Raw genomic sequence first — 54,185 nt, 5'->3', positions numbered from 1 at the left:
TATTAATAATATAAAATCTTAAAAAATAAATTATTTATTAGTAAAATTATAGAAATTAAATTATAAATTTTATTAAGCCTTAGGAACTATTATAAATTACCCTTTATTAAATTAAGAGTTAGCACTTCCCTAGGGCCTTTTCTGTTGGATCGGTGGATCTGACAGTTTGCAACTTGGTTCCTAAGGAGGCCCATGGATCCATTAGTTTGGGTTTTCTTCTGCAAACAGCCCATCGTCCTACTCTCAGGTTCATAAATACGAACCATCTTTAATCTCCAAATTCGTTGATTGAGAAGACCTATTTTGTTTTAGCTCATTATATGGGAGACCATGATTTTAAGAACACACCTTCACTATCCTATCTCAAAATCAGATGGATCATGGAATCTAGTTGCATATGTACGGGGGATTAAAACCGGACCTACCATAATAGCTCACAGATATTCAGGTCCACCTGGATAACGTTTGATGCAGACCTGCAAATGATGAGCCACCATGGCATCTAAAAAGAAGAATTCCCTTTGAAATTCGGAAATTAACCCAAACTTAACGCTGAGAAAGTGAATATCATATGATGGGTGACATGTTTGGAATCTTGTAATACCTTTTCCTCTCATCATTTTTCAATTTCCGGGGAAAATTATGCACTCAAGCCTGTCTAAAGACCATTGTAAAAAACGAGGGGTTGACGAGAAGACATGAAGAAGCGCAAGAGTGGCACGCACGTGGATGGTGAAGATCGAAGACTGAAGATAAGATGCGTATGATGACACAACTCTACGTCCCAAATGAGATCATCCATTGCAGTAGTATATATGGTCTCTGAGTGAAGAGGGTGTTTTTGCCCTTGTTGACTAATTATCTAGCTATGTTAAACCCACAAAGGCCTAGCTACAAGAACCCTCGTGCTCATGTGTGTGCATCTTCCTTCACTCATAATACTGAGTACTGACACACCTTGTTCAACAAGCAACAGTAATAAAAACTAAAGCAAGGGGTTAGAAAAGGAGGAGAAAGAGCTTGTTGTGACATCATGTCTACTTAATGAAATGCTTCAATTTGGCACGCTGCTCACATTGAAACCCAAAAACTATGCCTTGCCTACCTAAGTATTTTCTATTTCTGCATTGTTTAATTTCTTAGGTCACCATGATTCTCTCTCTCTCTTCTTAATTATCTCTGGACCACAACGTATTAAGAGCCTATACATGCCTGCCCAGCTAGTCTACAGTTTTCGCTCGGTTAATTATTTTTATTTTCTTTTTCCTTTTCTTCATCTCCCAGGGAGGTTGCATGGTTGTTTTCTCTCTCTTTTTTTTAACTGGTTTTCGCACGAAGTTTTTGGGAGTAATGCTTGGTGGGAATATTTGGCATGTGGCAATGATGATGTTTGAAGTGAAAATAGCTGAAAGGTAGAATTTTATCAGTTGTTTAGCTTCCCAAAGACAGAGAGAAAGGCCAAATATAGGCGTTTTGTTACTTTCAAGCGTAAGGTTTATGACAGTATTCAGAATCCACTACAGTGAGGAGCTAATTCCCAAAATCCCAGTCCTTGCTTTGCTCATCCTCTTGTCAGTTTTCTTGCATTTTCCCCCAAATTTATCTCGTATTTCTCACATTTTACGTGTCCATTTACATAAAGAGTGACTACGTAATTCTTTTTTAATGAAAGAGACATGCATCTCCTCATTTTTTTATTGGCATTCACCAAGCACTCCTGCATCTGCTCTACATTACACCACTGCAGCTACTAGCTAATATTATGCATGTTCATTTTATATGTCTGAAGCTCATCAGTGGAAAGATTCCTACAATTATTTATTGTTTAGCTATTAATTCAATGGACCTAACACACATTTTGGTATGATTTTAGCTATTCTAGGAATTACTTCAAATTCTTCCCTATTTATTTATTAAATTTACACAATGTAATTAAAGATCAGTTTATTTATATTGTTTGAGTGGTATTTTTTTAAAATTTTTCAGAAATTTAAAAATATTACTTTTTTTAATTGAAGTTAAATAAATTATTTTTTTTAAAAGTACTTTTTTAAAAAATTAAGAATTTGAACTAAATAAGCCTTACTGTTATGCTTCAATTGTGACAGTACGTCAAATCGCATTTATATAAGGTCGTCCTTGACGTAAGCTTGCGAAAGAAACCCGCTCTGCCACGTGAGAAAATTGCAGCATGCGTAAGCAAAAGGGCAAACTCGTACGGTTGCTCAGACGTGTGCTTGCTTTGGTGGCCCAAAGGCTGAAACAGGATGATTACAGTAATCCAACGAATAATTTCCTGACACGTAGCAATTAATTATTAGAGAATAAAATATAATTATTTTTTATTAATTAATAATTATGACCGAAATTTTTTTTTTTTTATAATCCTCAAAATATTTTACAAGGCTCATTAAAAGGCAATTACAGAAATAGGATTGAGAGACTTGATCCTTAAATGACCAGATGATTTTGGGGCATTTTATCTCATTGGCAGCAGAATTTTCCCTCTCACAAATTACAAAAGAAATGCATGTGAAGAGCGCTGGGAAATAAAAAGAACTTCAAATATGGGTCTTTGCATGCAGTACATTACATGCTGCATTTTCTTGCAGAACTTCCAATCATGAATCACGGTATAATCTCTCAATTTGAAATAAAAAATTTATTTTTTAATTTAAAAAATTTTTATTTTAAAAATATAAAATCTTGTAAGATAATTTTATAAAAATTCATTTAAATTTTTATTTTTTATAAAATAAATCATGTTAAACTATAAGAAAATGCTTTTCCCCGGCAATTCAAGAGAATTATAAGTTTAGGGTATAAATTAATAGATGACCCATTGTGTAGTTTTTTTCAGCTTAAGGAAAGGATGGATTGGGTATTAAACTCATGAATATAAAAATCTAAAAGTAAGGGAAGAAATTTGGAGTAAGGATTTCAAATTTTTAATTCCTCAAATCCAAAACTGAACCTAAAAATGAAAAAGAAATGAAAACTTTTTCTTCCACAACTTGGATTTCACTTTTGCACATCGTTACAGCCAATAGGAGTAGAAGCCCCCTTCACAATGTAAGAGTTTCAAAGCCAGACCCAGATGTTCAAAATAACATATAGATTTTGGAAGGCGGGCCTTGTGCATGTCTTCCTTACTTCTCTTTTTTGGCTTCTCAATATCTGTTTCGGTTGTTGAAAATGTATGCTAGTTCAGATAACAGAAAACCAAAGAACCACCTCTCCCATCCCCAATTTGATTTTTTGTCCCCTTTCCTTAGCCAAATCTCCATTGGGCCCATTACAAAATTCACAATACATATATGATCATCTTTTATATTCATTTTAAAATATTAAGAAATAATTAAATTACTAAAAATTTTACATTATGGTGAAATGAATTTAACAGTGGGTGATTTGTTAATCCAGGAATAGTGGGTTGATGTTTCCTTGAATGAAACCATTGCAACGACCTTTAAATTTAATAAAAACACAAAATCTGGTATGTGAGGTCCACGAACATCCGACCCATACAAAAGGGATTTGCTGTCCAACCGATTCAGCCTTCAAATTATGAAATTTCCTATGGCAACAATCAAGTTTCCATGTCTTAACCAAATGGGTTTTTGTCACAATCCTTCTGTTCACTTGTGGATTTTGAATATTCATTGTTTTATAATTAATTTAATTATTTTTTTTTTCTTTTTGCAAAGAGAGTGGTAAATAGAAAATGTGAGGGGTTGTGCAGTTGCAGGCTTTAAGAGATTCTTATAAACTTCCAAACATGTCGTTTTAAATCCATGATTGGATTGATTGTGCTCCTCTTGTCTTTCTAGATTCTGTGATATGTAACAATATGTAAACTAAATATTCAAATTTAAAAATTATCAAATATAATTTCCTCTCTCAGCGTTAAATTGAAATTGCTTGATAAAAAATGTATATATACCAAAAAAGACATTGAATAAAATTTTTAATTATATATATATATATAGGTGCATGTTCCTGCGGCCAGCGAGATACCAGGTGCCCCCCCACCCCCCCTGCTGGCAGAATGAGTTGGCTAAAGCAGTCTTTGCTCTGTGATTGTGAGAACAACTTTGGTGGGCCCAGAAGATCGCCACCTGTACACTTTCCATGAGAAAGAAAATAAAAAGAGTCAGTATTCCTCCACCCGTCAACCCAAGAACCGGACCTACAGGGTGAAAAGAAATCCGACGCTACAGTAAGCGCGTGGAAGAGAGGAATGTAGGTGAGGGTGACCGACTATTTTTAGCAGCAGAAAGAGAGAAGAAAAGAAAAGAAAAGCAAAGAAAAGAAAAGAAAGGGTATGTGGGCACGGAAAACAAGCGAGAGACAGACAAGGAGACGAGAGGGGAGACGCTGACATGCCTTAAAAACAACTCGCTCGCTCCTTCAGTTGATGATTAAACTTCAAATTTAACCTTTTTCACCTCCCTTTGGTAGAAACTGCAAACGTATAACAGCGCAGTTCTTTTTCTTTTTTTTTTTTCAAAGAGGGCAGTTCTTTTAGCTCTTTTGAATTGGTGTGGGTGGGAAGCAACCTAACCTCTGCCACACTCTCTCTGCCTCCTCAGAGATCTGCTCAATGGATGTATTTGTATTACTATTTTGTACCTGCTGGATCAGAGAGTGCTGTAACTGCTACTACCAATCATAATTGCACCTTATTGCTGCAAGGATTTTGTTGATCAAAGGTTATGCCCAATGCCATTAATATGAAAGGTGTTATGGAAAGAGTAAATTTTTTCTTTTTTACCCATCACTTGAAGCTTGGTGAACAAGTACAAAAGCACCAATAATATTAAGTTTTGACACCCAATATTTCTCAATACCCTTTGGTTTTTCATTTGATGCCTAAAGAAACAGCTATCTGATAGGGGCAAAATTTCCCCTAAAAAGGCAAAAAAAGTTGGAATTCAGAACTCTACAATACAAGGACATCCTGGATAAACCACCTGACATGCCTTAACGAAGGAACAAGTTTGTTTGCCTTCTTTTTCCCTCCCTCTTTACTTCTTTTCATGTCCTGATTAAAATTCAGCTTGTCTTCAGAAGAAAAGATAAAATGACAATAGAGATGATCCAGTAAGTTTCTTTTCCTTTTCAGTAAAGTCATTAGCAGCAACAGAAAAAGAAGCTTCATATCTATCACAACTTCAACTCTTCTTTAAATTTGTGATGGGTACCCATCACATCCCGCACTTGCTTCACTAAAATTCTAAACTAATAAAAAATTGTTTTTTTTTTTTTTTTTTTTTTTGAAAAAAAAAAGGAAAGAAAGATACACCACTGAATTCTCAGCAAATTAGATCTGTAAACAGCTCCTCAACTTGACAAGTCTTCTCCTAAAAAAGTTTTACCACAAAGAAAAGGGTATTTAAGCAATTGGGAAACTTTCTATTTTGCAAATTCATGCATTGGAAGTTATGAAGAAATGCTACCTTCAAATGAAAAACTAGTCTACTGATGAAAGCAGTAGCATCCAATGACAGTCAACTTCCATTACCTTACTATTACGCCCACATACTTGTGCTGAGACAGGGTAGATATGTTTGAAAATCAGCACTTTCTTTGTTGTGTAAGAAATAGTCTAGTTGCAATCTTTTCGGGCCAGCAGTTATTTGACAAAGTATACTCAACTTGTACCTATATTAATAAGGAAAAAGGTGTGGAGAGATTAGAATAATTAATTGAAAAGAATAACCACAGCCAAGTTGAGAAAGGGAAACAAACCGGAGGATCAACCTTTATTGGACTTAGGCAACTGAATGTCTCTTTTCACCACCAAGGCAGAGTTTCTCATCAACATCGCCCACCTGCAAAGAGGACAAAACACTAGTTACAAATTAGAACATGCAAGTGATCTTTTGAACCATACTTTAACTGGAAAGAGGACATGATTAAGACAATACTTTCAGAAAATATGCACAGTATATTATCTTTTTTCCCATTGGAATTCAAGTATCTTCTGGCCTAAAGATACTAACTCGTATAGCTTGCTAGCTACATTCAGCCAGGTTGCATTTAGTCCACCAATTTGGCTACTTTATATTTTTACTAGACGCAGGAAATAAGATGATTAAGAGAAGCATATGTGACAAGAACTTACGTGTCAGGATAAGGAAACCAACTAAAGTTTGAAATTTTAAGCAACTGCATTCTGTACAAAAGAACTTGTTATTAACGAATCCTGCAGACAGAACATAAAAGCATGTGTTAATTGTAAGGTAAACAAAAAAGGATGTTCTAGCAAAAAACAGATCAAGCAAAAACCAGATCAAGTGCAAAATTACTTGGGCTGTAGAGCAGTTCATCCTTCAACTATCTTGAGCATGCTTGCATGAGTCAGCATCAGAAACCATCTCTTATAAGAAATTGAGCTCACTGTATCCAAGTGCCTGTGGCAGTAGCTCCTCCACTTCAATTCTGGAACTTGAACAACTCATGCTTTTCTTGATTCGGCTGCGACTTATTGACTCAACCTCAGCCAAAAATATGCTATAAACTGGTCTATGATCTGAGAACCTTGATTCCCCACGTACATAAGATAACTGATTGAGGCCTCTTCCATACCACAATATGCGATCACACCTACATGCATGTGTATGGATTGATCATTTCTTTTATTATCAAATAATTTAAACACATTCTACTCTGCTAACATGGCCCCATAGAGGCAATATGCATGGGATTTCAATTTTAATTAATTTACAGTTCAATAAACAAGAATATGAAACTTCTCTCTGTTTTTTTCCCCTTAAGAGAAGGGTATAATCTTTTTTTTTCTAAAATAAAGAAAAATTACCATGCAGGGGTTCTTCGCTTCTCCTTTGGGCACCTGTCATCCCCTGCATATCGGTCTGAATTGTTAGAATACTTGTATGTGGGAGGGAAGTATATCCTCCCTTCAGTCCAACCCTGAAAGACTCGTCCCCGTCTCTGTTCTATCCTAAGCTGAAAGAACCATCAGAGAGTTGAGATGACTATTTCTTGTTAATAAAGAGAAGCAAATCCCTAGAGCAAGTTGGAAAGAACACCAAATTGCTCTTATAATATAAGCTAAGATAGTAGGCAACATGCCTGGTCATTCTCTAACAATGCCCTCCAGTTGCGCATCTCCACAAGTGCCTTTGCAGTTCGGTAAGACAAGGCAATTCGATAATTTAAATCCCCAAGCCAAATAATTCGACTGCATCAACATAATGCAGTATTAGACACTGTAAGTGGATTTAGTTCAATCACTAATAAAATACAGCATAAGAACAATTTGGAAGTAGTATGATTTAGGCCTTACTCATGTTCCAGAATTGTTTGAGGGGAACTTTCATCTCCTATACCATGAACTCTAGGAAACCTTGTCTTCCTAAGGATCTCCATGACATCAGAGTTTCTTCGTAGCTCATCTCCCTCCTTCTGCCCAGATGTTAAATGGCTACAGATGAAGCAAAAGCTTGTTTGGTGCAATGACATGCTAATTGAAATTGAACCCTGAAAAACTCGAGAAAATAAGAATGCTACTTTCCATTTTCTTAGCTCTTCAAAATCTGGTTCTAATTCAAGAAATTTACCATCAATAAAAAATGTACCTTGTTTCCGAGATAACCCATCAACCCTCTACCCACACAAGACACTTTCATGTTGCGAACATCATCTCTGAGATCGCTCTTTACCCATACTGTTAGAAATATTCCAACCATTTGCTTACTGGCAACTAAACAGTACATTGATTGCCCCATTTGCCTATCTCTATCCTCTAATGAGAAGGATCCACCATAGTCAATTGGTGAATAATGAGAGGTACCTGGTGAATCCCCATGTCCATTCTCATCATCTGAGGAGCCCCATTTAAAATTGGGCTCATAATCACTTGGTCTATGCCCAAATATGACCCTATCACAGACACTGAAACGTCGATCAAGTCTAGGTTGTAGCATTGTCATGTCATTATCCATTCTCATGCTGCGGCTCAATGATTGAAAGGAGCGACGATGGAAAAAAGATGAGGCCTTCTGCCTTGTTGAACCCTCAAAATCTGCATCCAATTCTACAATTGGATCAGGGGTGGGGGAAGGCGTATGATAACCAGCACTTGCACCAGGAAGACTATTTAGAGTCTTCCTAATAAGAGCTAACCATTTTCTGGCTGGGCCATTGTCTTCTGTACCCAAGACATTGCCAGCATTCAGAGGAACAATTTCTTGAAACCTAAATTCAATATGATCAAGGGGCTTGCTTAGTATTATTGAACTTAATCCTGTAAAAAAATGCAAGGAAAATTAGGTTGACTAATTAAACATACCCAAGAACATAAATGTCAGCAGGAGGAGAGGTATGAAGCCAATCTTCAAGATTCAAATAACTTGGAGGAGATTTTCCAGCAACATTCCAGGTTGCTACAAAAATCCTGCAGTCCTATGGCAATTAGATCACAATAAAAACCCAGCTCTCAGGAAGAAACAAACCATATGCACCATAATGAACACACCTATAATTGTGAACATCAGTGACATGCCCAGCATCAATGTCAATCTTGGTTCTTCGAACTCGATCAGAATTCCTCTTATTGATTCTTTCTGCGCATCAAAATGGAAGTTCATAATCTTCAGAAATATCAGTGAGGCCAAGGTCGCCAAGATATTGAAAAGCAAAAGACATGATAATTAAAAATATTCCTTTTTATCTAGATTTTTAAGGGGTTAAAGCGAAATGTGGTCCAAAGCAATAGTTGAAGAGTAGATACTGAACCTGTTTTGCTTTTCTTGATGGTGCATGCCTCTCTCTCTGAGAATTTGGTCCTCCAATCCTCATCAATACCTGAAAAAGAAACGCAATAAAGTGGTTAAAGCTGTGCTCTTTGCACTGTCAATGCATCAATCCAACATATTCGAACCCAAAAAATAAAATAAAAAATAAAAAAAGAAATCTTTAGCGAGGAAGAAAAACAAAAAAATTAAAATTCAGATGAGGAAAACAACAAATTAACAGATCTCTAGCTGCAAATGGTAGTAGCTGAACCTCATTAAAATCCAAAAACACATTTTCATTGTATAAAACAAACATTGATGCAGTTGCAGAACGATGCTGAAGTTTCAAGGGTCCATACGAATCCAAAAAGCAACTGAGCTAACAAGTCGTAGAGAAAAATTCCATTTTTGTTCTTGACATAAATGGCCAAGATTCCCAAATCGAGAAGAAGATAAGACAATAATCACCTCCACAAACGACATCGTCTGCTTGAAATTCCTCAGCTTTGCTCTTGATATTGAACCACTTCTTGACCAGTGTCTTGGGCCATGAAAGCTTCATCAATAATACAGAAACAGAGAGCAATTTTTTAGAATATCTACGAATAAAAAATAAGATTTTCTTTGTGAATGCACCTTACAAACCTTGCTTTTCTTCGAGTTCCCATCTCTCATTGTTTCACAAATTCATAAAGCTTTCCAGATTGTTATGGCAATGATGGTAAATTTCGTTCCCCTTTATTAAACAATCACTCAAAATCTTCTGGGTCCTGCTCAGAATAGAAAGAATCCTGGAAGCAAAGTTTTCTGGAAAGAGCCCAACAAGAAGTTTCTGGTTTTATGATAAAACTAACGGGGGGGAGGGGGGGGGGGGAACCCAATGAATAAGGAGAGGGAGAAGAAGAAAATTATTTGATTCCTGAAGAAATGAAGAGAAAACAATTGAGGCGACAGAGGAAGTCCCAGTTCGTCTGCATTTTACGAACAGAAAAAGAAATCCAAGAAATACCCAGTTGCCCGGTTCAGGCTTTCTTCCATCTCTACCCTTCTGAGTCCAGTACAGAAAAACAGAGAAAATGAGGAAAAATATGAGAAACTGAAAGAGAGGCAATTAACACCAGGAACAGACAGAGAGAAATGATGCGTGGAAGTAAGACTATGAGATTCTGAGAGCAGAATAAGACAATGTAGGAGACACAAAAAGAGAGAAGGGATGGGGAGCGCACTCAGGGCAAACGAAAAACCTCGTTCTGGGCACAGAGCAAAGTATCGAATTTGAAGACGAGAATAAAGTGCGAGTGCAAGGTGAAACTGAAATAGCTCCTACACGCACACAAAAACTCCCTCCCCCTCTCTCTCTCTCTTTTAGTTTTAACGCCAAAACCAAGGCCAACTCTCCAAGGCTTTTTCCACCTAAGGTTTTTGCTTGGGAACTTCAAGAGAAGAAGCCAAATGGCTACTTACTTGGCTCACCAGCACACAAATAAAGTCGCACCCAATAACACTGCCCTCTTCTTCTCCATATTAAAGAAAGAAACTATATAACTATCAAAAACTGCCCGGGGTCAGCAAAGTTAGGTTTGATCTATTCTGCCACGAACCACCCACTCTCCCATTTGGAATGCTTGGAGAGAAGAAATGCATTTAAAGAAAGAACCAAAAGGAGAAAATTTATATCATGTGTGGAGACTTAGAGACTGGAGATGGTTGTTTAATAATGAGTTTCCTTTTATAGGACTTCTCTTCTTTATAACATCTCACTTCTAAGGACAAAAGTTGGGCAGGTTAGGCTTTTTACAAGGGAGAATGTTTAGGGGATCTTTGATTATGGTTTTCTTGGGCTATGAGATTTGCATATAACAAAGATCTATGGGTTTTTGGAAGAGGGAATTTTTGTATGGAGAAGATTTTGCTCATTTCTCCTATAAATTTTGGGGTTTAGAAAAATTTATGTTAAATGTATATGTCAATACTTAGAAGCAATTGCATCTTCTCCTCAAAACCTTCTTCGTTGCTTTTCAGTAGCGTGTCCATGTGCCGGTATGCTGCAAAATTTAGAGGCTCTTTTTGGCTGAATCAAGACAAGTGTCCAAGTGAAACAAGGCAATTTTACCAAATACTAAAAGCTTTTTTTTATTTCGAGTAGTTTAATGTCTTCTAAAGTATAAACTTGTTTTCATGCATGGATTATAGCAAAAAATTTTGGGTTTTGGAAGAACCAACCCTTCATGGGAATTGCGTTTGTTTACATGGATGTAGGATCTTGTTTGGGCATCCAAGGGGTCCCCCCAACCAGCCCACTCCATATCCTAGGGTTTTGTGCAACTATCTCTCATTTGTAAAGCAAATAAAATTAAAGAAAAACTAAAAAAATTCACTACTTAATTTTTAAAATTTTAAAAATATATTAAAATATCTTTTATATTTTTAATTCAATTAATGAATTTTATTATTATTAGAAACTATTAAAAATAATCGAAAAAATATAAATACTCTTAATAGCTTACATTAATAACTTAAATAGTTTAAATTCTTATTTCCCTTCTTCTCTTTCTCTTTCTTGTATTTCTCCAGTCCACCAACTATTCCAAACAGAAATCCACTATCTGTCCTCTCACTCATTTGATGAAATTATTAATTCCAATTCCATCTGCAACTCCATATTCCATCTTCGAAAACCACATCTATAAATATGGAGTTGCAGATGGAGCTATAGAATTTGAGGCCAGCAACATATTCACAGCTTCTAAATACATAAGCTCACATGGCTTTACTCTTCTGTTAGTCTAATTATTTATCTTGTTTCCCTCCATTGCGTTTGAACTCAGCAACTCTTACCTTTCGTCTCACATGCAATGGCTGCTTGCTTCTCGATTTATCCCTCAAATGCTACCTAACATCAAATTTTGTTGTCCATTCTTCTCATCCAGAGTCGATGGCGTGGTCGTTCGGTGAAACTGAATCCGTCCAATTGTTTGTGAAAATGATGAATTCAGAAGCTCCACCCATAGAAATCAATGGGATGCTAATGATACTATAAAGATTATCTACGAGAAATTTTCAGTTAAGGAACATAAATTATCCTATGAAATAAAGTAGCTAAAGCATTGAGACACGCTTAAAGTGTCCTCAATTCAAAACAAAGCTTTCCTTGAGTTAATGGTGATGGGATGATTGACGACCTGTCGGCACTTCCTCAAATGATTCATCAAATGATTTCAAACATTTGCCTCATGTGCCAAGGTGAATCTAATTCTAAATACAAAGACTGCTGTAGTATCATTAGCCAAAGAGAATTCAAATATTCTTTCTTTGTATTCTGTTCTTACTTTAGAACTTCAACAATTAATGCTTTATTAATTTTACGCAAGAGAAATATTAAATATTATAAAAAAAAATTATTTAGTTGAATTATTAAGATATAAGGAATATTTTAATATATTTTTAAAAATTGAAGAATTAAATAATAAATTTTTCTATTTTATAAATCTATATAGTAATTTTCTTTAAAATTAAGTAAGTTTCTTGAACTAAGCTCATATGGCTTATATTTTTGTTGATTTGACTAGATCTTCTCTGCACGTGCCCCTTCTGGGTGACTGTGTCCGGCTTCATGGCTTAATTAGTCTTTAATTATTTCATCTTTTAAGGCTATTAGCAATCGATTAGCACACTAGTTTATCACTTGTAGAATTAAAATAATATAGCTGACGTTTAATTAATCCCAAACTAAGGAATAGAAACGCACCTAAACTTCTCCAAATTGAGAATTCTTGAAGTGAAGCTTTACACTGCGGCTGTTTTTTTAGCCATTTGGTTCCAAATTATGGGTTGTCCAAAATTTGAATAAGACATAGTTGTCCAGCGGCACTCTTATCTCTTTTTGTTTTTTTTTTCCACCTACGTGGCTACCCATTCCCAGTATCATGGGGACAGGGATAACTTATGTTTCTGTTGATTGTAAGAGAGTAATTTAGCATGAAAGTATGATTAGTGGTGGGTAATGTGATGTTCTTTTTCTCTATTGTAATAAACTCACTGACGACCTGTTCTTGTTTGCTTTCCCCATTAACAAAGACTAATTAAAAAAGTTTGCTTTAATAAAGAAAACGCTAATGGAATTTAGAGAGGAGACTAGCATTTTTGTTTCCATAAAAAACTTATTACCGTTTGTCACATATGCACTATATAATTAATCTTCTCGTTGCTCAAAATTAACATTTAAAGATGAGGGAAAATAACATTGAGCTACAAACTCAATATAAAAATATTAAAAATTTAAATTCCCAATTAATCATCCTCTTCTGAAGACTTTTTATATTTTAAAAAAAGGTACCATGTTTAGTCAGAAAACAATATGACATATTTTTGGCTACTGTTGTAGGACCATTTAATTTGTCAGGTCCTGAGGCCTCCATTGCAATTGAAAATTAGCCCATGTAGAGAAAAATATGTCTGACATAATTTCATGCTAAATTACTCGCTTAGAGATGGGTAATAATTTTTAAATTTAAATTTATTTTAAATTTAATTATAAATATTTAAATTTATTATATTAAAATTCAGTTAAATTAAAAATTTAAAAATTATTCGAATCGTTGCCATCCTATACCACCCTCCCATTACTGTAGAATAAAAATGGTGGTAGGAGAAGAGAAAGAGGTGAAACAAAATTAAAGAGTAAAGGGGCCCTAAGGTTAAATGATTTATTTATGAAGAGGGAAAGAGGGGATTCTCCTTCTCCCTATAGCTTGAAGAGTTGATGATAGTGATACACTGTGTTTGAGTGTTTGATATGCCCATGACAATGGCATCTAAGAGGCCACCACATATATATTACTTGGATTCAATCAAGTTCTTAAAGAATGTATGATTCCTTCCCCTGATCTCCTTCTCTTTTATGGCTTATCACTGTTCGTTATCCCTATCAAATTCCCACGTAGCATCTGCAACTTCAGTCCTCAGATTATTCTCTAAAAATTTTATATAACCCATTATAATTAATTTGATTACTGAAGCAACGCGCTACCGGACCCTCTTCTATTTATTATATATGTTTTTTTTTTTTAAAAAAAAAAAAAATCCTATTTTCACATGTCTAGATTGGTCATGTTTTTATTGTTTTCAGCAATAATGAATCTATGGTCCACCATACACAAGCTTCGGAGCATTTTGTGAGTTTCTCATTCAAACAGGAATGTTTAATTTTTATGTTTCTTATTTTCTTTTTAGCATAAGGAAAGATATTATCCATAACCGGGATATTGATCAAATTAAGCAAGGAAAAACAGATACTAGATTTGAGATAGACTAACATGGCGGTCAAAGGATCATCTCGGATTTATACTTTAGGCAACGTATCTTCAATTGGGTACAATTCGATTTTTCTTTCTGTTTCTTTTGCCTTTTTTCAGCTTTAAAAATCCCCATCTCAATCCACCTCTTCTTTCTCTTAGAATCACAATCTCCCGTTTTGAGCAGCGTATTTCAATTTTGGTTTGGGCTATAAAACGTAGAAAGGTGTTAGAACTACGTCAGTGCATCTTAAAAGCTAAAGTATAAATTACAAAAAGAAAAAGAGAGAGTGAGAGAGAATTTCCTCTGTAATTATCCCTAAACAATACAGAAATCTTTATACAAAGAATGAAAGAATTAGCAGAGTTTCAGATGCAGCTTTGCGGATTACATTAACGATAGTGAAGTCACATACTCACATGGCCAAGAATGAGGATAGCTATCAATTTTGTGAGCTATCCTACAAATTTCCTTGCTCTATTTAAACCATTTTTTTTGCGTATGGGCCATTAGAAGGGCCACGCGGATTCAATGTCAGCGTAAGAAAGTTTTGGATTTGACTAGTTGATTTATCATCAGGGTACGCCGAATGCACTTCTTCTCTTCCCAATTATTTATGTAATAAACTTACCTCTAATCTCTATTACTGCAATGCATAGCATCTCCAAATGGAGTACATAGACCACCTTTGATATGCCTAAAAACTCTAAGCAGAGAAGGGTCAGTAATGTACCCATCATCCATTCCCATTGAAACTAGAAAATTGTGTGGCTCTTGTACGCCAACACTTTAAATTCAAGAGGAAAACAAACAAGTAATTTGACCTGTTCAGCATTCTGATGTGAAGTTTTTCACTTTCGGTAGAAAATCAAAAAATGAGTTTCACTGCAAAACTTTATTGCAATTTTCTTGATTTCATTGACCTGAGCAAAGATCTTGTCACTGGCTTGCTTGCCCTTTCCGTTTTCCCATTCCTCATCATCCTTGTTGTCTATCAAATCATGAAGCTCGTCTCTAATCCTTTTATCATCTTCTTTCAAACCACACACCAGCCTTTTTCATTTGGTTAGTCATGGACTAATTCCAACTACCCCTCCATTATCAGCACTAAATACTCCCATGAACCTATCACATGTCAGAAATTAACTTAGGCAAGACTATCTTATGATCTCCCTCTCCCATATGAAAACTTCTGCAAGCGAGAAAGATCATGGAGCTATCTTTTTTTCTTACTCTCTTATTTGATGATATCATCCCAGCAACCTCACCGGGCCACCGCCACCAGAAAACCGAAAAACTGACATTGATTTTTGACAGCTCCAAATATAAAACAATGGAAACATTGTGCTCATCATTAATAACCATTCCCTTCAGTGAGATGCAACCTTTTTTTTTTTTTTGAGTAAACCTCTATTTTCCACCAGTAGTACAATATTATGGTCAAAATTGTTTTGCTTAACAAATAGAGTTCCTAGCTACTTCACATCACATCAAAGATTGGAGATTACCAACAGAGGCATACATCATGATCCAACAACAACAAAACCTAATAAGACTGTAGCAAATCAAGCAAAGAATTGCAAAGACCCTTCGCAAAGTCTATTTAGGGGATCAAAATGAAATTATCAGCTAGCCAGAAGCTAGAACCACATACAACTTGAAACTGAACACTAAAATTTGTATAGCAATTCACTTCCATGCTCTTACTAGCATAAACAAAATAGCCCTGATATTTTCCTTGCTATCATGCCTAAGCTGCCCTAGACACTTAAACTCGGAAAGTTCACTGGCGTGCTGATGGTTTCAGTCGTTCTTGTAATCTAATAAGTCGTGAATTTGCCTACGCAGCTATATCATTAAAAGACACCATCTAAAGCAAATATATTTCCACACACCAGTAAATTTTAATTATAAACCTGGTAAATGGCTGAGAATATCCACCATGGGAGATATACTCTTATCACTAATTCAATCGGAACTAGCGGTTGACAAACTGATAATCAATGGTCAGCACTTTTGAAATGGCTTAGCTATAAATGTAAATAAGATGGGGAACAATGAAGGACAATGTTCTATTGTTTTGGCTCTTTCACATGGCAAAACTTTAAATGAGCATCTACTATTTTGTCATGACGCTTTTGTAGCTTTCAGGTTCATAAATATCTCACTGAAAACTCCATATGTGTATGTTTGGATCAGATTCCGTGAACCAATGCTCCACATCAGTAGCATGTTTCAACAGCTGCATTCACTATCGATTGGATCCATCAACCATAGAGCTTAAAGTCAGAACAAAGCAATCAAAGGTAACCAAGGCCATACTAATGAATCTATCTCCATTTCCACAACAAGCTCCTCGAGTTTTAGCAAAATCTCACTCGCAATACAGTAAAAAAAATTATCATCTACCGTTATCGGTATACATTAGCATAATCATCTTAATCAGGAAAGGAATCAACAGTGAAGAAAAAGAACTTTTAGAACCATCAGCACTACATACATGGGGCGGCAACACCGTAGTAGTTGCGCGCCAGCTTAATGCAATTTAACCGGTGGAAAGTTTCCGCATTGGGATCCCTCTCTATCACAACATCGGACACAGTAATCTGAACAACACCTCTATAGCTCGTGATCCTCCCGCGCACCCTAGCCACAACCCCAATCTTGATGTCGGAGGCAAAATGAGTGGCCACGTCCGCAATTAATCGAACATCTGGAGGGCTGCGGCGAGAGAAGTAGGGGGAGGCGAGTTGGTTGAGCCAGAGAATGCAGCTTACACAACCGGTGCCGTCATCGATTGTGAATTTGAGAAATTTATTCGGTTTGTGCTCCCGGGAGGTTACGAGACCAAGGATTTCGGCGCGTGAGAGGGACTTGCCAAGGCGAGAGAAGCAGATTGGATCGGAGGAGAAGGACGGGGTTTGGAGGAGAGAGAGGAGATCGAAGGCCAGGAGTTTTACGTGTGTGTATTGGAATTTTGGATCCATTTGTAGAGATTTCCAGATTATTGTCGGATTAATACTAGTTTCCTGGTTAGCACTTCGACCCGCGACGAGATTAGTAGTTGGCGGGAAAAAAGTTATTGCTAATACGAGTGTGAGAAATGAATTATGATATTCAAAAATAAAACATCTAATATGTAAGAAATATATTGTTTAAAAAATTAATTTTTATTTCAAAAAAAGAATTTTTTTTATTATTTAGGCTAAAATTAGTGTTTTATAATAAATCAGATATTAAAAAATATTAAATAAAAAGAAAGTTATTTAATATAATTATTTTTTTAATTAGTAAAATATTTTCTATTAATTAATTTTAATAATGTCTTAATTTTTTTTTAAAAAAAAGGCAAAAAAAAATCCACAGAATAAACGGGTCTGAATGTGAGAAAAATTGAAGGTCAGCCCCCTTTCGGATTCTTTATTGGGCTTTAATTGGATTTTCTAATTTTATACTAAGCCCAGGCCTTTTCCTGAAGTAAGTGTGAGAAATTATTTCCCAAAATTTCTGAGAAACGTATAAAAATAAAATACATATATATAAATAAATAGTCGAACTAAAATAGATCTTAAATAATTGTGTAATATAGAAAACCCACAAGATCTTTTTCATTAAAGAAATTGATAGTTTTCTCCATAACAAATTTAGTTTATACCAAAAAAGGGGAGACTACCATCTCCAGACGTAATTGTATTGCATTTTTATAAAAGGACACGTGATATGTTTTTTTTTAAAAAAAAAAAATCATAAAATAAACATGAAAATATAATATATAATATAATACAACACAATATATACAAACCAAATCAGGAGAAAATGGACCTCGAGGGAACGTCGTGGAGGGGTAGATGCGATGGAGAATGGATCCCCACTCCGAACCTGTCAGCTTCACTGGTTAGAGGTTTTCTTCAGATTTATTCAAATCTAGGGATTTCTAAAACAGAATTGTCAGTCAGCTTGGGCTCCTGTAGTACAAGTCAACCTGTCAAACTGCAAAAGACCCATTACAACTGTGCGTTTTCAGTCCTGGCAGTGTGTACTATACTGCATATGCCTCACTCTCCCCTCAAATGGATACCAATATCATTTCATTTGGAATGGCCCAACTCAATTTGAATCATAATGAACTGGCACGTTAGATTTACAAAAAAAATAATAATAATAATAGCAAAAATACCCTGGATTGCACTTGTATGCTTGCATAATGCATTAGAATACTGCTACAATATGCCAATACAGAAAAATTGCTGTCCTAACATCATTCTATTCAACAGCAACATTAACAGTTCCAACAAATGTCTCTTCCTCTCTCCCTTCGCGAGAATAACTGTTGAAAAAGCCTATCCAACCATCGTGCGCTTTCTACCCCTTTGGCGAACTGCAATCGATTGTGAGAAAATTAATAGAGAAGAATGGCATCATACACACCATATAAATAAATACCAGTTAAAAAATTTTTTAATAACAGAGCAGGGTTGCACCTTGGGCTAGCTTGTTCATTGTGGATGACCATTGCTTTGAGGACTTCCTATATGCAGCAATCACGCGATCCATCTATATAAGAATGCAGACCATGAGAAAAGAAATTATGCTTTGCAAGGTTTTATTCACTTGACATCCTAAACATTAATTTAAAATTTTGGTTCGTACAATAGATAGAAAACAGAAAGAAATGTCTGGAAATTTGAATTAATTGTTTCAAAAACTTCTGCGAAAAAGATCTTATTTATTTATTTTTATTATTTTTTTGGAGCAACACGATGAAATCATTTATTCAGTTTCAATACGCAAACTAGTACAAAAGTATTAGAACTATAGGTTGTTTGTCTCATATTTCATTTTACATGTATCTACTGCCAACCTAATAGTGCACAACTGAAATCAGATTCAATAAAATTGGAAATTCTTAATTTACCACATTCCCACAAGAAGAATGCATCGAAAGCAATGCTCGTTCCAGCACATACAAATCAACTGCCTTGTCTTCAGGAAGGGTTGATGTGAAGCTCAGACCAAAATCAATAAGGACCTGAGATGATATTTCTAGTTGTGATGCTAACATAAAGTGACAATTGAACATAAAATCAATAAGGACCTAAGATGATATCCTCTCCCACCAAACAAAGAGGATAACATATAAAATAACTCACCAATTGATTAGTGCCATTTCGTATTAACATATTTGATGTGGTCAAGTCACCATGAATAAGGCCACCATCATGCAGTTTTCCAATAGCATCACCAATCTGTGTCGCAATATCATCCATGCGTTCTTCCACAACACCATGTAATCCAAATTCAAGAAACATATCTTTCACAGAATGACCCTCCACATACTCAAATGTGAGGGTATGCAGTAAAGGGTCCACAGCATACAGCACTGGAGTAGAAACCCCAAGTCGCCTTGCCTTTGTCATGCATCTTGCTTCCTGCTCCAAATTTTGAATTGAATAGGTCAAATAACTAACAAAAGCACCCCTTTAATCAATATCTAAATTATAAGCAAGGAACATCAGCCTTATGATGAATAAATCACCGCATTCAAGCGCTTGAGTGTAAGTTTAGCATCCAAAGATGGATGCCTATACTTCTTTGAGAAGCGTTCCTTGACAATAGACCTCCTTCCAACAAAATTAGACTCAAAAACTCTCTGAAAGAGAAAAAAACCATCATCAGCATAAGAAATTGCAAGCTGCAGAATACAATCCAAAACAGCTGAAATAAAAATGGAAAAAGAAGCCAGCCAAAAGGACATTTATGACAAGTAAATGAACATATTATGCGAGGGAAATTCCTTAAAAAAGTAAAAAAGGAAAAGAGACATAAGTTCCATGCTCAAGAAATAAAAGATTATAAGAAATCATGAACAGAAAAGAAAGAAAGTGTTATTCATCAAACAAGCTCACAAAACTCACCGCTTCAGCGCCTTGCTTTATCAGAATAAGGGATCCATCTTTGACATCTGAATCGATCTCCATAAAACTGTGTATAAATAGCAACAGCTATCTGGTGAAATGACCGAGCAAGGGTAAGAATAAACCAAAGTAGAAAACTTGTTTATCATTAATTGTAAAATTTTGAACTTATCATTTCGTTTCCCTAATATTTTTGTAGCCTTTTCAATTGCAGTAATTATGATTAAAAAGGAAAAAATTGCTGTAACTACACGAACAACACACACATAAGCCAAGGTGGACACACAAACAAAAGAGTAAAGCAACTACCTAAATTCGCACAAAAGACTTGAGCCTGACCTGAAAATATTGCTGCCCTCCGTTGAAGGTATGGTCGAATCTGAGAGTGCGGATAACAGCAGAAAAATGTAAATCAAAGTACAATCAAACAAATTGAAGATACATACAAGCTAAGAAGCACAAAAACAAAACAGGAAAGGAACAATAAATTTCATAAAGAGATTCGAAACACCTTGTATTACAGAAAAACGAAGTAAATTTTCCTTACCTACCTGATTGTTCTGGCGAATAGCTTCAGCTTCGTGAAGGCTAGAAAGGAAGGGGAGAGAGTGTTGCTTGAATCTAAGAGGGCAAGAGAGAGTGAAGGGTTGAAACCGAGGAAGAGAGGAGTAAGGGGAGAGGGAGACGAGGCGGCTGCTGATTGTTGAGTGCTAATGTGCAATGAAAGAGGCCCAAAACTACGTAGTCTTATCATAAAGCCATAAATTTTTCTTTTCAATTGTGCCGTTAAGCCACAAATGTAAATGGTAAAATTTTATTTATGTCAAAAAAATGTTCATTCAACTTTTTATAAAATTAGAAATTTTTAAAGTTAAAATTATATAGTTTTAATAAAACAATGTAATTTGACTAATTTAATTTTTGATTCATAATAATTATTAAAAGTATATTTAATTTTAGTGTAACAAATTGTGAAAAGTATTCTAGATTATATTTAGAACTTTTAAAATAAAAAATAAGATAGTGATTTTTTATAATAGACAGTGAATTTAATTTTTAACGCTTATAAAACTCGTTTTATAAAAAATTTCATTCAATTGAACCATTAGCATTTCAAGCGGGTCCTAATTTGATTTCAGATAGTAGCATATATTCTTATGATATATTTTATTATTTTATATATATTTCTTAATTATATGATTTTTAATTATAAAATATATTATATTACATAACTAAAATGTTATTAATCATATAATTGATGACTATAAAGAGATTTATGTATTTATAATTAAAAATAATATAGGTTGATATTACGTTATATATGATCTTATTAAAACTATACAAAATCTGAAAATTATTACAATAAAATATATTTATTAAATTAACTTTTCAATTTAATTCCATTTCCATTCAGTATGTCAATTTTCCATGAAGAATCAAAACTAAAACTGCAGAACAAGTATGATGCCACACAATTTAGTATTACAATAATATTTTTTTTCAACTTAAATACAGTTTTTTTATTCGATTAGAAACTTTAAAAAATACACATCTTTAATCGCCATAAAGGTGAATTGTCCATCCTTATGTGCCCCTTCAAACAATGAGGAAGAATCAAATAACGACTATGACATCGTGAGATCAAAAGGTTGTAATAATTTTACGAAGATAAAAGGAACCAGATCTGCAATCACGGACAGCGACTAAGTAAGAAATGTGCAAACTACCAAATATTAGAAAAGATTGTCCTTCTCTTTATGAAGAGAAGGGGCAAAATTTTATATTTCCCTCATAAGAAGGGGGAAAGAGATCTTGATCAGGCTAGTAGGGGAATGAATTATGTTGAATAAGAGAAGAGAAACTGGTATTAGTTCAACTCAACAATTTGATTCCACTGTTATTAGTGGAAAGTTTTTTACAGTTCTTACATGTCCAATCGACCTTGATCACACTTGAAAATATTTATTAAGTTTTCTGATTTAATTTTAATTTAAGACATTCTAACTATGAGAACTACATCAGAAAGAGTGTTTTCTTAAGGGGTAAAACAGTTTTAAATTGGTGGTGTTATCTAAAATAATTTCAGCTGTTTTAAGCACATTCTCGAACAGACTAACAGAGAGTCTTATGTATCGTCTGAAATCTAGTTGTGCTTTCTTCTGTCTAGCCAGAGCAGCAAAATGCCAAACAATGCGTTTCAACGTACGGCATCAAAAAGTAGAAACACAACTATATTAGAACAGAAACTAGAAGAATTATTTTTGACACAACCTTCTGCAGTCCGATTCAAGCTTCCAGGATTCCGAATAGGAGTAAGGCCTCAGCTAAAAGTAGAGGCGTTTGGGCACTATCACCGATTTTAGGTGTGCGCTTCCCACCATGAGTTTAGGAGCATTAGTCTCAATAATATAACGTTGGTCTTACGCTGCTTAGACAAATATCAATTCAAACTTCCTCGTGCCACTGGCCAAAAGTTTTCAACAGCCTTGTCTCACTCGCATTCTAGTTAATGTTAATGAGATTCCAACCAATTTCCAGTCACCAAAAGGTTTTACGTAATTAAATAGCTCAAGTTGGCCTTAACATAGAACCCAATCTTCCAATATACATGAGAAGGCTAAAACAGAAAATGAGACTAAACTCACACCTAAGATTGCTAGCACGCAACTAGTGATATTCACCCGATAAGTAGCTCACCAAAGATGCCTCAGCTGCGAGAACAAAAGTTCAACCCTGACCTTCATCATAGGCTATATCAAACCCTCTTTTCCGCATCACAACTGCGGGCAAAAATACCATCAAAACCCTTTTAATAGCCTCGTTAGACTTGTAATTGCTTTGCTCCTATGTCAAATCATGGTGGTTGACTGGCAGCTACAGAGGCAAAGCAGAAGATCTATTGGAAAGAGTCCTATATATAGCGTTGATGGTGTTGGGAGTTGTTCTACAACAACCGCCAACAAGGGAAGCCCCATCCTCACACCATTTGTTTACGTATGACACAAAACCTTCATCTGATACACCAGTATTTTGCTGCAAACAGAACAAGCATACTGTTATTTTGACATATTAAAAATCTGGATCAGAAAAGGAAGTAAATCCTCAAATTCCATGGCAAATTGATAGTCCCCCCCCACCGTATTCATTTATAGGTTAAAACAGAAAATTCTTACAATATTAAATAAGCTACAATTGCTTACTACTAATTCTGGAAACAGCTTGAGATTTATCTGTGGTGGTTAAGGATTGACCGTCAATTCACACAAAATTTTAGCAAAAACAAGCTGAAGGTAATTTCCATGTATTTCCCAAACCACTGAACAAAATCAACTTACCACCCACTCCTTTAGATCAGCATCATAGTTCTCCCCACTGTTTGGATATATAAGTATTGGTTTGGAAGTCACCTGAAAAAATTTTCACAAAAATGAGTTTCCTCAGCAGATGAGCGTCTGTTATATAGTAACTAAAATTGTAAACAGAGAGAGAGACAGGAACTCCTTGCCACAATGTTTATAAATATAACAAAAAGACAAACCTCTTAGCTTTCACATCTAAAAGGGCAAAATAATCATGGCACAACATAGAAACCAGACATATAATCAGAAAGAGTACAGTAATTGTCGCTACCCAAAAAAAAAAATCTAGCCTATAGCAACTCCTTAAAGGCATCTCAAGATGATGTTCTAAGTCAAGATGTACTGATGTAGACATTAACAGTGTTTATCATTGCAGAAAACTATTATTATTCCAAAGAATTCCTATAATAATTAATCCAAAGATTTTTGCATTTGGGCTATAACTGAAAATTCTAAGCAATTTTTGGCAAATTTTTTTATTATGAACAAATGTTCAGAGAATATTGTTGGAAACAGACAAGCGCTAATCAACTAACCAAGAATATCTTCATCTCCAGTGGGCATCAAACTAAGTACTACATCAATTATTTTCAGAATTTCATAACTGAAGATAGTAAAAGTAAAATTCAGCTAGTTCCCATTTCAAAATTATTTATATTTCTAGCATGAGATCAAAATGATTGTACTAAAAAATAAAAGCTACAGTTTGATAGGTACTCCAATTATTCAGAGAAAAGAATGATATATTAACTATGCATGAATATGTCATTCAAGTGTCCAACTGTATGAATATGTAATGAACACAAATTCCATGTCGCATGCCATGCCATGTCGTGTTGACACAAGTACGGTATGGAAAAATGAAGAGTCGGTGTATCAGAGCCTCAACTTAAGAACATATAAAGCATTATTTAATAATAATAAAAGCTTGAAAGCCATACCTTCTTGAGAGATAATACAAGTCCATGGATAAACCTAGGAGGAGTGCAGTTGATTCCCACAGCGACTACTTTCCCACACGATTCAGCGATTGAAGCACATTCTACCAAAGAATCACCACTAACCACATTGACTCCATCCTTAGAGTTAAAGGAAAACCATGCTGGAACCTTTATGTTTTCTTCCTCTAAGAGCTCAGCATAAGCCTGCAAGAATACAGTAGTCAATAAGAAAAGCCACACCAAAAGGAACATAACTTCAATTATCTTGCCAAGAGCCACTTTTCTATTCAAAAAACCCCTTATACTGCCAACTCCACTTTCTATCATCCCAGTTGTGTGTAATCACTAATCCCATAATTGAAGATTCTAGCTATAAGTAAGCTGATGTACTGACCAACAATTACACAACTCAGTGACTCACTACCCAAGTGTATTTTGAGACACTGTTGGGGAAGAGTCGATAAGAACAGGAGTGGGAGGGTAAGGACTGAAAGTGGAGGGAAATTAATTTTGGAAAACATCAGGAATAGAAATTGCATAGTGATCTAACCAAGAAGTCCAGCAAAAAAATTGCCTCCAAATCAAGGAAATGGGAGGAGAAAAACAACTCACATGCAGCATTTGAAACAAAATTGCCTTCTTAATCCTATATGCACAAGGCCAAACCAATACACCTAGTAACCACAATATTTTACTCTTACTAACCTCTCTGCACACATGTTACTCCTCCAAATTCCAAAATGCTAACATGGAATGGACTTTGATTCTCAGAGTTGCCATAAAAATGAAGAAATACATCTATTCATATTTCTGTAAGCTTGGTGTGATTTTGTACTTTTGCCTTCAAATAACATTCTAGCTGGATAAGGAAAGTGTATTTCCACCAGATTCAAGCAAGAAAACCTTATATTTTGACCCCATTTCAGGGTGCTTTCCCCTCCACTGAAAAACACCCCCCATTTGCTCTTGACTCCCTTTCTATCCCCCCTATATGAAAATTCTCCCAAACAAAGTGTGGATGTCCTTCAATTTCCATGAAACAAAATTTAAAATGTTATAATTCAAAAGAAGAGACTATTACCTGAGCTTCTACCTTATTTGGAACTGTTTCAAATGCAAGGAGGTCAGCACCTGATTCAGCCAATACCTGAACTCTTCTGCGATGAAAAACTTTCAAGGTTTCCAAGGTAACTTCATCACCATAATTCCCACTGAGAAGGTGAAACAACAATAAGAGAGATAAATAAATGCATCTCAAAAATGATAGTATGGCCAAGCCTAATTTGGATCGTTTGCCATAATCATATACATAGCTCAACAGTAAATAAATACAAGGTAAACAAAAAAAACACAATATGTCCTGTAAATTATATGCCATAGACACATAAGATTTTACCGGGATTCCAAATGTAACACATATTCTTCATATTATTCAGAGAAAAAACATGTTCATGTTATCAGATAATGATAGAAATTCAGCTGAAGGCCCAGAAAACGAGACCCATGACCCAAAAATGTTAAAAAGTAAATCATACAAGAAATATGGATGAGTTGGAATTGGGAAATAGAGGTGAAGATTCTAGAAACAAGCAGCTGGAAAGAAATGAAGAAGTTATTCAATTACGGGGGGCTGTCAGGACAGTGCCACATGGAATGGACTAACAAAATAGTGGGGTGAGAGACCTTTATAAAAGGAAGCTTGTGTAACAGAGTAGGTGTAGAATTTTTATCTCAAATTAGCAGCTTGTAGCTGGGGCAAGCTTTGGTAGCACAGGAAATTGTATTTCCTGAGGGTTGTTTTATCAACCATTTCTATCTTTCTTTTTCTTGCTTGAGAGTACCATGAGAAGTCAATATCTGAGGGTGGTAATTCTTCTTTTGGATACATCTTTCTATTGAATCAATAAAATTTTCATTAGCTATTCTACCATTTCTCTGTCACAATTTTACATTCCAATTCCTAATCCTATCAGATAATGCAAGGAGCTTTGATATAAAGCAACCATGATGAGAATAAATTAACAACACGAATATAGATCATGCATTGTTTTCAATAACATGTCTACTCACCTGTACTCAGATCCATCAGCTAAATAAGCTCCATAGCTGCCAACAGAAGCTGCAACTAAAATGGGACGCTCTTTCATAACCCTACTGTCTTTATTACCATCGGAAGCTCCTGATTTACATCTCTCATAGTAAATATCCCTTGCCTCACAGGCAATTTGCACACTTCTTCTAAGCATAGCTTCACTTTCTTCACTAGAGAATCCTTTTGCTTCAAAACCCTGAATGGTGGCCTATCCAAATTCAAGCAAACTGAGTGGAAGTTTCAAAGAGAGAGAGAGAGAGAGAGAGAGATGAAGAGAGATAAGATCATTGTTATTACCTGATAAGATGCTGTGATAATAATATCAGCACCTGCTTCTAGATAGTCAAGGTGCACCTGCCCAGTTATGCAACTCAGCTAAAAATACAAGTGTATATATATTTTTCTAAAAAGAAGTCCCTAGATATTACTTTCTTTATCTCTAATAATGCTAAATGATACTTAATGACACTAGAAAAACCAAAGAAAGTCCCCAAGGCACAAAACAAAAGTCAAGAAAAACACCTTCTGCAATACAATAGAAGACAAGAGCTGTCCAGCTAACAGTGAAAAGGCAATATTACTAACATTTCCAAAATACAAATAATGTAGTACATAATTAAATTGAAAGAGGTCATGTAACAAACCAATAATATGAAATATATACAGTCAAATTGTATTTGAATTTCCAAGGTAACACTTTTACTAAATAAATACATTAACAAAGTTGAAGTCCTCAAATTAACGATTTTTTCAGGGTATGCATGTTAAGTTTCGAATTTAAGGCATCAACACAAATTCAGCAAAATAATCCTATGACTCAAGGAAATATATTGACTATATTTTTGTGCGTATGTGCATGTGCACAGGCAAGCTCAATGCATCTTATTCATTTGTTTCATACCCACCCCCCTCCCCCACCTTGGGCGGCTGTGTTTTTCCTTGCACAAAAGGGGGAAAAAAAATCATGGATGACTGTTTACAAACAATATTACAGCCAGCAATAATAATTGCAAATGTGTCCAAGAATTAAGCCAATGCACAATTATAATCAACACAAGATATATCGCCGCTGATTCAAGAAAAGCAACCTCAAAAACTGATAAATCACTATTCTAAATTCATAAGGGTTGCATTATATAAATATTATATGTTACCGCATAGCAAAACAAACAAATCTTTAGAGTTGATTCCAGATACACAACCCCATCCAGTCAATAAAAGGGAACAAAAAAAGAGAAACCAGGACCACAACGATGCATGACATGGCGATCCATATCTGCACGACCAAAACACTGCCCATCCAGTGCCAGTCAGAACACTTGAATCTCTCTGTGCCAACAATAGTTAATAAGTTCCCTAAAATCATAAATCTCCTAAGTGCAAAGACGCCGATTGTTCCACTTCCACATTCCAAAGCAACGAAAAAAGAATCCAAATCCAAAGCAGAAATCTAATCGATTAAGACAAAATAGAAGCACAGATGAAACATGTACAGACAAATAGAGAGAGAGAGAGAAGGGGGGGGGGGAATACCGTACGGATAAGGTGAGGAGAAGTGAGAAGACACTTGGCACTCCAAAGGGGATCGTTGAGGTCAGCACCGTGCCTCTCGAGCTCCGTGGCGAGACCACCGTCAATAATGGCGACGCCACCGGACTTGCTTAAGAAATCCGTCAACAACGAAGACAACTGAGCGCCGGAATGTCCCATCTGCGAGTTGTTCTGACGAACAGCAGTGACGGTGAGATTTCCTTTTTGATTTATTTCACACTTCGGCTGTTGGGCTCTAAGGTGTTGTGGGTACTGGAGTCTGGAGCAAACGCATGAAAGTTTCCAATTTCAATTTATAATGGTACAAAGTCCCCACAAGTTTCCTAAATAGCATTAACGCCCCAATCTCATTTATTTTTGGACATTTACACCCATGTCCCAAACTTTTCTAATATTATCAGAATGGGACATGTCAATATTCCCGTGAGCTGTCTAACTTTTTAAGTTGATCCTCCCCCAAATTTTAACTTTTATTTTGCATATGTGCCTAAGTTTTGTGGGTGTGCCTAAGTTTCGTGGGTGGTTAGAGTTCCCATTCTTTGGAAATTGAGCATGTCGCTAGAAAGCACATCCACGTTACTTATATTACAACCAGATGGCCAAATCTGCCATCCAAGCCTAGTGGCTATCTAGTATCACCGCCAAGGAGGGGAGACCCAATTATAAATATATGTCTTACTCCTAGCTAGTTTCTTTGTTTCTTCATTTATGCGGCTCGTCTGCTTCTTTTTGTCACCATTGTGTAGTCGTCATCTATTCCAATTCATAAGGCTGATCTTTTCCTCTACACAGAGATTGAGTTTTTCTTTCACTATACCATTAAGTTGAAATAACCGATTTCTTTATTTTATAGCATATCGATAATTATTGTGAACGAAAATTTCAGAATCTATTTTATATTTTTTTTTTATAGTTTGTATTCTTTTTATGTGTAATGAATTTAATCTATCTTTATTTTAAGATGCACTTGCATATACTCTATGAGAGAAAATAAAGTTTGTATATGTAAAGTTGTTTGCCTTTTTCTTTACTTTTAACTGTCCTCATTTGTCGTATTTCAAAAAATATTTACCTATCTTGGTTGCAAGTAAGTTTATGTTGATGGGAAACTCAAAAATTTCTGCTGATTTGTTTTTTCAAAAAATTAATCCTAAGACTTAGAATGTTGGTGAGTCTTCGATAAACCCTTCAAACCAACAAAAGTTCTAGCCACGCTGAAAAACATACCATTGAATATGACAAAAATAATAAGCAATCATCGATGCATACTCTAATATAGTTTCATACAGTAAAATATCACAAAACAATACAATTAAGATCTCAATAGTGTCAATAAAAAACAAATACCATAAAATAATTAAAATTACTAATGAAGCTATTATCAAATAGAAGAAAAAAGTCAAAGAAAAAATAACACATGTTCTAATACTATTAATTTGGGATCCACGATTAAAGTTAATAATTAAATGTATTATTCGGTTACTGTTAAAATATAAAATAAATAATAATAAATAAAATTGAGTCTAAACTACCGTCAAAGCAAGAAAACAAAAGAATCAGTAGAAAATTGTATAAAAAAATTTTTAAAAAAAAATTAAAATATATTTGTATTAATTAAGCTACTACATTATATATATATATATATATATATATATATATATATATATATATATATATATATATATATATATATATATATATATATATATATATATATATATATATTATAGCTTAATTAAATTAAATGTATTATTCAGTTAATGTTAAAATATAAAATAAACAATAATGAATAAAATCGAGTTCAAACTAAAGGAAGAGAAGAAGAATATTGTACAAAATTTTTAAAAAAAAAAAATGAAATGTATTTGTGTTAATTAAGCTAATATATATATATATATATATATATATCCACATACTAACAAACAAAAGGCAAAAATGATTTGCAACCAATTGAGGTCCTTATGACCTTGCAGGCAATTTCACCTCGATTTGCAACCAAGAATTTCTCAATATGCTGTGTCATTTCATAGCTACGAGGAGATTCGACCTAGAGTAGTCGTGCATGGAGAAGAAAGGGCTTCAGGTGAAGTTTTCGGTGTAGAACTGACGCCATCGCCACCATACTTTTGCGTTATAGCGGGCTGAATCAAATGATTTGTGGAGCGAACTCATAATTAACGTGTAGAGACAGAGGTTTTTAGGTCATTTTGATGCATGAGTGAGGGGTAATTTTGGAAGAAGCTAAGAAAGGTCGTGTGATGTGGAGAGAATAGGGATATTTGATTGGATGATGAGTGGGAAAATGTTCCATAGTTTTGACTCTCTTATCTATTCCAGTGTGGATATTAGGGATAATAATCTATCTGGGTTAAGGGTAATAGATCTATGAAGCCCAATCACACAGAGTTTGGGCCGAAATCGTTGAACATCCTCAGGTATTCTGTATGGTCTGGACCTTCTCATCGAGATTGTCGTTCTTTGAAAGAGTTTTGGCTCTTTCAGACTAATGGTGAACCTTGGATTAATCAGATAATAGGAAAATTGATATTCTAACTTTCCTTAATAATCCAATTGGGTTTCAAATAAAACAAGAGGAAAAATATGAATAATAGTTAGATACATTAAACATGAAATTATATACATTATTAGGCCAATATCCTATAAAATATTTTCAATAATATAGTTCAAGATACATCCATTTATGCATAAACTTGCAACTAAGTACGTCCAAACAAGAACACATACTTAGCATCTATTCACTTTTCATATGCCTAACAAGATTCTTTAATACCAAGGATTCATAACATAAAAACAAACGGTTGTTCAGAGATATGATAGAAGGCACGACACTTAAGATGGTGCGTTTTAGGACCAGCGCAGCACATGGTGATGGGCCACCGGGTTCTCGTTTTACACCTGTTTGCTCTTTTGCCTAACAAAATCATGGCAATTATAGGGTTTGTTTGCTTTTTAGGAGGTTGAAATAAGGTGAGCATGTGCAACATCTCAATTGAAATTAAATTTTGCATTTAACCTGAGGCATATGGGGGCCCATGAATAGCAATAAGTCTTTTATTTTTATCCCTTTGTGTATGTAAAAATTGGAAGATGTCCCAAGGTAATGGGAGTGGTGGGTTTTGTTTGCTAAATTTGGATGAGTAGTCAAGAAGCTCCAAAGGACAAAAAAACACGCCTTAGTTGTAGTTCCCTTTTCTCCAACTACATATCCATTGTTTCACACAACTGTCATGATTTCTTCTTTTTCAATTTTTTCATATAGAAATAAATCACTAATTGGTGAATTGAAATTTAGCGAGCATCCAATTGTGGACACTTCGAAGAGCTTTTTCTTTCAAGGGGAGTAAAATTCTTATGTGGAAAGTTGGTTTTAAGATATTTATATTCTTATTTCCTATTTTATATCCCATCAGATGAAATGGTGGTTTGATGTATTATGTATGTCAGGCGGCTAATTGTTATCTAATCGATGCAGAATCGATTTGTCCATGTTTTTTGTTGCATGTGTTAGGCGACTGGACAGTCTTTTCGCACGCATATTTAATGCCTCGGAGAGAATTAAAGAGGTTGACCATTGCATGGGGTTTGTGCTCATCCTAATTTCATCAAATTTGTGTTCGACTTATCTGATCTCTATAAATACAAATTTCTTTCGGTTATCGAGATCGGTTGTTCCTGCATTTAAATGCCTTATTAATGGTACAAATCTTTAAAAAATCGTATTGATTGTTTTGGGTGTCAATAAAGTCTCGGAAGTTGGAAACTTAATTTCCATATTCTATTAGTCAGACTTTTTTTCTGTCTGGTTAAACCTAATAATCTAACTCATGGGATTTTTTTGTATTTTATATTCACATTTTACAATCCAATAGACTCGTGGAATTTTTTCGTATTTCATATTCACATTTTACAATCCAATGAATTCTATTCTTTATGTGTTATTACTAATAAAATAGTAACGTATAAAATTAAGCATTACTATTGTTTTTTTTTTTTTTTAACTTGTTTATTGCTGGAATGTGGACTCTAGAAAGTAAAGGCAACTTGGAGAAGTTTTCCGTGCAATTGAGGAGAGGAGGATCATGATATCTTGGTGAATCGTGGTGAAACATATGAAAGTCTTTTTTGCTGAAATGTTAAAAGAAAAGTGTCCTTGAATTCACTCCACTCAACCATAACTGCTCTAGTAAAAATACCAAACATACTCTATATTCCTCAAAACTTTCACCCTCTCCTTTGAATTTTGTGTTACTTGAGATCATGCTGTAATAGCTTTCATAAAAAAAGTCAAATTCATGATGTTGCACCACCTAACGCGCGTGCTACTACTGGCGGCCAATTATTAACCTCAAGTCAAAACCAATCCTGTTCAGTTACATTAACTAATCCATTGCACCATCGGAAACTCTTCAAAGTTCAATATCACTGTGAATCAACTGAGGATTAGCTGGCTCTCTTATCTGATGAAATGCTTTTCAATTTTTTTTTCCTTGATTGATTAAGCCTTTGAATTATTGTTATATAACAAACAAAGTCTCAAGAACTAGTGGCCATATTTTGACAACTGATAAGACCAAACTCAAATTAATCAAACCGGCTATAATATTATTATGTATTATTTAATTGGATTCCGCCAAACAAGCAAAAAAAATTCCAAGGCTTCTTGTCATTTTATTCCCTTTTTTGTTTAATAAATCGATTTCCATTACGTCTTTCAATGTCAGTATCAGAGTCTGAAGGATTATGCTTCCACATTATTGGACTTACTTTGGATTAAAAAAATAATAATAAAAATCAAATAACAATTTGAGGCTTACACAATTTTCATATATTCATATCCTTCAATATTCCTAATAATATTCATATCAAAATATTTTTTTCCATCAAAACCTATAATACAATGTATAAAATAAATTATTATTTAATTTTTATATTATGAATAATTTACTAATTGCTATTTTAATTTTAAAAAATATATTAAAATATTTATAATATTTTAATAAATTTATTAATTAGTCATTTTATTAATTATAATTATTGATATTAATATTTTGATATAAAAAAATAAAGCATATAGTGAGGATGTAAATTTAATTAAAAAAAATATATACATTTCTTTTTATCTTTTTTTTTTTCAACAGTGACGTTTAACCGTCCATTTAAATATCTCTCTACTATGGTATCAGCTATCTCTATCACTGAGATTCGTACGTACGGATGCATCGTAATCTTTTTTCACACCAAACGGCTATTTAATTTTTCTCGGCGCATATGCGAGCAGGACTATAAATTGATTAAACTCGCTTCCCTTACCTTTTGTCACATTACTCCTGTTTATTCCGCGCTCATAAACTATTCGGCCTGTTCCATGTGTTCAGATTAGAATTCGCGGTAATGAACCGATTTGCTTGAGGATAGTCTGATAAATTTTGAGTTCGCATTATTTGTTAGGATTCGGCCTTATCTCCAGATATATAAAGCAGCTTTCATCAACTATTACATATTTTACTATTTAAAAGTCTATATAATTTAATAAAACTTATTAATGAATTTATTAATATTATAAAAAAATTATTAATTAATTTTTTCATATTTATAAATATTTTATTTTTTTATATTTAATAGTTAAAATTAATAAAATTATTAATTAATAATTTTTTTAAAAAATATAAAAAATATGTGAATACATATTTTTAAAACTAAAAAATTAATTAATAAGTATATCCATAACATAAAAATTAAATAAAAATTTTTTGTTTTTAACATATACACAAATTGTCCGATCAAGTTGTTACTGTGATTTTTTCATTTACTGTAATAATGTTTTTTTAAAGATGTTGTGGTAAGTCGGTGTATAATAATATAAATAATAATAAATAATCATTGTTGTATTAAATTAAATTGCACAACTCATTTAAAAAAAATAAACTTATAAATATTTTAAGCATGTTTGTACACATTATGCTGAATATTGTTTATTGTGATTACATGGCACCCATACTAATTTATGTGATATATTAACATGTGAAACGATAAATTAAAAATATAAATATTAATTAATTGCTACATTTTAAAATTTTATTATTAAATAAATATTATTTTATACGATTTAAAATATATTATCTTGATATAAAAAAAATACAACTTTAATTTTTTTTTATCGTAATAAATTTAAATATTAAAGTTCGAAAGAATTTAAAGAGTTGTTTTCGATTAATAATTAATTTATTATTATTATTATTATTATTATTATTATTATTATTATTATTATTATTATTATTATTATATAAGCTATTTTTACATGAAATCAATTAGGTTGCTAACTGCCATTAAGATGTAGGCATTGAAAAAAAAAGGCATTTTTATTTATAAAAAACTGAGACAGCTTTCTTGACTAAAAAAAAAAAAAATCCATTCACAAGTATTAGTTTTTCAACATTAATTTAATTAAGATTCGTTAAATAATTTTAAAATGTTTTTCAATAACTTTATTCATAATAAACATTTTTTAACAAATATTCGAAAGAAAGCAATAACTCGTTTACAATAAAAAAATATTATAATGTATTTTAAAACTAAAATTAAATAATTATCTTAAAAACTTATTCAAGTTAATTATGTTATTATTATACAATGAATTATTAATACACGGTAAAAAAAAATAAAAGTAAAATAATTAAATTTCAGATAATTTTTAATAACTTATTTATTATTAATAAGTGGATATATTTTTCTCAAGTGTAGTCTCCGCAGTCTTGTTTTAACAAGGATATACCCAATTTCTATCAAAGGATTTTGTATCCAAATTCTAATTTTTTTCATGAAAACTACCCTGATTAAAGTTAAAAATAAAGAGAAGGCTACAAATCATTTAAAAAGTTGATCATGATACCAATTGATATTTTATTAAATTATTTTATATATAGTTTTAATTTTAAATAATTATAAATTTTTATTAAATTATAAAATTGATATTTCTATTAAATGAATTTATTGTAATATTATTCTAGCAGTTTATATTTTAATTAAAAAATTTATAAAATATAATTATTTTTTTATTTAAAATAATATCTTTTTTTATTTAATAAAATTTTATTAATATAATTAATAATTTTACATAAAAAATATTTCTAACACATAACGGTTAATTTAATTTTTAAATACAATTTAAATTAAATTCAAACGCCAATCTCATAATTTGAGGAAAAAAATAATTTTTAAATAAAGTTAAATGTATATTAAATGAAAAAAAAGGTATTTGGAGCAGAAGGAGGATGGTGGGATAGAAAAGAATGAAGGGAGACACGTGGTCATAATTGTACAGAGGGGATCCTTAGCCGCGTGACGAATGACAACCGTCCTTGGCCACCGTCCAATGACGTGGACAACTTCCTTTTCCAACTCCTACACTGTGTCATTTCCTCTCTCACCAACCACATCAATATTCTATATTCCTCATTTACCAAAATGCCCCAGTCCCCTTTCTACCATTCGGCCCTTAAAACCTTCAAATCTGATTTGTCTGCGCCAATTCATTTCAAAGGTATTGCCATCTAGGCCTTGATTAGTTTAAAATTTCCTGCCTGCTAAGAGATGTGATAAGGATGTGTTTGGCATGTACATTAAATTTTTAAAATGTAGTTTTGTTTCTCTTATGAAAGATAATCATGTTTATAGTATAGTTTGAAATTAATAGATCAATAAATAAATTTTATATTTGATTTAAAAAATGTAATTTATCAAGAGTTAACTAGGTACTGGGTTAAAATTTTAATTTAATATATTTTTTATATACTTCAACATTAATGAGTTTTGATTAGAAATTTGAATTCAATATTTTTTTTTTTTGAAATAGGGGTTGGGGGAGTCGAACCTTAACACTAGAAATTCAAATTTAATATTATTTTATTTTTTAAAATAATTTAAATATTAATGAGTTAAAACTGATAGATTATTTTAATATGATTAATTTAGCATGTTTTAATTACTATAATTTAGTGAGCGGAGAGATTTTTTTTCATTTAATTCTTTTAAAATTATTATATCCAGAGCCAAACATGGCAACATAATCCTTCCAGTTTTCACAAGTCCAAGGAAAAGAACCATTTTTGAATTTATCACCTATCAGTCCACAGAGGATAGGAAGGGCTATTTTGTCATATCACTCGCCGTAATCACCAATTACTAGTGCAATAAGAGTAGGCAGCGTCAAATAACAGAGTACGGACTACACGGGACCACTCCACTCGCAAATCGCAATTTACCGTTTTTATTTTCTTATTATCTAAGAAAAATATTATTAGGTTTTTTTTTGTTTTAATTGTATTTTTCTGTCCCTCGCTAAACTATCGTGTTTGCTTGCCCGTTGGACGGTCTCTCTCTCTCTCTCTCTCATAAGTCATAGCATCAAACAAACAGCATAAAAAGCAAGCTAACAGCAAAGAGAAAGAGAAAAAGCGAGTTTCAGAGAGCCGAATACAGATCTACCAAACATGGGTTAGACTTGCTAAGGAACATCAAAACATGCAGTTAATCAGAGAACAAAGAATTTCTCGTGAGTCTTTTTTCTTCCTTTTTTTTTTCTTAAAAAAAAAAAAATCTTTGAAGCATCAGTTGCTAGTCCCGTCGATGATCATGTATCTCTCTCTTTAGGTTGGCGTTTGATCAAGTTTTTCTTTTCTTTTCCTCATTTTGAAACTTTGACTAGTTCCTGTTCTGTGCCATCTCGACTGTAGGACCGCATAGTTGTTTATTATTCACTGATCAAATGCTGAATATGGTTTCTTTGAAGTTTTTTCTTTCCAATTTTATCAAATATCTCTGTCTAACTCTTCCTTTTTGTTCTTTTGATTTTGTGGCGGTGTTCCTTTGATCAGGTTTCTTTCACATATTATGAAGATAGTGGCGCTTTTTTATACATAAAGTATACTCATCAGGTATTTTCTTTTAATTACTTGCTAATATTATGATTTCCAAATTTTGTTTATAGATTGTTCTAATCTGATCTCATCGAATCACTTGTTCTTATCCATGTGGAGTTGATTTATGTCATATCTTTTTCTCTTATTATTATTTTTTTCTTGACTCATTTACTAGATACGAGGAGTGAGACCCCAGAAGCTTTACACTAGTCATCCGTGTTTCACTGATTAGCATTTGGTCGAATACATCCAGTTCTTATATCTTTATTATTTGGAGGATTTTGGTTTCCTATAATCAGAACTAGAAAGTAGTAGCGTTATTGGATCGAGTCATGGCAGCTGTGTCGCACGGAGATTCTAAACGCAAGTATTCCTGGTGGTGGGACAGCCACATAAGCCCCAAAAACTCAAAATGGCTTCAGGAAAATCTTACAGGTACCTTTTTTCATTTCTATCTTCATCTGGGATTCCCCACATTTTGAGTCATAAGAGTCTGTATTGTGACATTAGCTGTTGAATAAATATATACAGTAGCTGTCGACTTTTGTGTGCTTTTGAATTGAGGCAATTTGAAGGCAATTTCTTTCTCGCTATTATTTAATTATAATAATTCTGAATTAATGAGTTGAATTATGCTGATAATAACAGCTAATGGCTTACATGTATGATGACCATGTCCATATATGTGGCAGCATGAGAATGGTTAGACTGTCCGCGGAAGGAGGAGTATATTATGTGAATATCCACCTTTGCTTCTCGGTCATGTTACGAAAGGAACTACTGTCTCTAATCGGTTTCGTAGACAATGATAATCTGCAATATTTTATTTGGTTCAGAAAAGGGTTGTGGTTGGTTACATTTTCTGAATTAAGAGAGTGGAGTGGCTATTCGAGAACAGCATAACCAACAACACCAAAATTTCTGATTCTGTTATCATTTATGTGAAAAAAATTATCTTCATCCAGGAAAAGGGAAAGAAAAGGTTTCTTACTCCTAGTAGATAGATAGAAATAGTTTAGAATATGTACTGCTAATGAAGATTGGTGCTTCGTGCTATTTGTTGCGGCACACCATCTGTCATTGGAAGTGAGATCCAAAGCTCCTACGAGCCACTATTTTGCAACTGGCCATGGAAGAAACAAGAGTAAAGAAATTCAAAAGATGATAAAACTGGCTAAACCACTTAAAAAAATTATGTGAATTTAAAACCATAAAAATGGGAAAACATTATGTATTTTTGAAGATGTTGCAAGGAGCTGTCTAATTGTATTCTGAGCTTAAATATGTATTGTGTGTGTTTTGTGGCTAGTATATATGCGTGTTTTCTTGCTGATAAATGGGTGAATTTGACCGCACATTGGTAGCAAAATATAAGGAATTGAACGGGTATCCTCTTAGCTGATGTCATTTTTATACTGTCCAAAATATTTCCATGTTTTCGTGTCAGCCTCTGTTTGCGTTTGCCTTTGTCCTTATAGGCTATATCCAATTTCTCATCTATTAGATTTTCATTTAATGTGTTTCGGATGTTGACGATTCTTCCTACGTGGCTTGGTATCTTGTCCTTGATTCTTTCAGTGTCCCTTATTTGGCAAGTATCCCTAATTTGGTCAGGGAACCAAACTTTTAGAGATGAATCATCTATGAGATGCTGCACTCTGTTTTTTCTTCCCACTTAATATGCTTCTGATAGAGAAATGAAGTTGAATGGAAAATGTAAAGTTGACAAAAGGAACTTGATTGTATTAATTCAACAAATTTATTACAGAAGGGAAGCTTACAATCAATGTTTCTAATGTGTTTTTTCAAAATGATTCACTGAAAACAAGAGAAAAATAATACAAGAACAAGTAAAATGACTGGGAGTAGTCCCAAGGAGAATTCTCCTATGCAGAATGGCTTTCTGCCCTCTTTCAAATTCAGATTTCTTCAGTAATTGATGCCATCCCTTTCTGCTGTCCCTCTTTAAATGCTGGACCAGGCTCTTCTGTTGTAACCAAACTTCAGCCAGGTGTCCTTTCTTCCACTTTTCACGGCAGCAGCTGAAATATTCCTTTGCCCCTTTTCTCTTCTAGAATATACCTCGAAGGATTTTGGTTCTCCACCTTTATCAGCTTCTAAGAGGTGGAGAATACTCCTGTTCCGAATGGCTTTCTGCCCCCTTTCAAATTCAGAATTCTTCAATAACTGGATGCCATCCCCTTCTGCTGATGCTGGACCATATTCTTCTGTTGTAACCAACTTCAGTTGGGTGTCCTTTTTTCCACTTTTCACAACAGCAGCTGAAATCTTCCTCTGCCCCTTTTTTTCTTCTAGAATATGAAGGATTTTGGTTCTCCACCCTTATCACATTCTAAGAGGGAAGTTGAGTTAATAAGTTTGTTATTTCCTGTTCCAGAAACCTAGTCTCTGGGTAGGGTTTGTATCCCATTCTACGTCAACTCTGCATTATATCCCAGTAATTACTTCGAGTCAAGGGTTCTGCATATTATGACCAAATCTGTCTGATAACCCTCAGTTCAACTTTTAAACTACATGCATAACTGTTCAATCAGCCTTCTAATTTGCGAATGGTTTTGTGATTAATAAAGTATTAAACTAGCAGTTACTTTACAAGAGATGTTGTTTGTAAGTAATTATGTTGAAATTCAGAAGTTAGCGCATGGTGACTTTGCATTTGTCAAGAATGTTAAATTGACAATAAAAGTTTATCATAATTTTTTGTTAATATAGTTTCTCTGTTTCATTTAATCGGAGCATTGATGCTCTCGTTTTCTCCCCCTAATGCCTTCGTCTACTGTTTGAACAGATATGGATTTAAAAGTAAAACAAATGATTAAGCTTATAGAAGAGGATGCAGATTCTTTTGCAAGGAGGGCAGAGATGTATTATAAGAAACGCCCAGAGCTTATGAAATTGGTTGAAGAATTTTACAGAGCATATCGTGCCTTGGCTGAAAGATATGATCATGCGACTGGAGCGCTCCGTCAGGCACAGCGAACAATGGCAGAAGCATTTCCCAACCAAGTCCCTTTCATATTGACTGATGATTCACCTGCAGGTTCTGCTGATGGTGAGCCCCGTACACCAGACATGCCACCAATACGTGCACTTTTTGATCCTGACGAATTGAAAAATGACGCTTTGGGAATCTCTCCATCTTACTCCCATGCTTTAAAGAGGCTCGGAGCTTTTACTGAAGAATCTGATTCTGTTCCTGTCAGAAAGAGTTTGAAACAGTTCAATGATTTGTTGGGGACCGGAGAAGCAAGGGCAAGAAAAGGCCTTAGTTTTCACGATGCTGAAGAGAACGATCATGGTGTGCAAGACAATGACAAAAATGATATCAAGTCTCGAGTTCCATCTGATTCTCAGCGAGTGGGTAAAGCTGAGCTGGAAATTGCAACCCTAAAGGACACTCTTGCTAAATTAGAAGCTGAAAAGGAGGCTGGCCTGCTCCAGTACCAACAGAGTTTGCAGCGATTGTCTAATCTGGAGTCAGAAGTCTCTCGCGCAAAAGAGGATTCCAAAGGGCTTAATGAACGAGCCAGCAAAGCTGAAGCTGAAGTACAAACTTTGAAGGAAGCCCTCACTAAACTAGAGGCTGAAAGGGAAGCTAGTTTGCTTCAATACCAGCAGTGCTTGGACAAAATAACTAATCTGGAGAACATAATCTCCCACACCCAGAAGGATGCAGGGGAACTCAATGAGCGTGCTAGTAAAGCTGAAGTTGTGGTTCAGTCACTTGAGCAGGAACTGGCTAACTTAGAAGCTGAAAAAGAAGAATTTCTTTATCAGTACAAAGAGTGTCTGGAGAAGATATCTGATCTGGAGGGCAAATTATTGCATGCTGAGGACGATGCCAGGAAGTGTTATGAACGTGCTGATAAAGCTGAAAGGGAAATTGAAACCTTGAAGGAAATGCTAGCCAAGCTGACTGACGAGAATGAAGCTGCTGCTACACAGTACCAGAAGTGCTTGGATACGATTTCAAGCTTGGAGCAGAAACTTGCTTTTGCCCAGGAGGAGGCCCAAAGGCTTAAATCTGAGGTAGATGATGGGGTTGTGAAGTTGAAGGGTGCTGAAGAAAAGTGTCTTCTGTTGGAGAGATCAAATAATACTATGCACTCTGAATTGGAGTATTTGGCACAGGAAATGTCTGCTCAAAGTGAAGAACTTACGGAGAAGCAGAAGGAGTTGGGGAGACTGTGGACTTGCATACAGGAAGAGCGCTTGCGATTTGTGGAGGCTGAAACTGCTTTTCAGACTTTGCAGCATGTGCACTCTCAATCTCAGGAAGAACTGAGATCTATGGCTGCAGAGCTTCAGAATAGGGCTCGGATTTTGCAGGACCTAGAAGCTCGTAATCAGAGTTTGCAGCATGAAGTTGAGCAGGTCAAGGTAGAGAACAAAGGCCTAAGTGAAGTCAACTTATCTTCAAATTTGACGATACAAGATTTGCAAGAGGAGATTTCAAACTTGAGGCAGACAATAGGAAGGCTTGAAGCAGAGGTAGAACTTCGACTGGACCAAAGAAATGCTCTTCAGCAAGAAATTTACTGTCTGAAGGAGGAACTAAATGACATAAATAAGAAAAACCAGGCTATCATGGACCAGGTGGATTCAGTTGGCTTGAGTCCAGAGTGCCTTGGGTCATCTGTGAAGAGTTTGCAGGATGAGAACATAAAGTTGAAAGAGGTTTGTGTGAGAGAGACAGACCAAAATGTAGCTCTTTTGCAAAAGCTGGAGATCATGGAGAAACTTGCAGAGAGAAATGCTCTTTTAGAGAATTCATTATCAGAGTTGAATGTCGAGCTGGAAGGGGTGAGAGAGAAGGTGCGGGTATTAGAAGAATCCTGTCAATCTCTCTTAGAAGAGAAATCCACTCTTGTTTCTGAGAAAGTCACTTTAGTTTCCCAGCTACAGGTTGCAACTGATAACGTTGAGAAACTTACGGAGAAGACCAACTTTCTGGAGAATTCCCTTTTTGATGCAAATGCGGAAGTTGAGGGGTTGAGGATAAAATCAAAGAGCCTACAAGATTTATGTATGTTGCTCGACAATGAGAAGTCTGATTTAGCTACTGTGAAAGGAAATTTAATGTCTCAGTTGAACATAACTCAGAAAAGACTGGAAGATCTGGAGAAAAATTATAGGGACTTGGAAGAGAAATGCTCCACTTTGGAGGAAGAGAGAGAATCCACACTTCATGAAATAGAAGAATTATACGTTCGCTTAAATGCCCAAAAGCAAGAACATGCTAGTCTTGCCCAGTTGAGTGAGTCCCAATTGGCTGGTATGGCAACGCAGGTCCGTATGCTACAAGAAGAAGGCCAGTGCATAAAGAAAGAACATGAAGAAGAACTCGACAAAGCCTTTTATGCTCAGACAGAGATTTTCATTTTGCAGAAATGCATGCAAGATCTGGAAGAACATAATTCTTCCCTTTCCATTGAGCGTCAAAAACTCCTGGAGGAATCTAAACTGTCAGAGAAACTGATTTCTGAACTGAAGCATGAAAATCTAGAACAAGAAGTGGAAGTGAAATCTTTGTATGATAAAATTGAAGTGCTAAGGGTTGGTCTTTATAGGGTGCTGAAGACTCTTGGACTGGATGGGAAACAAGGGTGTGAAGACAAGGCTGAGCAAGATCAAATGCTTCTGAATTATGCTCTTGACAAGCTTCTAGAAACGCAAAGATTTCTCTTGGAGATGCAAGATGAAAATCAACAATTGGGCATTGAGAATACTATTCTGGTTACTCTGCTTGGGGAGCTGCAATGGGAGTTGGCAAATCTTACGGCAGCTAAAAACACCCTTGATCAGGAGTTGGCAAGCAGGTCTGAGCAGTTCTTGGTTTTGCATGGTGAGAGCCAAAAACTTGCAGATGTTAACGAAGAATTGAGTTTGAAGATAATAGAGGGAGAACACAAGGAGGAAACTTTGAAGGCTCAGCTAAAGACTATGCATGGACAGCTCTTAGATTTGCAAGGAGATTGCCAGAATTTGCAAAAAGAGAACTGCAAGCTGGTTGATGAGCAAAGATTGCTAATGAAATCACTCTCAGACTTGGGAGAAGAGAAATGCAATTTAGAAGATGAGAATTTTACCATTTTTGCTGAAACACTATCATTAAGTACCATTTCTCTGATTTTCAAGGATATCATCTCTGAAAAACATTCAGAAATAAAGGAACTTAGTGAAAATCTGGATAAACTTCATGTTGTCAATAATGGCCTTGATGAGAAGGTGAAGATAATGGAGGGGAAGTTATTAGAGCTTAGTATCATAAAGGATGAGAAAAGAGAGTTGTATAAAATGGTGGAGGACCTAAAGTGCAAGCGTGATGAGGTTGAGTTGATACGAGCAGATCAAGAAAAGCAGATCATCAAACTATCTGGGGATTGTGATGAACAAAGTAAGGAGATAGAATGCATTCAGAAAGCAAATTGGGAAATGAAGGCTGAACTGGGGAAATTGAATGGAGAACTTTTAGAAACTAAGGTCAGGGAGGAAATATTGAATCGTGAACTGCAAAAAGGAAGAAATGAAGCTGAATGGTGGGAGTCTCAGGCCGTTGCACTTTTTGGCGAACTGCAGATATCTGCTGTCCAACAAGCACTTTTTGAAGGAAAGGTTCATGAGCTCATTGAATTATGTGAGAACCTTGAAGGCAGAAATTGTTTGAAAGCTGAGGAGATTGACCAGATGAAAGAAAGGGTCAGCACCTTGGAACATGAGAATGAAGAACTGAAGTCTCAGATGACTTCATATGTCCCAGCTTTCATTTCTTTGACGGATTGTATAGCCTCTCTGGAAAATCATACACTCTCACATCCAACATTGCATGAACACAAGGAAGCGAAGGTAATTTTATTTTATCGGTTTCTGAGTTCGCTCTACAAAAATGGTTGGGCTGAATCGTTTAACTGATGCAAACTCCATGAAACTTTGTTGTAGTTTTCTAGTTTTGAGGAATTAACAATATCAAGTATTCTGCGAGATTTAAATAGCTATGCATTGTCCTCATCTACAATTTATATGTCCAATTTAGCTATAGTTTCCTAGTGTATTTTTCAGCTGCTGTGACTAAGTTCCGGATTGTTATTGCTTCCATAAGCTGTTGTTACATCTGGTTTTGCATATCATCTAAAATTCATGGCTTATATTTCACTTGTTGCAGGATACCCCATTTGTGGTGCATGCTGAAAGCTGTCAACGGATTTGTGATGACCAAACTGCCATGGGACAAGGAGGACTTTTGGAAGTGGAGGGTTTGCGAATGAGGATTATAGCTATTCAAGAAGCTGTAGAAGAAAGGGAGAGGTTTGTTATTCTGGAAAAATCCGAGGCTTATTCCAAACTTGCGGAAGCAATTAGACAGATTGAAGAGTTGAAATCCAGAAGCAGCTTACATGAAGAAGCTGTTGTTTCAAGCAAGAAAGGGAATCAGAATCCAGAGGACAAAGGACTGGGATCTGCGGCTTATTATAATCTCAGGCTTCAGAAGCCAACACATGAAACCTCTGAAGAGGGCAGTGAGGTGATGACGAAAGACATAATGCTTGATCAGATATCTGAGTCTTCATCGTACGGGATCAGTAGAAGGGATACTCCAGAAGCTGATGCTCCGATGCTTGAAATATGGCAAACTACAGAACAGGATGCCGCTATTGACCTCACTGTTGGAAAGGCTCAGAAGCAGACCGCTGCATCGACTGAGAAGAAGGGCAAGAAGGAGCTTACTTCTATGGAATCAATGGTTGAGAAGGATGTTAGTGTGGACAAGTTAGAGATCTCAAAGAGATTGTCAGGGTCTCGTCAAGATGTGAATGAGAGGAAAATTCTAGAAAGACTTGATTCTGATGCTCAAAAGTTAACTAATCTTCAAATAACTGTGCAAGACTTGAAGAGGAAGGTAGAGATCACAGAAAAGAACAAGAAGGGAAAAGGAAATGAATATGATAGCGTGAAAGAGCAGTTGGAAGAATCTGAGGAGGCCATCACAAAGATGTTTGAAGTGAATCTTCAATTAATGAAGAGCATTGAAGATGAGCAATTGTCCATTGATGAGAAATCTGCATTAGCATCGGATGAGAATGGAAGTGCCAGAAAGAGAAGGATTTCGGAACAGGCAAGAAGAGGGTCTGAAAAAATTGGGCGGTTGCAATTGGAGGTTCAGAAACTGCAATTTCTTTTGCTGAAACTTGATGAGGAAAACAAAAGCGGGGGAAAAACCAAAATCATAGAAAGTAAAACAAGAGTTCTACTGCGAGATTATTTGTATGGCGGGACAAGAACAAGCCAGAAGAAAAAGAAAAGGCATTTCTGCGCATGCGTGCAACCTCCCACTGAAGGGGATTGAGAAAAATCACATTCCATCGGCATAAAATTGGTATAGGTCAAGCTCAAGGTTAAATCAAGACATCTATAGTTGATTTGTGCATAATTTTCCTTAGAAATCTTCTACATAATTGATTATTATCCCTGTTTGCTTAAGAAGGGAATCGAGTACTTTTTAGTTTAGAGATCGTGTTGTACATGACGGGCGTGCTGTTCTTTTTAACAATTATTTTGATAAAAAATTATTTTTACGTTCTCGAACTTCTCGTGCTTTTAATATCGAAAATCCTGAAACTTTTTTTTTTTTTTTTGAATTTAAGCTTTTAGTTTTTGACATATAAGAAAACTTTAATAAACGTTGATTTGAAAGGCTTGCTATAGTTATTGACATTGCATTTGGCTTATTCAAGGATATCAATTTCCTGAAAAACAAATTGCAGAAATTACGAGACGGGAATATCAATGCCGTGTTTACAGCAAATCTTTATTTCCTATATGAAATGGAGAGGCAAATGAAATCCTGAGCAATGTGTTCCCAAGTTGCGACAATATAGATGAAAAGTGATAGGTGGATGAGAAATATTCTTTTAAATGTGATTATTTAAATTTAACATTAATTTAAAGTTATTATATTTTAAATATAAATGTTTTAATATAATAAAATGAGAATTGGACTCACAGCTTAGTCTTATAATAAGTGTATACAAAATGTTTCAAGTTTTGCTCCTTTAGTTTCTCTATTTTCATGTTAAAAAAAAAGAATTTTTTATATTTATAATAATAATATATATTTTTTTTTGAAAAAGCAGAAAAAGCCGTTTGCCGTGCTCCGTGAATAGAAAAACCCCAAGCCCAATTAAAGGCACAAGACTATGAATTTGAAGATCACTCATCAGTTTTGGATCCGAAAGTTTCGGCCCAGCTTGAGAAGCTTTTGCTCGCAAGACAAAGCGACGTCGTTCTAATCGAGTGCACGCGCGGCAACGCGGAGCATGAGGTACAACCACCCGTGCGCTGCCTTCAACATTGGTCGCTTTCAAGAAAGGAATCAAAAAAAAAAAAAAAACAATAAATATGAACAGTGAGAGTGCCATTTGAACTCTTTCTTTTCGAATTTTAAATTCTTATTATATTCTGCTTTTGCTTTCTTTTTTCAATTATTTTGGCGCTCTGTATCTGTAGACAATGACTATATTATTTTAATTTAATTGGGTAAATTTGTCTTCTTCTATATGCATTACTTCTCCATCTTCATACCCTTCCCATTTTCAAATTTCGTCGTGTTTCTTGTTACCATTTTCTCTACCCTTGTTTAAGCCGTGCGCTGCGCTAAAATCTTCTTGCACTTTTGGGTAGTTGCAAGCTTGCTGCTCCTTTTTTTCCCTTTGATTTTCTCGGAAAATACTCTTTTTCTTTTTATTTTTGAGTTAGGTTCCTTGTCTTTTCGCTTCATAGTTTCACTTTACCTTATTGTTTTTCTTTTTAATGTTTATTTGTTTTATTGGGTTTCCATTCAGTTTCTTCAATAGTTCTCTTGTTTGCTTATGAATACTTAATGCTGTTGATAGGATTTCTTGTTCGAATTTCAAGTCTAAAGCTCATTTTTACAAATTGTTTACTCTTTCTTTCATCAAAGATTTAGTTTTTTGATAGCGTGGGCTTCTCGGTTAACTGTGATGGATTCTTGGATACCACTTGTAGTGTGTGCAATTTCTGCTTCTTAAGTGAAAGCCTGCAATGGATTTGTCATTTTATAGCTTTTGACCGCAGCTTATCTCGTATGTTTGCAAGGAAAAATGTTTTGGTGTATTTGGAGTTCATTCTTGTGACTTGCACTTTTGGGTTTTGAACTGGACAATTAACAATTTTTCACTAATTAACTAATTCCTCGGATTATGAAGCTACGTTTCTCTTACAATTTAGGAGGTTCTGCATCCGTGGTGTGAGCTCTACGTGCCTTCTTTTTTTTCTGTGTTTACCCTCTGAATTCTGATGTGCACGATTTGAATGATTGTTAATAGTGGATACCTTTTGTTAAAAGGCCAGTCAATATGCTGTATTTAACTTTTAAATATGCTATCGTAAATTGCCTTTCCATACTTCATAGGATGCTTTATTCTTTTATCTTGCTTGTGTTTTTTTTTTTTTTTTTTCAATAGTTTGTTAATTATTGGTGCTTGGTAGGGCTAGAAGTTTAAAATTTGAAGATCCAAAGGAAGAGGAAGTGGTTCAGAGAACTAACACTGGAACAATATGAAATTCTAGTGCAGATAGGCAAAGGTTCATTTTGTTCAGCTCTTTTTATAATGATTTATCATTTTTATCTTGCTCTTCTTTTTTCTTTTTTTAAAATTCTCATAACCTGATATTTTTTTAATGGTTACTAGGGCTAGAAGTTTAAAGTTCTTTTGAAGGAAGGGGAAGGGGGTTCATAGAACTCACAATGGAGCAGTATGAAATTCTAGAGCAGATAGGCAAAGGTTCCTTTGGTTCAGCTCTTCTTGTGAGGCATAGACATGAAAAAAAGAAGTGAGCTTGCTGCGCGCTAACACACATACACATATATATATTAGCTTCAATGTGTGCGTTTGCCATGTCTGTGTTTCAGCAGTTAGACCTTTCTAGTTTCTTGCATTGTTTGGTTTAACTGATATGCTCAGAGAGATGAATTATTGGTCTTTAATTATTCTAATCGTTGTACAGTTTTTATATACATATTTGTTTGTCCTTATTGTAGATATGTCATGAAAAAAATCCGTTTGGCTCGTCAGACTGAGAGAGCTCGCAGGTCTGCCCACCAGGAGGTCAGTCTATTAAAGCTTTATCTTCATCTAGCAAATGGTTGGCACTGGTTTGCTTTCATTTTGCAAGAGTTATAATGGTCGAGAAAAGGAGACATTTGTTGGAAATGAAAGTGATGCTTAACACTACTTAGTTGCTCAACTTTGTGCTAATTTGTTCACATTTAGATTAACTATCAAAACCCTGATTTGCTTGATGGTTGGACCTTGCTAATAGCTATGGTTCTTTGCTGTTGTTTTATAATTTGGGAATTGATGATATTACAAAAAAATTCCCTCCTCCCTCTTTTGTTTTATATTTCTAGTGTTCCTTAATTTTGATTTATTAAGACATTATCTATTAATTCCTAAACTTTTACCTTTATAACTTAAAATACTACTTTGTTCTTTACTGCAGATGGAACTTGTTTCAAAAGTAAGAAATCCATTCATTGTGGAGTACAAGGATTCATGGGTAGAAAAGGTAGGCATATGTACTGCTATATTGCTTGGATCATCTTTATGTTATTGACTAATGAGTTTTCTCTTTGTAGTTGTCTCATATTATATTAGCTAATAGTTTAATACTTATTAAGCATTTGCATGGACCCTGTTTAATCCAATGTGATGTTTATTTGTTTACCTTATCCTCCTTTCCTTCTGTTAATGAATTTGTATGCCTCGTTGTTGTTGTACAATAGACACTTGCTTATTGGCTGTAATCATTTTCAGGGATGCTATGTGTGCATTATCATAGGGTACTGTGAAGGTGGAGACATGTGAGTTTTGATCCTTATTCATCTCTTGTGACTTGTGAAATGTTTGAGCCTCTGCTGATTCATGACTTTTTTTTTTGCTGTCTTATTTACCTTTTCTTATTCTTTTTTTTTTGACAGGGCAGAAGCTATAAAAAAGGCTAATGGTGTTCATTTTCTTGAGGAGGTATCACTTTTTGGGCGTCAACTAATTAATAGTTCTATTTTTCAGTTTGGAAACTAGATAGAGTGCTTTGGGCAATTGATGTTGTGCACTTGACTGTAAAATTTTGGGCAGAAACTTTGCAAGTGGCTTGTTCAACTACTAATGGCACTAGATTACTTGCATGCCAACCATATACTTCATCGTGATGTCAAAGTAAGTTGCAGATAGTCTGGATACATATTGAAAATTGGGTAATATGTCATCTGAATAAATTATGTTTTGCTGATGCTACTACCAAATTGCTTCAGTGTTCAAATATATTTTTGACAAGAGATCAAGACATACGCCTAGGTAACTAGTCCTCCTATTGTAAAAGTCTTTGCCGATTGGCTTTTTCTTTTTAGTATATACACAAATGAATTCTTTGGGTTTCTACTATTCACTATCTTAAGCAAAACTGCTCAAATTGATGTTGGTTGCAGGTGATTTTGGTCTTGCTAAGATGTTGACTTCTGATGACTTTGCTTCTTCAGTGAGTAATCTGATACTAACATAGGCTTCATTTAAGATTTTCGTCACCTGCTTGATTTAATTTCATAGCATTTTTCTCTTAATATTAGGTTGTGGGAACTCCCAGTTACATGTGCCCTGAGCTTCTTGCTGATATACCTTATGGTTCCAAGTCAGATATTTGGTCTTTGGGTAGGCTACTTTGTTTTTTGAAATATGAAGATTATCTAAGCTTCAAAGAAGTGATATGTTCTCATGTTTTGTCTTTATCTCATTCTCATTCCTCATTCTTTTCAGGATGCTGCATATTTGAAATGGCTGCTCACAAACCAGCATTTAAAGCTTTTGTGAGTCACTGATTTGTTGTTTAGAAAATATTAATAGTTTTCCTTATTTCCTCCTTGAGTTTTCCTACATGTATTATATACAAAAACTGAGAGAATTTTCTTTTGTTGTCTGTCTTATTTTCTGAGCAGGATATGCAAGCACTGATTAACAAAATAAACAAGTCTATAGTGGCTCCTCTTCCTACCATGTACTCTGGAGCATTGTGAGTCTATTTCACTTTGCTTATCATAAAATAAATAAAAAAAGTAAAGATTCTAAAATTTTTATTTCACCTAATAAAGTAACTTTAACCTCTTCTTCAAGTAATTGGTCATTCTTGAAGAAAAATCCATTTTCCTGCTCATGTACAAGAATACAGAATTTTTAAAACAATGTTCGCTATTCTTGTTTTTATATTGTGATGCCATGTTTGGAGAGGTGGAAACTTGGATGAAAAAACATCATTTTATTTTATTTTATTTTTTCATTTTTTTAAGAAAAGAGGAAAAAAGTTGGGGGGTGGGGGGGAAGAAGTGGAAAATAAGTCGAGGGGCTCTACAGTTCATTTTATCTCCAATTTAGGAGGGAAGTGAGAATTTTTTATGAAAGCAAAATTTTAACCTTGTAAAGTTTCTTTTTGAAAAAGCAGAGAGTAAAATAACAATTTTACTATTCATGAAACGACTTCCCGTCATTTCTCTCTCTCATGAATCCATCTCTCATGAATCCAAACATGATAGAGGAAAACATTACTCTTCCATTATCTTCTTACCTCCCATATTCTCCTCTCAAACTTGGTGTTAATAGTCATAGAGTAAATGGTTTTGTTTCTGTTTTTAATTTTTAAATTTACTTTTCAGCCGAGGGCTTATCAAAAGCATGCTGCGGAAGAATCCAGAATTTAGACCAAGTGTATGCTTTCTTGTTTCCTCCCACCTTGAATTATTATTTTTGTTGACCTTTTGGTGGCCAAAATTTCACCTTGTCATCTTTTTGTGCTCCAAATTTATTTTAGGAGTGTCAGATATTATCACATCGAAATAAATTTAGGAATGACTATTAACAAAGCTTGCCACATTCTTTCTTTAAATTGTGTGCTTATCTCTCTGGCTAGATAAAGGATTGGTAAATGAAACTAGTACCACTTGTAGATTGTGGATCATGCCATTTAATTCACTTTATGATACCACTTTGGAATTGGAAAGGCTTTTATTTGCCTTTATTCCATGGATCTGAAGAATCGTTATTGTTTGGTATCCATATAAAATATATGGAATTGATTCAATGGAAGGGCATTTCCAAAATTGAAAAAAAAAAGGTTTATGAATGCTTCATTTCCTTGGACTTTCTATGGATCTTGTCCCAGTTTTGCTCAATTAAATGACATATTTTTACGAAATCTATGGATCCTTTGTAAATCAAACACTCTTAATCATTCTGTAGAATCTTTCAGAGTGTCTACTACAGGTGAATTGTTTGTGGCAGTAAATTCTTTTCTGACATAAGCTTGGACCTAGGTGGTAATGTGGGCTTGTGACTAGAGCAAGAACTTCTGATGAGATCAAGTCTAGATTTATGGATGCTAGGTTCGGCTAAAGATTGTACAAATCCAAAAGTTTCCACTGAAATGAATATATTAGACTAGGCAACAGCTTGGTTGACTAAGACATACTCTTGTGAAGTGGGGTTCTGGGCTTGAAATTGTGGGTAGGACTGTCTTTCTTCTTTCATGTTAGGCAAAAATATAATTGCTTAGTTGAACTTTGTACTGAATCAGCTTGTGGACAGTCCAGTTGGAATGGATGCCTGCTTGATGTTAACTATTCTGTGCCAGGCTGCGGAGTTGCTCAGTCATCCACATCTTCAACCTCATGTTCTCAAGATTCATCTAAAGTTGAATAGTCCCAGGCGGAATAGTTTCCCTGTCCATTGGTCAGAATCTAATTTTATAAAGAAAACTAGATTCACAGAGCCAGAAGCTGTCTCCATTTTTCCCAACAGAGAGAAAAGACGATCGTTCAGCAATGACCGGACCTTGAATCCTAGTATCTCTGAAACTGAAGACTCCCCAGATTCTTCACAAACAGCAGAACAATTCCCAAGTTACTTAACTCAGCAGTTCAAAGAAATATCTTTTAGTGTTGTCCATGAAGAGATTGAAATAAATAAAGAAGTTGCCACAAAATTTTCAATGGCTGCCAAAACCCCAAGAATGACACCATCTAAAGTTTCTGCGACTCCAAAGAGACAGACAATTCCATCAAAGATGCCCCAAACTGGCTCAAAGCGTGATTCGGTAAGTCTACAGAAGTGCTGTTCGGCCATAGGTTTTCTTCTGCTTAATAATAGTAGTCGCTTTATTATTAAGGTTGGGCAAGTTGCATGCTTTTGGGTCTTATGGTTTGGGATTTGGGGTGTTGGTCACCCTGATTCTCTTTCTAGTGGTGTAGTAGTCTTGCTTCGGCGGCCATTCTTGGTACTCCGGTTGTGTAACATAGCAGAACTGAATTGAGTCCATAACGCCTGACAACTTCTCTCTGGGTATTATTTTTACTTACTAATTTAATGGCATGCTCATATTGGCAGCTTCCAGTTTCATGTACTCCAGCAAGCAAATTTTCTCATCTTACACGCAGAGCATCTCTGCCATTCCCCACAAGAGCTTCCAACTTGGCTACCCCTTATAGGGCTAACACTGGCCTTCTTCCTATTGTGGATTCACCTGATGTTTCTGTCAATGCTCCGAGAATTGACAAGATTGCCGAATTCCCATTGGCTTCTTCTGACGATCCTTTCATTCCCATCCATGGAACATCATCGACTTCAGCACAGTGTTCTTCTTCATCTCCAGATAGTGCTGACTGCTCGATCACAAAAGACAAGTGTACTGTCCAGGTTTTGGACAGAGCTGTTACCAAGATTCATTTAACTGATACCAGTCATGAAGTTGAACAAACTGGAATTGAATGGTTGGAGCATAATCCAACAACTGCTGTTTCAAGCCGATCCTCTTCAGAGTCCCGACAGCGCAGGTTTGACACCTCGTCATACCAACAGCGTGCAGAAGCATTAGAAGGATTGCTTGAGTTTAGTGCACGGCTGTTGCAACAGAAACGGTTTGAAGAGCTTGGAGTGCTGTTGAAGCCATTTGGCCCAGAGAAGGTTTCTCCTAGAGAAACTGCCATTTGGTTGGCAAAGAGCTTCAAAGAGACTGCAGTCTAGAGTACCTAATACAGCATGGTTGTTGCCGCTTGTACATTGACATGTAATCTCATTTTCTAGGAGAAAATTAGGGCATAGTCTTCACGTTTGGAAGGCATTTAGAGATGGTGCTAAGGAGTAGGAATGATCTCCATTCTCAGAGGCTGTGTTTGAACTTAAAAGTCAAATGGAAAGGAAATTTCTAGTAACCATTTAAGTATTTCAGCTAAACATAAAAAAGAAATCCTGATGTTGCAGCTTTTCTCTATATATATAGTAAAAAAAAAGGTTCTTTTGCAATTTTTCCAAATTTAACGTAAAATCTTGTGGTTATTTGCCCTGGTATTAATCAATAGTGTTAATGGGTGGGCATTGTCCCAGATTCCTTTGAGCCCTGGCCTGGACATGGCATGAGGAGGCTTAAAAATATATATTTTATAAATAAAAATACTATGTAATATATTCTTATATATAAAAGTTATGTTAATAAATGGGTAATTTACGATTTAGTCCATGGGTATTGCCATTATTAACAAGTCAGTCCCTGTATTTTCAGAAACTTATTAAAACGTCCTTATATAATCAAAACGTTAACAAATCAGTCCTTCCATCTACTATTACCCTCTTTTCCGTTAAAAATAAGATGAAAAGACTAAAATAACCTTAGTGTAACTTTTCCCCAAATCGATAATCTCTCTTCTCAAATACCTATCCTCTCTCTCTCTTCTCCCAAAAATGAAAACTTCTGTTCCGAAATCCCTAATTTCTCTTTTCTTCCCAAATCGATAACCTCTCTCTTCCTAAATCCCTAACTTTGTGTCTTCTCCCAAGTCGATAACTTCTCTTCTCAAATCTCTAACTTCCCTCTTCTTCCCTAAATCCTCTCTTCTCGATTTTGTTGGTTTTTATCGAAGAGAAGTTGGGTTCTGTCGAAGAGAAGTTGTGGTCCCGATTTTGTTAGTTTCTGTCAAACAACTGGGGAAAGGTAACTTTTTGTGCTTTCTTTTATTTTTTTTTTCTTTGGATGTGTGATCATAATATTTGTATTATAGTAAAACATGTGGGTACCACTTACTGTTACTGATAGTTTTAGTGTATTTTTTTTCAGGAGATTTTGACTAATTAAAGAATGTGTGATTCATGTGTGCAGGTCTGAAAATATGGCTGTGGAAGAGAGATTTACTGTGGTGTTGACATATGAAAATAAAATCGATTCTTTATATAATGTCCCTATTGCAAGGTATTCGTA

General features: G+C 34.8%; 6 protein-coding genes across 20 annotated transcripts; 2 read left to right on the top strand and 4 right to left on the bottom strand.

Annotated features, from left to right (window-relative positions):
* Positions 1–4,792: 4,792 nt before the first annotated feature.
* LOC110620946 (type I inositol polyphosphate 5-phosphatase 4) lies at positions 4,793–10,521 on the bottom strand. Its single transcript, XM_021764902.2, has 14 exons — positions 9,408–10,521; positions 9,231–9,318; positions 8,764–8,832; positions 8,504–8,591; positions 8,318–8,422; positions 7,605–8,223; positions 7,313–7,506; positions 7,099–7,207; positions 6,824–6,972; positions 6,312–6,609; positions 6,128–6,208; positions 5,764–5,834; positions 5,525–5,664; positions 4,793–5,363 (listed from the first exon to the last, which is right to left on the bottom strand). The coding sequence occupies exons 1-10, from the start codon at positions 9,435–9,437 to the stop codon at positions 6,384–6,386; spliced, it is 1,677 nt and encodes a 558-aa protein (XP_021620594.1). The 5' UTR covers positions 9,438–10,521; the 3' UTR covers positions 4,793–5,363; positions 5,525–5,664; positions 5,764–5,834; positions 6,128–6,208; positions 6,312–6,383.
* Positions 10,522–16,379: 5,858 nt separating this feature from the next.
* Positions 16,380–17,160, bottom strand: LOC110611612 (CST complex subunit STN1). The gene has a single exon (XM_021752006.2). The coding sequence runs from the start codon at positions 17,042–17,044 to the stop codon at positions 16,550–16,552; it is 495 nt and encodes a 164-aa protein (XP_021607698.1). The 5' UTR covers positions 17,045–17,160; the 3' UTR covers positions 16,380–16,549.
* A 1,037-nt stretch (positions 17,161–18,197) lies between these two features.
* LOC110611568 (EKC/KEOPS complex subunit TP53RK) lies at positions 18,198–20,712 on the bottom strand. Of its 9 annotated transcripts, none has more exons than XM_021751977.2 (8): positions 20,520–20,711; positions 20,282–20,351; positions 19,973–20,063; positions 19,594–19,707; positions 19,208–19,486; positions 18,973–19,086; positions 18,539–18,611; positions 18,198–18,435 (listed from the first exon to the last, which is right to left on the bottom strand). In XM_021751977.2, the coding sequence occupies exons 3-8, from the start codon at positions 20,033–20,035 to the stop codon at positions 18,398–18,400; spliced, it is 681 nt and encodes a 226-aa protein (XP_021607669.1). In that variant the 5' UTR covers positions 20,036–20,063; positions 20,282–20,351; positions 20,520–20,711; the 3' UTR covers positions 18,198–18,397. The 9 variants fall into 9 exon arrangements, with proteins under 9 accessions (XP_021607669.1, XP_021607685.1, XP_021607658.1 ...); XM_021751993.2 differs by having other exon boundaries at positions 19,973–20,039; XM_021751966.2 differs by having other exon boundaries at positions 20,312–20,351.
* A 1,724-nt stretch (positions 20,713–22,436) lies between these two features.
* Positions 22,437–28,201, bottom strand: LOC110611553 (homocysteine S-methyltransferase 2). Of its 2 annotated transcripts, none has more exons than XM_021751944.2 (7): positions 27,898–28,201; positions 26,662–26,718; positions 26,343–26,572; positions 25,354–25,483; positions 24,273–24,476; positions 23,308–23,379; positions 22,437–23,005 (listed from the first exon to the last, which is right to left on the bottom strand). In XM_021751944.2, the coding sequence occupies exons 1-7, from the start codon at positions 28,072–28,074 to the stop codon at positions 22,847–22,849; spliced, it is 1,029 nt and encodes a 342-aa protein (XP_021607636.1). In that variant the 5' UTR covers positions 28,075–28,201; the 3' UTR covers positions 22,437–22,846. The 2 variants fall into 2 exon arrangements, with proteins under 2 accessions (XP_021607636.1, XP_021607642.1); XM_021751950.2 differs by having other exon boundaries at positions 26,343–26,560.
* Positions 28,202–36,275: 8,074 nt separating this feature from the next.
* LOC110611544 (protein NETWORKED 1D) lies at positions 36,276–45,458 on the top strand. The gene is made up of 5 exons (XM_021751936.2): positions 36,276–36,487; positions 36,810–36,869; positions 37,030–37,289; positions 39,664–43,721; positions 44,038–45,458. The coding sequence occupies exons 3-5, from the start codon at positions 37,187–37,189 to the stop codon at positions 45,217–45,219; spliced, it is 5,343 nt and encodes a 1,780-aa protein (XP_021607628.1). The 5' UTR covers positions 36,276–36,487; positions 36,810–36,869; positions 37,030–37,186; the 3' UTR covers positions 45,220–45,458.
* Positions 45,459–46,390: 932 nt separating this feature from the next.
* On the top strand, positions 46,391–53,150 carry LOC110611522 (serine/threonine-protein kinase Nek2). 6 transcript variants are annotated; one of them, XM_043961124.1, is made up of 16 exons: positions 46,391–46,409; positions 47,382–47,477; positions 47,585–47,726; positions 47,935–48,001; positions 48,396–48,461; positions 48,710–48,756; positions 48,874–48,919; positions 49,031–49,111; positions 49,207–49,249; positions 49,381–49,430; positions 49,519–49,600; positions 49,706–49,755; positions 49,885–49,958; positions 50,596–50,647; positions 51,513–52,031; positions 52,322–53,150. In XM_043961124.1, exons 3-16 carry the CDS (start codon positions 47,641–47,643, stop codon positions 52,955–52,957), a joined length of 1,899 nt encoding a protein of 632 aa, XP_043817059.1. In that variant the 5' UTR covers positions 46,391–46,409; positions 47,382–47,477; positions 47,585–47,640; the 3' UTR covers positions 52,958–53,150. The 6 variants fall into 6 exon arrangements, with proteins under 6 accessions (XP_043817059.1, XP_021607600.1, XP_021607611.1 ...); XM_021751908.2 differs by lacking the exon at positions 46,391–46,409 and adding an exon at positions 46,416–46,549; XM_021751919.2 differs by lacking the exon at positions 46,391–46,409 and adding an exon at positions 46,420–46,623.
* The last annotated feature ends 1,035 nt before the right edge of the window (positions 53,151–54,185 follow it).

Source organism: Manihot esculenta, chromosome 1 (genome assembly GCF_001659605.2).
Source record: "Manihot esculenta cultivar AM560-2 chromosome 1, M.esculenta_v8, whole genome shotgun sequence".
NCBI lineage: Eukaryota > Viridiplantae > Streptophyta > Magnoliopsida > Malpighiales > Euphorbiaceae > Manihot > Manihot esculenta.
The sequence above is the reverse complement of the archived record's forward strand: the minus strand, read 5'-3'. Positions and strand labels throughout refer to the sequence as shown.

Bases quoted from the DNA above. Each gene is read 5' to 3' on its own strand.
- LOC110620946 (XM_021764902.2), bottom strand. From the start codon at position 9,437: ATGAGAGATGGGAACTCGAAGAAAAGCAAG. The intron at 7,507-7,604 runs GTACATTTTTTA...CGAGTTTTTCAG, and splicing joins TGGGTTATCTCGGAAACAAG to GGTTCAATTTCAATTAGCAT. The intron at 6,973-7,098 runs GCATGTTGCCTA...TGGTTCTTTCAG, and splicing joins CATTGTTAGAGAATGACCAG to CTTAGGATAGAACAGAGACG.
- LOC110611612 (XM_021752006.2), bottom strand. From the start codon at position 17,044: ATGGATCCAAAATTCCAATACACACACGTAAAACTCCTGGCCTTCGAT.
- LOC110611568 (XM_021751977.2), bottom strand. From the start codon at position 20,035: ATGGAGATCGATTCAGATGTCAAAGATGGATCCCTTATTCTGATAAAG. The intron at 19,087-19,207 runs GTGAGTTATTTT...ATATCATCTCAG, and splicing joins GAAATGGCACTAATCAATTG to GTCCTTATTGATTTTGGTCT. The intron at 18,612-18,972 runs GTAAATTAAGAA...ATTCTTATATAG, and splicing joins ATTCTTCTTGTGGGAATGTG to ATGGATCGCGTGATTGCTGC.
- LOC110611553 (XM_021751944.2), bottom strand. From the start codon at position 28,074: ATGGGACATTCCGGCGCTCAGTTGTCTTCGTTGTTGACGGATTTCTTA. The intron at 26,573-26,661 runs GTAATAACAATG...GAATTTGGATAG, and splicing joins TTATCACAGCATCTTATCAG to GCCACCATTCAGGGTTTTGA. The intron at 23,380-24,272 runs GTATGGCTTTCA...AAATTTTTTCAG, and splicing joins TTGTATTATCTCTCAAGAAG to GTGACTTCCAAACCAATACT.
- LOC110611544 (XM_021751936.2), top strand. From the start codon at position 37,187: ATGGCAGCTGTGTCGCACGGAGATTCTAAACGCAAGTATTCCTGGTGG. The intron at 37,290-39,663 runs GTACCTTTTTTC...CTGTTTGAACAG, and splicing joins GCTTCAGGAAAATCTTACAG to ATATGGATTTAAAAGTAAAA. The intron at 43,722-44,037 runs GTAATTTTATTT...CACTTGTTGCAG, and splicing joins ATGAACACAAGGAAGCGAAG to GATACCCCATTTGTGGTGCA.
- LOC110611522 (XM_043961124.1), top strand. From the start codon at position 47,641: ATGGAGCAGTATGAAATTCTAGAGCAGATAGGCAAAGGTTCCTTTGGT. The intron at 48,757-48,873 runs GTGAGTTTTGAT...TTTTTTTGACAG, and splicing joins TACTGTGAAGGTGGAGACAT to GGCAGAAGCTATAAAAAAGG. The intron at 52,032-52,321 runs GTAAGTCTACAG...TCATATTGGCAG, and splicing joins CTGGCTCAAAGCGTGATTCG to CTTCCAGTTTCATGTACTCC.